The sequence below is a fragment of the Triticum aestivum genome, chromosome 7A (assembly GCF_018294505.1).
Source record: "Triticum aestivum cultivar Chinese Spring chromosome 7A, IWGSC CS RefSeq v2.1, whole genome shotgun sequence".
NCBI lineage: Eukaryota > Viridiplantae > Streptophyta > Magnoliopsida > Poales > Poaceae > Triticum > Triticum aestivum.
In genome coordinates, this window is record NC_057812.1 from 673,682,888 (window position 1) to 673,754,976 (window position 72,089).

At 45.1% G+C, this 72,089-nt stretch overlaps 3 protein-coding genes, 1 long non-coding RNA gene and 1 pseudogene across 4 annotated transcripts; 3 read left to right on the plus strand and 2 right to left on the minus strand.

The window, feature by feature from the left end:
• Nucleotides 1-13,389: 13,389 nt before the first annotated feature.
• On the minus strand, nucleotides 13,390-13,528 carry LOC123155194 (uncharacterized; annotated as a pseudogene).
• A 4,058-nt stretch (nucleotides 13,529-17,586) lies between these two features.
• On the plus strand, nucleotides 17,587-22,077 carry LOC123154560 (uncharacterized). Its single transcript, XM_044573259.1, has 5 exons — nucleotides 17,587-17,804; nucleotides 17,993-19,571; nucleotides 19,702-20,715; nucleotides 20,822-20,905; nucleotides 20,994-22,077. Exons 2-5 carry the CDS (start codon nucleotides 18,735-18,737, stop codon nucleotides 21,417-21,419), a joined length of 2,361 nt encoding a protein of 786 aa, XP_044429194.1. The 5' UTR covers nucleotides 17,587-17,804; nucleotides 17,993-18,734; the 3' UTR covers nucleotides 21,420-22,077.
• A 1,623-nt stretch (nucleotides 22,078-23,700) lies between these two features.
• LOC123154561 (uncharacterized) lies at nucleotides 23,701-27,737 on the plus strand. The gene is made up of 4 exons (XR_006476905.1): nucleotides 23,701-24,809; nucleotides 24,982-25,116; nucleotides 25,233-25,423; nucleotides 25,557-27,737. It is a non-coding gene; the product is annotated as an uncharacterized lncRNA (long non-coding RNA).
• A 17,055-nt stretch (nucleotides 27,738-44,792) lies between these two features.
• Nucleotides 44,793-46,270, plus strand: LOC123149179 (peroxidase 2). Its single transcript, XM_044568737.1, has 2 exons — nucleotides 44,793-45,107; nucleotides 45,227-46,270. The coding sequence occupies exons 1-2, from the start codon at nucleotides 44,886-44,888 to the stop codon at nucleotides 46,043-46,045; spliced, it is 1,041 nt and encodes a 346-aa protein (XP_044424672.1). The 5' UTR covers nucleotides 44,793-44,885; the 3' UTR covers nucleotides 46,046-46,270.
• A 6,868-nt stretch (nucleotides 46,271-53,138) lies between these two features.
• Nucleotides 53,139-54,274, minus strand: LOC123149178 (BTB/POZ and MATH domain-containing protein 1-like). Its single transcript, XM_044568736.1, has one exon. The coding sequence runs from the start codon at nucleotides 54,272-54,274 to the stop codon at nucleotides 53,228-53,230; it is 1,047 nt and encodes a 348-aa protein (XP_044424671.1). The 3' UTR covers nucleotides 53,139-53,227.
• Between the last annotated feature and the right edge of the window lie 17,815 nt (nucleotides 54,275-72,089).

Here is a 72,089-nt window from a genome sequence, read left to right on the forward strand (position 1 = left end):
TGCATCTACATACCCTTGTAGATCGCTAAGCGGAAGCGTTCAAGTGAACGGGGTTGATGGAGTCGTACTCGTCGTGATTCAAATCACCGATGATCAAGTGCCGAACGCACGGCACCTCCGCGTTCAACACACGTACAGCCCGGTGACGTCTCCCACGCCTTGATCCAGCAAGGAGAGAGGGAGAGGTTGAGGAATACTCCATCCAACAGCAGCACAACGGCGTGGTGGTGGTGGAGGAGCGTGGCAATCCAGCAGGGCTTCGCCAAGCACCATGGGAGAGGAGGAGTAGGGAGAGAGGTAGGGCTGTGCCAGAACTTCGTCTATAGCTCCCATGCGCCTCCCCACTATATATAGGGGTGGAGGGGCTGGTTTCTTGCCCTCCAAGTCCATTGGAGCGTTGGCCAAGGTGGGAGGAAAGAAATCTCATTATTTCCTTCCCCACCGATTGTTATCCCCCCTTTTTAGGGATCTTGATCTTATCCCTTCGGGATATGATCTTATTTCTTCTAAGGGGGGATCTTGGTGCGCCTTGACCAGGGGTGTGGGGCCTTGCCCCCACTACCCACGTCCATGTGGGTCCCCCCATGCAGGTGGGCCCCACTCCGAAACCTTCTAGAACCTTCCCGGTACAATACCGAAAAATCCCGAACATTTTCCGGTGGCCAAAATAGGACTTCCCATATATAAATCTTTACCTCCGGACCATTCCGGAACTCCTCGTGACATCCGGGATCTCATCCGGGACTCCGAACAACATTCGGTAACCACATACAAACTTCCTTTATAACCCTAGCGTCATCGAACCTTAAGTGTGTAGACCCTACGGGTTCGGGAGACATGTAGACATGACCGAGACGTTCTCCGGTCAATAACCAACAGCGGGATCTGGATACCCATGATGGCTCCCACATGTTCCACGATGATCTCATCGGATGAACCATGATGTCAAGGACTTAATCAATCCCGTATTCAATTCCCTTTGTCTATCGGTATGTTACTTGCCCGAGATTCGATCGTCGGTATCCAATACCTAGTTCAATCTCGTTACCGGCAAGTCACTTTACTCGTTCCGTAACACATAATCCCGTGATCAACTCCTTGGTCACATTACGCATATGATGATGTCCTACCGAGTGGGCCCAGAGATACCTCTCCGTTTACACGGAGTGACAAATCCCAGTCTCGATCCGCATAAAACAATAGATACTTTCGGAGATACCTGTAGTGCACCTTTATAGTCACCCAGTTACGTTGTGACGTTTGATACACCCAAAGCACTCCTACGGTATCCAGGAGTTACACGCTCTCATGGTCGAAGGAAGAGATACTTAACATTGGCAAAGCTCTAGCAAATGAACTACACGATCTTTTGTGCTAGTCTTAGGATTGAGTCTTGTCCATCACATCATTCTCCTAATTATGTGATCCCGTTATCAACGACATCCAATGTCCATAGCCAGGAAACCATGACTATCTGTTGATCACAACGAGCTAGTCAACTAGAGGCTCACTAGGGACATATTGTGGTCTATGTATTCACACGTGTATTACGATTTCCGGATAATACAGTTATAGCATGAATAAAAGACAATTATCATGAACAAGGAAATATAATAATAATACTTTTATTATTGCCTCTAGGGCATATTTCCAACAAGTTCCACGTCCCACGCACGCCTGGATTGTCGGGTGGTCGTTCCTACTTCTCCGGATTTCATGTGGATAAATGAGCATTGAAAACGGACTTAAGTGTTTCTCTATGTCTTCTGCTGACAAGGACGCAGAGAAGACATTCGACAGTTTCAATAGAATGCATATGACTTGGAGAGATAGAGTTTGAGATAGAAAGCATAGAGAGGTTGGGGTCCCATCACATTCACTTAGTTCAAAAGATTCAACACGAAGACATAGCTATAAGTGAATGTTGTAGAGGACAGAACACTAGCATATATATATATATATATATATAAATTACAACATAGTGAAGATAATCATGAAAATATGTTGAGTTCGAAGCCAAACCAAATGTGAAGACATTGCAAGGTAACGCCATGAGTGAAACACTTCAAAATAGAACGTTTGGTGGTGGCGTTACCCACCGTATAGGAAGTATTAGACCCAGACACGGCGCACAATTATCGTGGCGCTCCGAAGTCAAATTCCACATTAATGTATTCACACTTAGAATGTATGTCTTCATTGATTGAAGATATACTTCACTTCGTGTGTTGCACATCTAAGTCATCAATATGCATAAGGGTTAGGATGTGTGCCTGATCACAGGACATTTGAGGATTCCAGGATATTTAGCTCACACCGTAACTTGCAAAACCTCTTCTCATCCAAGGGCTTGGTGAAGATATCTGCCAATTGCTCTTCAGTGTTGACGTGTATGATATCAATGTCTTCCTTCACAACATGATCTCTGAGAAAGTGATGACGAATTTCAATGTGCTTTGTCTTCGAGTGCTGAACTGGGTTGTTGGCAATCTTGATAGCGCTTTCGTTGTCGCAGTAAAGTGGCACTTGCTTCAGATGAATGCCATAGTCCTTGAGTGTTTTCTTCATCCACAGAAGCTGAGCGCAACAAGATCCAGCTGCAATGTATTCAGATTCAGCAGTGGAGAGAGATACACAGTTCTGCTTCTTTGAAGACCAACATACAAGTGATCGTCCCAGAAAGTGACATGTGCCTGATGTAGACTTGCGATCAACTTTGTCACCAGCATAATCAGCATCCGAGAATCCAACCAGATCAAACTTTGAGCCCTTTGGATACCATAATCCTAGAGTTGGGGTGTGAGCCAAATATCGAAGAATTCGCTTCACAGCTAAGTGATGCGACTCCTTTGGTGCCGCTTGAAATCAATCACACATGCAAACACTAAGCATAATATCTGGCCTAGATGCACATAGATAAAGTAAAGAACCAATCATGGAGCGGTATACCTTTTGATCGAACTCTTTACCATTGTCGTCAGGACCCAGATGATGTTTGGCTGGCATTGGTGTTGTGAAGCCTTTGCAGTCTTGCATACCGAACTTCTTCAGGCAATCTTTGAGATACTTCTCTTGAGATATGAAGATGCCATTGCGTTGTTGTCGTATTTGAAGACCAAGGAAGAACTTCAGCTCCCCCATCATGGACATCTGATATTGCTCTTGCATCATATATCCAAACTCTTCACTGTACTTCTGATTGGTGCAGCCGAAGATAATGTCATCCACATATATTTGGCACACAAACAGTTCACCATCATATGTCTTCGTGAAAAGAGTGGGATCTAGGGAACCAGGTATGAAGCCTTTGCTCTTCAGGAAGTATTTGAGTGTGTCATACCAGGCCCTAGGGGCTTGTTTGAGGCCATACAGTGCCTTGTTGAGCTTGTATACCATGTCAGGATGTTTTGGATTTTCAAAGCCAGGCGGTTGTGCAACATACACTTCTTCTTCAATCTTGCCATTGAGAAAGGCACTCTTCACATCCATTTGATATAGAAGTATGTTATGATGATTTGCATAGGCCAGCAGTATGCGTATGGCTTCAAGTCTAGCCACAGGAGCAAATGTTTCATCGAAGTCAATGCCTTCCACTTGAGTATATCCTTGAGCAACGAGACGAGCTTTGTTTCTGACAACTTGACCATGCTCATCTTGCTTGTTGCGGTATATCCATTTGGTGCCTATTATATTGTGCTTCCGTGGATCAGGACGCTTAACCAGTTCCCATACATTATTCAGCTCAAACTGTTGAAGCTCTTCTTGCATAGCTTGAATCCATTCAGGTTCCATGAAGGCTTCTTCAACTTTCTTGGGTTCTGATATCGAGACGAATGCAAAGTGCCTACAGAAATTTGCTAGCTGAGTTGCCCTTGAACGAGTGAGTGGACCAGGTGCATTGATGCTATCAATTATTCTTTCAATCTGCACTTCATTGGCAACGCGAGGATGTACAGGGCGAAGACTTTGCTCTTGCTGTTCATTGTCGTTGTTGGAAGGAATGTCTTCAGGCTGAGCATTGTCTTCATGTTGATCAGGTGCTGAAATGATAAGTTCTTCTTCAGGATGAGCTTCAGAAGGTATAATTTCTCCAGTTCCCATTAGCTTGATTGATTCACTGGATGGAACTTCATCTAGCACATTTGGCAGCTGCTCTCTTTGTGAACCGTTGGTCTCATCGAACCGCACATCCACTGTTTCAACCACTTTGTAATGAAAGAGATTGAAGACTCTGTAGGAGTGCGAATCCTTTCCATATCCAAGCATAAAACCCTCATGTGCTTTTGGTGCAAATTTTGAGGTGTGATGTGGGTCCTTGATCCAGCACCTTGCGCCAAATACTCTGAAGTAACTGACATTTGGCTTTTTGCCAGTAAGGAGCTCATAAGATGTCTTGTTCAGTAGCTTGTGAAGATAAACACGATTGATTGTATGGCATGCAGTATCAATGGCTTCGGGCCAGAATTTTCTTGGGGTCTTGTATTCATCTAGCATCGTTCTGGCCATCTCAATTAGTGTTCTGTTCTTGCGTTCGACGACGCCATTCTGCTGTGGCGTGTACGGGGCTGAGAATTCATGTGTGATGCCCAAGGTATCAAGATATGTATCAAGGCCAGTGTTCTTGAATTCAGTGCCATTGTCACTTCTGATGTGCTTTATCTTGGCGCCAAAATTGTTCATAACTCGATTGGCGAAGCGTCTGAAGACATCCTGCACTTCAGTCTTGTAAAGGATTATGTGCACCCAAGTATATCTAGAATAATCATCAACAATAACGAAGCCATAGAGGCAAGCAGTAGTAGTTAGAGTTGAGTAATGAGTGGGACCGAAAAGATCCATGTGAAGCAGTTCGAAGGGTTGAGTAGTAGTCATGATTGTTTTTGAGGGATGTTTGGCCCTCGTCATCTTCCCTGCTTCACAGGCACCGCATAAGTGGTCTTTCTTGAACTTGACGCCCTCGATGCCTATGACATGCTTCTTCTTCGCAAGGGTGTGGAGGTTCCTCATGCCAGCATGTCCAAGCCTCCGATGCCAGAGCCAGCATTCTGAAGCCTTTGCTAGAAGACATACTGCAAGCTGTGGCCCTGCTGAGAAATCTACCACGTACAAATCATCTTTTCGATACCCTTCAAACACTAGAGACTTGTCAGATTCCATTAGTACAAGGCAACGATATTTTCCAAACATTACGATCATGTTCAAATCACAAAGCATTGAGACAGACATTAAGTTGAAGCCAAGGGATTCAACAAGCATGACTTTATCCATGTGTTGATCCCTTGAGATTGCAACTCTACCTAGACCCAATACCTTACTTTTACCAGTGTCAGCAAATGTGATGTGGCTCTTGTCGGATGGACGTAAGGTTGAGTCCATAAGAAGACTTCTTTTGCCAGTCATGTGATTTGTACACCCACTGTCAATAATCCATTCTGAAGACGCTGGTGTCGTACCCTACAGTGCAGTTAGGGGGATAGGCTTCACCAAGAGCATTGTGAAGCAAAAACATTTGATGAACCAGTGGGTTATGAAAGCTTAGATCCAGGTTAGGACTAATAGGGAAAGTAGCAAGCGATTTAGGTACAAAGTACATAGTAAGACCATTTGGGCATTTGATCTTGCGCCCTACAAGATGTTTAAGGTCCCCAGCAATAGCGTCAGAAGATTTTGGTTTTCTGCTGGAGACCTTTCCCTGCAAAAGAGAGTTAAGCTTCTTTAACCACCCACATCTTCAAGGGTGGCTTAGAAGCAATAAGTCTAAGTGCAGCATCTGAGAATTTTGGCTTTGAAGCCTTAGCAAACAATCTTGCAGGTGGACAATAGTACTCATAAGAATAAGCAGAATAGTTCTTGGTCTTATGAACATGGCGGTTTGATGAACCGCTCTCATATTCATATGTCTGAGTATGGTTTCCCTGCAAAATATTTGCGTTAGTGCGACTCAGGTGAGTCCTCTGTTTGTATGAAGCCTTTGGACCGTATGATGCCTTTGGTCTGAGGTTTGTCTTCTTCATGTGAGGTGTCATGAAGACATTCACAGGAAGATCTTCCAGACACGTTTTCGGAACCCAGATCTTCTTTATAGGCGGTCCATTCCTGCGGTTAGTACCAATGTACCTGGCAAACACTTCACCATTCTGATTCTTAAACAGTTTATAGTTTGCATCAAAAGATTCATCAATGATAATGGGGTTAGCACAAGTGAAGCCAGATAAATTGGATAGATCTGATGAAGGTTCCTTTGCAGCAACCCATGTGGTTTTGGGGTACTGCTCAGGTTTCCAGTAAGAGCCGTCTGCATTTATTTTCCTTACGAACCCAACACCCTCTTTCCTAGGGTTTCGGTTCAGAATCTGCTTTTTGAGGACATCACATAGTGTCTGATGCCCTTGAAGACTTTTGTACATCCCTGTTTCAAGCAATGTCTTCAACCTAGCATTCTGATCAGCAATAGCGGTGGTATCCTCAACAGAGGGGTTAGTTACCGCATCAACAGTTGAAGATATTGCAACAGCAGTAGCAGTAGAACATTCAGCAACAGAAGTAGCATTATCACGCTCAGCAACAGCAGTAACAGAAGTAGCATTATCACGCTCAATGCATTATCACGCTCAATGCATTCAGCAACAGAAGTAGCATTGTTTGGTGCGAAGTGACTCGTTTTCCGTTTGAAGATCTTCATGAATCGCTCTCAATTTCTCAAGATCTTGCTTCCTTTGAAGATAATCATAGGAAAGCTTTTCATGAGTTGTTGAGAGAGTTTCATGACGACTTTCAAGTTCCTGATACTGAACGTGAAGATTTTTTATGTCTTCAATTAAGGATTCAGATCGAGTCATTTCAGCACCTAACAGATCATCGCTTCTGTCTAACAGTTTTTGAATGTGTTCCATAGCTTTCTGTTGTTCAGTTGCAATTTTAGCAAGTGTTTTGTAGCTAGGTTTTGAACCACAATCAGAGTCATCATCACTAGATGTTTGATAGTGAGTAGTGCGCGTGTTTACCTTGGCACCGCGTGCCATGAAGCAGTAGGTAGAAGTGGAGCAGTCCTTGTCATTTGCATCGGTGTCAGTGATGAAGTCATTGTCTTCAGTGTTGAAGATGGACTTAGCAACGCATGCTGTAGCCAGACTCGCGACGCCTGAGTCGGATTCCTCTTCAGACTCCACCTTCGCCTCTTTAGAAGCAGACTCCTCCTCTGAATCCATTTCCTTGCCAACAAACGCACGTGCCTTGCCAGATGAGCTCTTCTTGTGTGATGCAGACTTTGAGGAAGACTTGGAAGAAGACTTTGGGTATTTCTTCTTCTTCTTCTTGTCGTCAGAGTCATATTCCTTGCTCTTCTTCTTCTTTTTGTTCTCATTGTCCCACTGTGGACACTCAGAGATGAAGTGGCCAAGTTTCTTGCACTTATGACATGTTTTCTTCTTGTAGTCATGAACAGGAGCTTCATCATTCCTTGAACTTGATCGGGAAGACTTTCTGAAGCCTTTTTTCTTGGTGAATTTTTGGAACTTCTTGACAAGCATAGCAAGTTCCCTTCCAATGTCTTCAGGGTCATCAGAACTACTGTCAGATTCTTCTTCAGATGAGGAGACAGCTTTTGCCTTCAAGGCACGAGTTCGCCCATAGTTTGGACCGTAGATCTCTCTTTTCTCCGAAAGCTGAACTCATGTGTGTTGAGCCTCTCAAGTATGTCAGACGGATCGAGTGTCTTGAAATCAGGACGTTCTTGAATCATCAGGGCCAGGATGTCAAACGAACTATCAAGTGATCTCAGCAGCGTCTTGACGATTTCGTGTTTGGTAATCTCAGTGGCGCCGAGGGCTTGAAGCTCACTTGTGATGTCAGTGAGTCGGTCAAATGTGTGCTGGACATTCTCATTGTCATTTCACTTGAAGCGGTTGAAGAGATTGCGAAGAACACTGATTCTTTGATCTCTCTGGGTTGAGATGCCTTCATTGACCTTGGAGAGCCAGTCCCAGACCAGCTTGGATGTCTTCAAAGCACTCACACGGCCATACTGTCCTTTTGTCATATGATCACAGATGATATTCTTGGCAGTAGAGTCCAGTTGAACGAATTTCTTGACATCAGCAGCAGTGACACCTTCTCAAGCCTTGGGAACGCCATTCTCGATGACATACCATAGGTCGACGTCAATGGCTTCAAGATGCATACGCATCTTATTCTTCCAGTAGGGATATTCAGTTCCATCAAAGACGGGGCACGCAGCGGAGACTTTAATTATCCCTGCAGTCGACATAGCTAAAACTCCAGGTGGTTAAACCGAATCACATAGAACAAGGGAGCACCTTGCTCTGATACCAATTGAAAGTGCGTTATATCGACTAGAGGGGGGGTGAATAGGCGATTTTTGTGAGAGTCTTCAAAACGTGGAAGTTATGAAGACAAACAGCAGAAATATGCCTATTGTTATGCAACGGAAGGTAGACTACACTAGGCAAGCCATGGTCAAGTATCAACAGAGTGAAAGCATAGTGACAAATGGCTACAGTGTAATAAGGATCAGGTAGGAAGATATTATGAAGCCAAACAGATCATACACTCACGTTGTGAAGACAAAAGATAGTACAGACATGTAATGACTTCACAATGAGTAATCAGTAAGTAAAAGGAAGTGAAGATGAAACCAGTGACTCGTTGAAGACAATGATGTGTTGGACCAGTTCCAGTTGCTGTGACAACTGTACGTCTGGTTGGAGCGGTTAGGTATTTAAACCTTAGGACACACAGTCCCGGACACCCAGTCCTGAACACGCAGCTCAGGACACCAAGTCCTCACCGTATTCTCCTTGAGCTAAGGTCACATAGTCCTCGCCCAATCACTCTGGTAAGTCTTCAAGGTAGACTCCCAAACCTTCACAGACTTCGTTCACTGGCAATCCACAATGTCTCTTGGATGCTCAGAACGCGACGCCTAACCGTCTGGAGGATGCACAGTCCTCAAGTGTAATAAGTCTTCAGATCACACAGACAAGAAGACTTAAGTGATGCCCAATTTTCTCTGGCTCTGGGTGGTTAGGGCTTTATCCTCGCAAGGAGTTCTCTCTCAAAGGCTTCAGGGTGGGTTGCTCTCAAACGACAAAAGCCGTATACTCAATCTGAGCAGCCAACCATTGATGGTTGTAGGGGGTGGGCTATTTATAGCCACTTGGCAACCTGACCTGATTTGTCCGAAATGACCCTGGGTCACTAAGGAACTGACACGTGTCCCAACGGTCAGATTTCAAACTCACATGGCAACTTTACTTGGGCTACAAGCAAAGCTGACTTGTCCGGCTCTGGACAAGATTTGCTCTCATTGTCTTCACTCGAAGACATAGGTTTTTGTTTTTAGGCATCACTTCAGTCATTCTAATTGGTTCTCCTGGACCCCACTTAAAAGTACGGTGGTTCCTATGACTCAACACATCAGAAAAAGAACTACGTAAGATCTAAGTCTTCGAGCTCCATAGGCTTCATATCGTGTCTTCTCTTGTCATAGACTTCAATGTGAATATCTTCATATACCACCTTTGACTTCAATGTCTTCATACATTTTTAGGGGTCATCTCTGGTAGTAAAACCGAATCAATGAGGGACTTCTACCTGTGTTATCCTGCAATTCTCACAAACACATTAGTCCCTCAACTAGGTTTGTCGTCAATACTCCAAAACCAACTAGGGGTGGCACTAGATGCACTTACACCTGTTTCTTTGCACACCAAGATATTAGGTTAGGTCCAAAGAATACTGCAAAACCACCAGTAGAGCGCCTATCATCAATATCTCCTGCCCAGTCAGAATCAGAGAATGCACTGACAAGAGTTGAAGTAGACTTAGAGAAAGTAAGACCAACATTAACAGTGTCTTTGACATATCTTACTATCCGTTTTGCAGCAGTCCAATGAACTGTAGTGGGAGCATGAAGAAACTGACAAACTTTGTTCACAACAAAAGAAATATCTGGTCTTGTAAGTGTCAAGTACTGGAGTGCACCAACTAAGCTTCTGTACTTGGTGCTATCTTCCTGATTCAGGAGTTCTCCCTCTGTAAGAGAAATCTTTTCAGAACTTGACATTGGTGTTGGTGATGACTTGCATCCCTGTAGCCCAGCTCTTCTTACAAGATCAGTAGCATATTTTTCCTGAGATAGGTGAAGTTCACTTCCTTGTTTCCTTACCTCAATACCTAGGAAAAAATGCAAGTCTCCTAGATCCTTCAGTGCAAATTCAGCACTAAGATCTTTCAACAGTCTTGTCACTGCTTCATCTGATGAGCTTGTAACAATAATATCGTCAACATAGATGAGCACAAAGATAGATGTGTTGCACTTATTGTAAATGAACAGTGACGTGTCAGACTTGGAAGGAACAAAACCAAGTGCTTGTAATTTTTTACTGAGACGGGAGTACCATGCCCTAGGAGCTTGTTTAAGGCCATACAAAGCTTTATCCAACTTGCAAACATGGAAAGGTGTGTTTTTGTTCTCAAACCCAGGAGGTTGCTTCATATACACTTCCTCTTCTAGAACACCATGAAGGAACGCGTTCTGAACATCTAGCTGTCTGAGACTCCATCCCCTGGAAACAGCAATAGACAAAACAAGACGAATGGTGGCAACTTTTACAACGGGACTAAAGGTGTCCTCATAGTCTATGCCATACCGTTGCTTAAATCCTTTGGCAACAAGTCTAGCCTTATACCAATCAATAGTTCCATCAGACTTCCTTTTTATTCTGAATACCCACTTGCAATCAATGAGATTTTTACCTTGCCGTGGAGGAACTAGGTGCCATGTCTTGTTTTTCTGGAGTGCTCTGTACTCTTCTTCCATAGCTTGCTTCCACTTTGTGTCACCTAATGCCTCATCAAGCGTTTGTGGTTCACCTGTAGAGCAGGATAAACCAAACTTAAGTACCTTTTTATAATTGACAGGTTGCAATACCCCTTTTTGTAGACGTGTGCGTGGCATGGATGGTGAAGCAGCAGCAGTTTGCTGCACAGAAGATCCGGGGTCTGCAGCAGAAAAATCCACAGCAGCATCCGCTGGTGATCCCGAGGCAGATACACTGCAGTCTGACGAGGAGGCAGGATTTTCTGCGGCTTCATCGTGTGATGACGGGGTGCCATCCGCCACAGAAGATCCGCCCGCAGTAGGAGATTCGCCCCCACTAGGAGCGTCACCGGGATCCATGCGAGATCCAGCGCCTGTCGGGTGGATTGGGTGGTCCACCGCACGGGACCCCGAGCCGGTTGGCTGACGCGGGCGCCGCGCGTAGCACGTGGGAGGATCGGGGAAGCGGCTCGTCAGCTGCCGCGTGGGGCCCGGAGATTGGCGCGGGCCATCAGTGCCCGCTGATTGGTCGGAGGCGTGGCGCGCTGCCGAGTCAGGGCGGGCGACCAGAGCGCTGTCGGGCGTGTCGTTGTCAGGCGCAGGTGTAGAGGACGTCAATCCCGAAGGAGATCGCCTACAGGACTGGTGCGGCCCGGATCCCGAGGAAGATATGTTCCCCAAGGGCCTGCACATGAAATATGGCTCGTTTGGAGTCGTTTCTTCACCGTTTTCATCACCATGACCACCATTGGCTTCATTGTTTTTTCCTGCATCATCACATAGCTTAAGCAAACTGTTATGAGGATTAGTTGGCATGTGACCATTACAGTTATCTTCGCCAGAGGCACCTACTAGATGTGATGGCAAAAGGAGAATTTCTTGGCGAAGAAGAGCACCGGCGTTTGGATGTAGATCAGCAAAGGGAAATTTTGTCTCGTCAAACACGACATCTCTAGAGATATAGACTCGTCCAGTGGAGACATCAATGCACTTAACTCCTTTATGTTGAGGGCTATATCCCAAGAAGACACATTGTTTCGAGCAAAACATAAGTTTACGATTGTTGTAGGGTCTAAGGTTTGGCCAACATTCACACCCAAAGACACGAAGTGATGTATAATCGGGTTTGATGTGAAGGAGCCTTTCTACCGGAGTTTCATGATTAATGACACGACTAGGAAGCATGTTGATGACGTGAACAGCGGCAAGAAAAGCCTCGTCCCAAAATTTGAGGGGCATGGATGCGCCGGCTAAGAGAGCTAGACCAACCTCAACAATGTGCCTATGTTTTCTTTCGACAGATCCATTCTGCTGATGAGCATGAGGACAAGAAACTTGGTGAGAGATGCCAAGAGTTTGGAAAAACGAGTTTAATTTTTCGTATTCCCCTCCCCAATCGGATTGAACGGCAATGATTTTGCTATTAAACTTTCGTTCAATGAGAGCTTGGAAGTTTTGAAACACTTGAAAAACCTCGGATCTTTTTTGAAGTAAATAGATCCAAGAATACTTGCTATAGTCATCAATGAAGCTAACATAGTAAGTATGCCTACCAACAGAACTTGGAGCAGGACCCCAAACATCAGAAAAGATAAGTTGCAATGGTTTGGTAGAAATACTCGTGGAAATTGGATAAGGTAATTGATGGCTTTTAGCCTTTTGACAAGAATCACAAATTGTTTCAACATCACGCTCTCCAACATATGGGAGCTTATTCTTCCTAAGCAATCGTTCAACTAAAGAAAAGGATGCATGCCCTAGTCTATCATGCCACCTTGTCGAGGAGATTTTGGTGACACCATAAGCTTGCTTATTTATTCTTCTAAACTCCGGAATCAATGGGTAAAGCCCGCGAACACATCTACCTCGGTAGAGCACCTTTCTCGTTGCCTGATCCTTGATCAAAAAGAAAAAGGGGTGAAACTCGAGAAAGACATGATTGTCAATGGCAATACGATGAACGGAGAGTAGATTTTTAGATGCACTAGGGACATGAAGAATTTTTCTTAGATGAATCTTTCGGTGAGGGGTTTGGAAAACTGAATGACCAACATGTTTAATCCTCATACCTGATCCACTTGCTGTATGTATCTGGTCTTGGCCGCGGTACTTCTCCCGCATAGTCACCTTTTCAAGTTCACCGGTGATGTGATTTGTAGCGCCACTATCAACATACCAGTTTGTATCAACCCCGTATGAGGCTTTTGCAGCACCATCGACCTTCTCATCTTGCGAGGATTCTCCTTCATCTTCCTCAAACCGGTACCAGCAATCCCTTGCCAAGTGACCGATCTTGCCGCAGATTTGACACTTGACAGCGTCGGGGCGGCTCCTGGAGTTGTTGTGACGACCCTTGTTGTTGGTGTAGGAGGGCCGCCCACGAGAGGCGTTGTTGTTGGAGTTGTCGCTGCCGCCGCCGCCGTTCTTTCCCTTGTTGCGCGGAGGGCCATGGTAGCCGCGTGAGCCACCATGACCACCACGAACGGCGGCGTTAGCGGAGCTCTTGAACCCGGCGTTGTTGCCAGCACCATGAAACATAACAATGCGCTGGTCGAAGTTGCTTACTTGAGCGAACAGATCATCGATCGTGACCGGTTCTTTGCGGGCGTCGAGTGCCGACACCAGCGGCTGGTACTCCATATCCAGCCCTGCCAGGATGTAGGAGATGACTTCATCGTCATCCAGTGGCTTGCCAGTGGCCGCCAGTTCGTCGGCGAGGGAGCGGATGTGGGCGTAGTAGGCGCCTACCGTTTGCGTGCCCTTCTGCGCGTTGGAGAGGGCGATCCTGATGTTGTTGATGCGAGGTCGGGACCGGGACGAGAACATGCTCGCCACAGCAGTCCAGAGCTCATGCGCCTTGCGGATCGAAGTCACCTAGATAAGAACTTCTCGAGAGAGATTGATCAACAGATGGCCAAGTACCTGCTGATCTTCCTTTACCCAGACTTGGTGTAGAGGGTTCGGGACGGCTTTCTCCTTCCATCTTTATCCTTGGTGACGAGGAACTTCTCCGGTTCCTTGATGGATCCATCGACGTAGCCAAACAGGCCAGCGCCGATGAGCTGGGGCGTGATCTGAGCACGCCAGAGGACATAGTTCGTCCTGGTGAGCTTCTCTGTTACCTGACCATGGATGGTGGATACAGGAGCGACGGCGGAAGACGACATGGTTGGAGCTAGGGTTTAATGGATGCTAGATGTTGTGGAAGAAGGAGGCTCTGGTTATCATGTAAAGATGCGATAAACGTCTTGCCTCGGTACGAGGGGACCTGGTTCGTGTTTATAGGCAGGGGCACAGATCCCTGTAGCGCATACAGGAGATAGAATACATCTTGGAAAAGAAGAAAGAGAGAGATAGAGTTAGCCACGGTTAAGCTAGTTATCTAGGCCAACAAACTACCAGAATATCTCCAAGAGATCCACCACGTTACAACGTTGCACTATATGCGCTGAACCTGAACCTTATATGTTTAACAGAACCAACATGTTTGTGCCATGTCGGCATGACATGGGATCTACACTGTCGAATTGGTGTTGACACGTTGCCACCAAGCGTCGCTAGCTTCACACGCTTCGGTGACCGCATCAACCCGCTTGCTATCGTCGACGGTGGTCGTCTGATCTTCTTTATACGGCCACTTTTCAAGACTTCGGGAGAACCAAGCTTCAAGTTGTATGCATACAACCCCCTGACCTGCGACCTAGAGGGCCTTCTTGATAGGAAAGGCTTGGTGGCCAACAATAGCATGGTCTTGAGGCATGCTGCACTATATGAGGAAAGTGTTGCCTCGCCTGGGCAGCCACACAAGGACATCATCTCCGCCATGTCATTGGTGCTACGCTTACTGCCGTTCAAAGCCCTCATTAGGCTTAGGTTGGTTTACCGGAGTTGGTGTGTGATGATCGACAACAGGGACTTCCACGGGGGTAAAAAGCACACATGTTGCTTCTATCATGATTAATTTTCTGTGGCTTCACTATTCAGAAACAAGGTATATAATCTGGTCGTTATTATAAATTTTCTGATTTGAACAGGTTTGTATTTTTTTGGTTGTAAAGGAGATAATATTACGGCTCTCAGGCAGGTACATCCAACTTGTTTAAGTGCCTGCTTGGATGGACTCCGAAGGGACTTTGGACTGGCATCCAACTAACCGTTGCTCCTGGATTCTTTCAAACAACCTTCTTTCTCGTGATCACAAGTTTGATAGTTTTTGTTGTGTGTATCTTCAGATAGCTAAAATTCTTCCTATTTAAAAAATAATCTTCCTATGCAAAAAATAATAGTTAATACTGTTACCTCCATCTAGAATTAGTTGCCTCAAATTTGTCTAGACACGGTATCTAACACTAAAATGTGTCTAGATGTTATTTTAGGTCTGAGGTAAAATTAGCCATAGAATATAAATTATCAATTTGTCTAATTCACATCTAGATGGTTTTTTAAAGATGTCACATCTAAACTCCCACAAATATATAATGCAACAACAATAAACAAAAAAAAATTAGGACAAAAAAAATAAACCACAAATAGAATGGACATCAGCTTAGATGTGACATAGTTATGTCACATCTAGATGTGTCCTAAACAGACCCATAAATTATTGGATCACAAAAATTTAAGTCCCATGTTAACTAAGCTAGAAGAATATTCTTTAAAGAGAAGCCATCATGGCTAGCTTTATTAAACTCAAATAACAGCTACATCGTTTGTAAGAAAATTAACGATAAACTCCATGGGCGGATCAAACCAAATCAAAGGCTAGTTTTGACGACCCCGGCTAGCTAGCACATCCGCTACTACATAAGATTCCCTATTACAAAACTCGACACAAGCCTTCTCGAACTCACTTAAATCTCTATGATAGTCTTCTAGAATAGGGGCTACAACCATAAAGTATCATCCCAACCGATTGACCAGCTTCAAGCCTCCATACAATGTTGCGGCCTCCGCTGAAACGACATTGGAACATGCACTAATTTTGCTCTTGCCGCTGCCAAGAATGCCCCACTATGATCCTGAATCAGCGCCGCAAGACCCTGTAAATTCAACTTCGGAAAAAGAAGCATCAACGTTTAGAATAATCTGGCCCAACATCGCCCTTCTCCACTGATTTAGGCGTAGGGGTGTTGCCGGTATCCCTGCAGCCCAGACGAAGTTCAATACCAAAGACTGAATCGCTGGCCCCGTACGTACTAGTGTTAGGACATCTTCTGCTCTGACAATGCATCGCCTCTGCCACCATAGGTACCAGCAGGTACCCGCCACAATCTCTGAAATTGGACCGGATCCATGTATGCCCCTCGGACTGCCAGGTCACATACCAAGGACTCGATGATCACGGAGCCCGATTGATCAACCTTTAGCGCCTTCTCAATTAACCTCCTCAGCCCCAGTACCTCTCAAACCGAACATGCCCTATCACATTTGAACAAAACATGTGCTATGTCCTCAACTCTAGATTTACATATCGGCCATTGGGATGTGGTACCAATATGACGATTTGCTAGGACATATAAGTAGGTAATTGCATTGTGTAAACAATGAAGTTCTCTTCGGATAAAACCTCACACTGGGTAATCTATCTTTTCCATAATGGCCGACAAGCCACAAGTGGATCCCGAAACGTCGATGTGTACACTATTTTTTAACACATCACAGACACAGAATCTCATACATACACATATACACTCATCTCTATAAATGCTCGCACGCAGCATCTTCAAAAGACTGAGCCGACATATCATCTTGAGATTGAGAAGTTGGGGACATCTCCTCGCATTGAACTCACATCGTTGGAAGGCCTGGAATAAATTCAAGAAAATGCGAGCAGCAATGTCAAGTCTGGGACTTGAACTCTGGCGAGCAGGGGATACCACTGTCTCCTAACCATCAAATGTCGATGTGTACACTAACACCTGTAAGCATGTTTAACAGATCTGTTCAGCTGTCTGGCTAGTACTTTTATCTTTAGAAAAACCAGCACTTTTATTTTAAGTTGTAACGCATGAAAAAAGAAAACTTGCTGCGAGGTACATGTGCTGTGGTTATATATTGACGTCGAGATCATATGCGTGCCTGTGTTATTTAGGTGAGAGTAGGTGAGTCGTAGTAGCATAGCATCGGCCCATTGGATCCTACACGATTCCATCGACGCTTCAGCAACAACTTCAGGTCTGCTGGAAATTAGTTAACTAGCTCCTTAAGGTTACAGAACTTTCTTTTGGATTACCAGCGTCACCTTATTTCTTTGTGGTTTGTCTTGTTTGTTTAACTAGCAAATTATACATATACTAAACCTAGCCAGGTTTAATTTACCTGGGTTTTTTGACTTTTTTCAATCAATGAAAACCGGACCAATAGGGTGAAGACATGCTAAATAGTGGGGGATTTGCAGGGGTACACCCATGGGTTCGCGTTGCTATTTCCTTGCAAATTTCATTTCCCGGTCAACCGTCCGTTTTGTCGGGGGTGGCCTCCATCTCCTCACATGCATGCAACCCGTGGTGGCTAGCTGATTTTTCTCCCTTTTATAAGAGTGAATTGCACGTACAGTCCCTGTACTCGCTGGTTTGGTCCAGAACGGTCCTGGAACTTGCGCGTTGCCTCGTTACGATCCTGCTACTTGCGAAACTGGTCCATCGACGGTCCTGCGGCAGGCCCACGTACGTACACGACTACATGTCCTGCCACATCAGCACAGGCCGACGCGGGCCGATTCAGTTTTTGCAAAGGGGGCCCTTGCTTTCAGTCGAGTCCTGCACCCGTCGAGGTAGGCAGAGGCAACAACGAGCAGCGGCGGCGGTTGATTGAGATCGGTGGCGATCGGCAACGCGATAGCGAGCATTGAGGGAGAGAGTAGAAGGCGATCGGCGATGGCTGCGAGGACATAGCCACCGTGAGTCGTCATCGGCGGCGATGGTTCCCGTCCGACGGCACGACAAGGGTCCTGTACCCAAATATGGTGAGTTCGTTTCCGGCTCATACCTCTCCTCTGGCTGTTGTTAGTAGTGAAATATTGTTTATTGATTTGGAGCCTTTCCATGATCATCAATTTAGTTCAAGTTGGTACTGATTTGGTTAGGGTTTGGATGCAGCCGTAGGGTTTTTGAACGGATAAACTGAAAAATTTGTTTTTCCTTTGTTTGACAGCACACGAAACTGATCACTTCACTGCAGAGTTCGTTCATGGTGGATTTTTCATGGGGACAGGAGGCAATAGGTCCTATGTTAATGGAAGGAAGGTTTGTTATGATTATTGCGAGGCTGACATGACATGTATGGCCATGTTTGATGAGTTAATTGAGACATTGGGTTATGAAAGGAAAGCAAGTATTAACACGTACTTGTTGCTGCCTGGTATGCAAATCAATGAAGATGGTCTTCGATTGTTATCAAAGGACAGCGACACAACCTGCATCAGGGCAATGGTTAGAGAGGGACATAGGTTTCTCATGTTTATCTTGAGCATGGGGATAACATTACCACAGAAACATGGGATATTGTTATTGCAAACCCCACCCCTCAATTGCATGATGTTATCAGGCCTACGAAGTGCAACAGAGAGCAGGAGCATGAGAGTGTTTTGGAGCAGAGCAATGTGCCATACAGTCATGTTGATGAGGGTACAAAAGAAGGGACAAGTACATGCAGAGTGAGAGGAAAAACAGAGAAAGAAGATGACGCGGGCAGTGATGATGAATCGTCTGACTTCGATTATGCTCCATCATTAGTAGATAGTGACTATGATCTAGAGGATGGTGATGAAGATTTGTTCATTCACAGGAAGCAGAATGGTGCGGAGAAGGAATGGAAAGGGAAAGGAAAAGAAGTTGTAGAAGATGACATTTCTGAAGATGATAGACTGGACCTTCCAGATTCAGATGAAGAAGACATGAAATTCAATTTCAAATACTTTACAGAGGCAGATATGAATGAGCCAAAGTTCCATTTGGGTCAAGTGTTCTCGTCTATTGATCAGTTGAGGAAAGCAATTAGAGAGTACAGCTGCAAAGAGAGGTTGAACATAACATTTCCGAAGAATGACAAAACTAGACTTGGAGCTAAATGCAATGATGGATGTCCCTGGTATTTGTATGCATCATATGACAACAGGACACAATCAATTATGATCAAGACATTCATAGATGAACACACTTGTTGCAAGAAGTGGCAAGTAAAAGCTTTTACTGCCAGATATATAGCTCATAAGTATGTGGAGAAGATCAGAGCAGATGAGAAAATGACACTAAAGGGTTTAGGGTCACTAGTGCAACAAGAATGGAACATGAAAGTCAAGAGGGGAAAACTTGGTAGACCTAGGAAAATTGCACACAACATAATATATGGAGATGAAATTGCACAATACAATAAGTTGTGGGACTATGGGCATGAGTTGAGGAGATCTAATCCAGGCAGCACTTTCTTTGTTGAGCTTGCCAATGATGGTCAATTTAGGAAATGTTACTTCTCATTTGATGCATGCAAGAGGGGTTTTTTATCATCTTGTAGGCCAGTTCTCTTTCTTGATGGAACCCATTTGAAGACCCAATTTGGAGGCATTCTCTTGACAGCTATTGGAATGGACCCCAATGATTGCATCTTTCCAATAGCTTTTGGTGTTGTCGAAGTTGAGAATACCAAAAGTTGGAGATGGTTTTTGACTGCTTTGAAAGAAGACTTAGGCATTGCGAACACCTCGCGATGGAGCATTATGTCAGACAAGCAGAAAGTAAGATCATATGTCTCATGTATTTTATTAATGCTCACATGCATTTTATTGTTCTAATCAATTCTACATGCTTACATAGTTTTATTATCATAATTAATTCGGCATGCTTACATTGCTTTATCTCAACCAGGGATTAATTAGGGCTGTTAAGGAACTATTTAGTGACTCGGAGCATAGATTTTGTGTTAGGCATTTATGGCAGAATTTCACAAAAAACTTCAAAGGTGAAATCTTGAAGAACCAACTGTGGAGATGTGCAAGAAGTACTACAAAAGGTCAATTTAGGGCCAACATGGATCAGATGCTTATTTTAAATAAAGAAGCTCATGATTGGTTGGATGAGTTAGATCCGAAAACATGGGTTAGAGCTTCTCAAAATGAATTCCCTAAGTGTGATGTGCTATTGAACAATAATTGCGAGGTGTTCAACAAGTACATCTTAGAAGCAAGAGAAATGCCCTTCCTAAGCATGGTGCAGACAATAAAGGGGCAGATAATGGCAAGAATTTATTCGAAGAAGGAAGAAGCAGGGAAGTGGCATGGCAAGATATGTCCAAAAATTAGGAAAAGACTTGAGAGGCATGTGGAAGCTGCTAACACATGCACTGCTGACCCAGCAGGACTTGGGATATTCCAAGTTAATGATAGAGGTGCTGATTTTGAAGTGGACATCAAGTCGAGGACTTGCAGCTGCAGGAGATGGGATTTGACTGGAATTCCATGTTGTCATGGAGTGGCTACTTGTAGGCATGAAAAAATACCTCCTGAAGAAATGGTGCACTCATGCTACTCCATTGAGACATATTTGAAAGCATATGAGCATATTATCATGCCATGCAGAGATGTGGCTGAGTGGCAGAGGATGTATGGCAGAGAAATACTTCCTCCACCAATTCTGAAAAAGAAGGGAAGAAGAAAGAAAAACAGGAGGCAACAACCAGAAGAGAAAGAAGGCAGGGCAGGGAGAAAAATGGGTAGAGGAGGGGCTGTTATCCATTGCAGCTATTGTGGTGCTGCAGGCCACAATATTGGAGGATGCACTGATTTCAAGCTTGGTTTGAGACCAAAGAAAAAGGGCAAGATAGTTAGAGCCGAGCCACCAGTTTCCTCTGATTCAGAAAATGAGGATCCTGTCCTAACACAGGTAATATCTCTAATAGCATGTATCATTTCCCATATATATATTTAATTAATTATGTGTGTCATTTCCCAATGTATTTAATTAATAGCAAGTGTCATTATTAATATAGGAGCAAAATATGCACACCATGGGTTTGAGTCAACCAGAACATACTCCATATGAAGCAGAGGTCATTTCTACATTGATTGTTGAGGTTTGTTTGTATGTGCTTTCTTAGTGACATTTCTGAAATATTTATCTATGCCACATGCATAACTCAAATCCAATATTTAACATTGCAGACGCAGTCACGCCAGAGACAAAATGTGCAGCCAACTGCTTTACCAGAAAATGCTTTTATTCAAGAAAATGTCCAAATGCAGCCCCCTATGCAGGAGACAACTTCCACAATCCATGGAAATGTTCATAGGAAGAGAGAGGTTTTAGCTTTGGCCAAATTGAAGGCAGCTGCTGAGAGAAGGGAGGTTGCGGATCAAGCCAAATTTAATGCAGCAATGGCAAAGCTTAGAGAAGAAGAGAACAAATTAATGATAGCAGCTCAGCGGAGAAAGAAAGAGATGGAAGAAAAGAGGCAAGGTGCTGAAGAGAGGAAAAAAGCAATACTGGAGGAGAAAAAGTTAGCAGCCGAGGCAAGAAAAAGAGCTGCTGAAGAAAAAAAAGGAAAGCTCAAGAGGACAAATTTGCACTTGCCGAGGCAAAAAGGTTAGCTATGCAAGCCAAAAAGAGAGAAGCACTAGAGGCAAAGCAAAAGAGGTCGGAAGAAAAAAAAGAATTCAAGAAGAGAAGAAGAGAGAGGCAGAGCAAGCATATGAAAGGGAGGAAATGAATTTCCTGTTCATGCAACAAGAGGAGCAAGAAAGGCAGCAGAGATGGAAAGGATATCAGCAGCAAGAGGAGAAAGCAAAGCAAAAGGCCTGTGAGGAGCAGATGCAAGCAAAAGAAAAAACATGCGAGACAGAGGTTAATAGGGTTCAAACTACTCCAGTAATGGAAGAGGAGGTTAATAGGCCTCAATCATCTACAACAAGGAAAGCCTTTGAGGAGAAAAAAAAGCTAGATGATATGGCAGCAATGAGGTTAAGAGCTGATGAGGAGAGGTATAGGGCATGGCTGCAAAAAGAGAAGGAAATGGACCAAGCAAATGGTCAACAAGGCACTTCCAACAAAAGAAGTCTTCCAAGCCAGCAAAACACTCAATTTAAGATGCCAAGAAAAGTTAGAATGTTTGATTATTTCAAGTAGTAGTCTAGTTCATGTGATGTGCCAAATTCAGTTTCTTCTGGACTATTATGTAGTTGAAACCATGTTTATTTTTCCACATGATCATCTTATGTTCATGATCATGGTGCCCAGGATGTAATGATCATCTTATTTTGGAGGATATTTGGAAAACTATGACATTTCGTTTCCTGAGATTTTCAAATTTCCTATGATATTTTCTGTCCTCAGATTTGCATATTCCCTGTGATATGTTCATACATTGCCCAGTTTTTATTAACATTGCATCTTCATATATCTAAATCATGTAGAAAATGCAGTGCAACACCAAATGGTACAGCACATAACCATATAATGCCTGCACTGTGCATATACATGTACTGTTCATGCTCATACATTGCCCAGGTTCTATGAACATTGTCCAGGCTCATGTCTAAATTATGTAAAAAATGCAGAGAATGACCATATGTAACAGCACATGACCATATAATGCTTGTACTGTTCATACATACATATATATATAATCCATGTACTTTATCCTGCACTTGACATGACCAAATGGCACATCACAGTACCAATTCCAGGAGAAAATACACAGCATACATGACCAAATGGCACCTGACCAAATGGCAAAGCTCTAATATAGCCCAGCTCACAACACAGTATATCACATTAGAATTTTTGTTCAAATTACAAAGCTCATGTAAGAACAAGCACAGATCACAACTATGAAATTACCAAAAGATTACACACACCCCAGATCATCTAACTTAACTAACAACATTTCAAACAGGATGGTAACAAACATCCCAATGCCATTACACAAGCCAAAGTACTAAACTTCAGTACTGTCCAGACTTGACACGCCTCCAACAACTCCCGCGTTCTCGTCGGTGACGCCGGAGCAGGCGGTGACCGTCCTCCTTGCCAGCATTCCAACCTTTGGCAGAGGCACCACCACCTTGAGCACCTTCCGATCGATACACGAGTCACGCAGCAATGCATTGACCTGCAATTCCCACCTGTCAGAGGGCAGCTTGATGTCAATCAGCTTGCCGTGAAGCTCCTTCAGCACGCCCATGCGAAGTCCGGCTCACACGCACCGTCAGGGAGGCCTTCATTGCGGGCGCGGCTCGGCTCCGGCCGAAGACATGGTGGCTCTCCGCGGCGCCACACCTGCTGCGGGAAACCCACCCGTGCACGCTGACGGTGGACGATGGAATCGCAGGCGCGAGCCACTGTTGGGCTAGCTTTGCCTCCGCCCGCACAGGAAGCGGCGCTCATGCGCTAGCCGGGGCGGGTGACGGCTGGGACAGCTTCGCCTCCGCCCGCATAAGAAGGAAGGGGCCGGTGCAGGCTGGGACAACACTGCCTCGGCCCGAAGGACTCCTACTCTTGCCGGGGCCGGGAACAGAGCTACCGGAGGCCGCCGCCGCCGCCGGCGGCGGCGGCGGCCGTGGTTCTAGGGTTAGCGATTTCTATCTAATTTTGGGGATCGAATTGGGGGATTTCCTCTTTTCTCGCTCGGGTTAGGAGAAACTGAATCGGCCCGCGTCGGCCTGTGCTGATGTGGCAGGACATGTAGTCGTGTACGTACGTGGGTCTGCCGCAGGACCGTCGATGGACCAGTTTCGCAAGTAGCAGGATCGTAACGAGGCAACGCGCAAGCTCCAAGACCGTTCTGGACCAAACCAGCGAGTACGTGCAATTCACTCCTTTTATAATTGTATGTTGGCTGGCTCGAGACGCCTCTTCCTCTCTCGAGAAGGCTCCAGCAGGCCGCCGCCCGCCGCTTATCCCCACCGCCTCCGCCGCACCGCCTCCACACCACCTCCCAACAGATCCCTATATAAGAAAGAGACCCAACTTCGCCTATGCATAAGGACAGGGCACGACCACAGAGGGACGGCTCCATCGATCTGCCTCCAGAGGCGTACATGGGAGGGGCTGCGTCGAGCCGCCGTGTCCATCTCGCCGCCCAGCGCCTCATCCCCTCCGGCCGCCCAGATCCCCTCGCCATCTTGCAAGTCCAGCCCAACCACGACACGGCCGATGTCAAGCGGGCCTCACCGTTATGGCCATCTTGGCGCCGCTGGGTTCTCCGCGCCGCCGATGCCTAGGCCGACCCAACGTGCGCCGCCCGCACCCCGCGTGCGACGGCCGGGGGCTCCGACGCCCACGATAGCGAGCACGCTCCAGCCTGGCTCACCATGCGCCATCTTCCCTGACGCCCTGAGGGTGGCCACCCCAGGACCTACCTGGCGGACGAGGTTGGGACGGGTCCAAGGTTCTTCGCCGAAGTCCATGGCTTCACGAGCCCAACGACCAGAAGCAGGCATCCATGGAGGGATCCTCGAAACGCCACCCGATGCTCCCTCCCTCTTCTTTCACTTCTCTAGCTAGCTGAAGGAAGGGCTCGAGCCGAGAGCGCTGCCTCCGTCGGTCTCTGGCTCCCCAGCCGGTCTCCGCTATCCGGTCCTCGCAGGCCCTCTTCCCCTCCTTCGTTCCTTAACAAAAACATTAAGTACTTCTTGCCTCTCCATTCTCTTTCCTACAATTCAATTAACTGAGTCAGAAACATATTACGGGATATTGCCGGTTGATCGATTGCTTTAATTAGTTGTTGGTTAGTAAGTCTACCGCGTGTACACGAGTACGAGCAATGGATGTTTGTGAAGGCTATGAGATACTGGAAATCAAGGAGCTAATTGTTTGGGTCACTTGACTGAATTGTAACTGCACCATTTGAGGCGATTTTGCCCTGGTTTTGCTGGGTGGTAAGGTGGTTTATGGGAGTTGCTGAGTTGGTGGAAGATTGGGGCATTTGCATATGGTTGGTACTGAGGAGGACTATGCTGCTGGAGTGGGAAGCAGGAGAGGTATGTTATCCTAAAATGTACACTCTTAACTGTTTTCCATTTGCTGCGTGTTAGCCTGAAATTGGTTATGTAGGAAAATTTTAGGTCGATTTGGTAGAGTTAATTCTTTTTATTTGGTGACTCGGTTTAACATGATGCACACCATATCGATGACAAATTTTTGTTGTTGCAGCAACCGTTGGGATCTTGGATTTTTTTTCCCCGAGCAGAATGTGGGCTTACTACCTTTATATTGAAGCTGATGTAACACGTCAGAAGTTCTCCACTCCTGCATAAATGGACTGCATCATCAACCTGCACTGTTAAGGTCATGCTTAATTGCTTATAGACGATCTAGGTTCAGATTGTGAAGTAGGAACACTCGAATTGTGAATTTACTTGAATCAATACCATGTATTCTTGACACTTTCTCTGATTCTTCAGGTGAAGTTGAAGAAAAGGAAAGAGAACACTGATTCTTCAGGAAAAACTGGATATGGAGCTGCAAGATCTAAATGAAGGACTTCGGGATGGTACTATTGTAATTGTTCATATGCGAATTTACAACTTGTCTGGCTAGACCTATGTTCTGAATAATCTTCATTCCTCCATCCATTGTAACTTCATGTTCAAAGGTAACCACAACTGACATATATGATTCTAATAGTCAAAATTGTGCTCTGTTATTCTGCTCTTTGTTCCATCTGGACATTTAATTATACCCTTTCAAATTTAAATTACTGAACGCGGAGATGAAACCATTTTCAGGTGCTTATGAGACGGAAGTTAAACGAGATGGGACAAGAAAAGAAGGCTTTTCAGGTTTTACTTGCTTAAATTTTCTGATCCATTAATTTTTAGAGAAACATAATTGCATAAATAAGCAGATTTACTTGCTATCCATTGGAATAAAAAAATTGAGCGGAGATATGATTTTACTGTTCATGTTCTTTCTTTTCTATTTGTATTGAGGTTCATGCTCACTCAAATATATCATGTTGTGGGACTGTCTGATCCATGCATACTTTTTTACTTTCAGTTTGTTTTATTGATAGGCAACGTCGTATTTTTTTTAATCAAAAATCTCTATGGGGTTGGTGAATCTGCGTTCATTGGATGATCTCTTCTTTAATATAATAAGAATGGTCCTTTCTTAGAATAGCAAGACCGAATCTGGTTAGGTCGGGTGTGAAATCACCCGACATGGAATGCACTCTATACACCAATTATCTACTTCCATTTTCATTGGCATGAAGTCTGCCATTAACATACATTTTTGTTAACATATGTTTTAGTAAACGTGGGAAGCACCACTGGGTATAGAACAATCGCACCCTTGATAATTAACTTTGTCATTTGTTTCAGACTACAGAAGTTACAAATAATGTTACCCATATGTTTTGTAATGTTCAAGTTAAGATTCTGACGGGGGATAATTACCATTCATCTTCAAATTTATATTCTGAAAAGTTCTTCAGTTCGAACACTAAGGAAGGCTATTTCAGTTTTCACAACTTCTTCCAAGTTGGACAATGAATTTCTATTTCTACTGCCAGTACTTATGTTTTCACTACACCTATATATAGGCTGCACGCAAGTCTGAATAAGAATGAACTAGATGATTAAGGCGTTTTTCTATTATATATAATCATATATTTCTAAAATAAATCCCAGTCTATATGAAATGCTAATGAGATCTTGTGCTGTAAATACATTCTAAAATCTCTTCAATCTGGGGCTTCCTTTAGAGTTTTGTTAGTACTTTCTATGGAAAAATCATTAACAATTCTATCCAGTGAAATGCTGGCCCTTTTCATTCCAACTATAGGACAACTATAAACTCAAACTATGCTGCTTAGCTGTGCTATAATATGCTAACTCTGAACAATTGATTTGCAATCAATTAGCACCAGACGCCATGTTCTTCATTTTCGTCAGCCAAAATGCAGAAGATCGAATTGCCCTTCTCGGCATCCTGTCCTGCCGCCTCTTCCACTTGAAGCTCCTCTGCAGCCATGGTGATGGTTGTGCGCCTCTGTTACTGCAAAACCGCCTACCTCGAGGTATAGAACAACAGCCACTGTTTTTTGCAAATGAAGCCACCAGGGCTTGGCAGGCCATGTCCATCGCGCCGTGTTGTCAAAGTTGCTGCTACTACCTCTGTTTACTTGGCCAAGATCGAACTACAGCCACGGCATCAGATGGTTCCACATGTGCTTTTGTTTGCCCTATAGTTAAATCAAGTGTTCTCTCTTTTGCCGGCCACTAAGAACCAGCTAGAGTGATGGCGGCCACAACGACATGGTGTTTTTCTCCATTAAAAGCAGTAAGTGTATTATGTTCTGATAGTTACCATGTATGTTATCAGGATGTAGTTAATGGCATGGTTAGCATCATGTTATTTGTATAAATTTGTATCTTGATTACATGCAGAAAAAAGATGTGTAAACCACAAATAATTTGTCACTTCTCAGATTTAACTATGCAGCTGTAATACCTTTTGATAGGCTACGAAGCTCTGCTACTCTTAAAATACTATATTCTGCAAACTTTGAGTCTTCGAGTTAAGTTCCCATGTTTCACAGATATTATGAAGGAACATGAAAATGAAGCGGTGGACTACCTTTGCAAATATAGAAAAATATCAATTGTGTTCTGCATCCATCAATATTATTTAGAGCACTCATCAGAAAGTTAGGATCTAGCAGTTCAGTAGTAGTTACGAGTTTGGGCCCCTTTGTAAGAATAGAACTTTTTGATAAATTTAGTAGTGACATGCCAGATGCCATACGGAAGGTATTCTTCAAGAATCAAGAGGATATATATGCTGAAGATCTCATATGTTAAGCGTGTTAATACATGCTTACATCTGTCAAAGTGGAAATTCAAGGAAGAGACGCAATGTATATAACCACACCGTATCGATTCTTACCGGGATCATATATAGATGTCGTCCTCCAAACTATGTGCTCCTTCTGGTTCCATGGTGATTCTTACCGGGATCTATGACGTGCGTATTGGTTGACACTTGCCTTAAAGAATAAATGCAATGTATATAACCGCACCGTATTGACCGTCGCATATTGGACGGGGAAGTGTCACAAAGAATAAACGCAACGTATATAACCACACCGTATCTACCGTCGCGGCGTGCCGCCGCGTGGGGAAAGGCTAGTTCTAAATATACTAAATCTGACCAGGTTTGATTTACCTTATTTTTTTGACTTTTTTTCTATCAGTGAAAGGCAGGCCAATCAAAGGCTGCCACGCTAATTACTGGGGGAGCTGGCCGGGTGTACTTTTGTGTGGATCTAGCGAATGTTGGATTTGCTTCAGAGTTTGGTATTGGCTGAGCCTGCACCGAAGCGGCGTGTTTCCATTGGAGTGCATGCGTGCACTGCATGGTCGGGCGTGTTTTCGTTGGATTGCATGGATGGACTGCATGTGATTTGATTACTAGTACATCCGTTTTGGATCTGCGTGCCTCTCTGTTGACTACCGATTTGTTTATTTCTCTTACTCCGTCCATCCCGTGTCGAAGCCTGCCTGGGCGCAGGATGTCGAGTGAGCTCCTCTGCATCTAGCCATGACCGGCTAGAGATCCTCGACAGCCGTGTGTGGTCTTCGCCGTTGCCGTCTTCCCCACACCCCATACATGTCCTGTACGTCTGGTCTTTGGAGCCACGTCGCGTGGGGCATCTCGGGCGTAGCTGAAGCGGGGGTACGTGCTGCCGGCGGCTGGTTCCCAATGGACAGGTTGCAAGGTTATGTCATGCTTGGTATGTACATAGGGATATTGGATGCATATGTGTGCGATCCTGACTTGTGTATGTCCCCGGGAGTGAAATTGACTAGTAGCATCTGTTTTAGTGACATGGTCTTACTTCTGTTTACTTCCCGGGAAATTTGTTCATCTTACATCTGTTTGTGCCCAATGTTATAATTCTTTTTTTTTGATAAAGGGCTTTTCATTGAATTGAACTATCGAGTTGATACAACCGCATCAAAGATAACCCGGCCTCTGCATATCTAGATGCATACAACCAAAGTACCAGATCCCAAAAAATAAAACAAAAAGACGGAACGCCAGCTGTAGCGAAAAAAGATAAAAGAGGCCTAAGGTGATGCCGGGCCTATCCGAAGGTCACACCGCCATCCATGGGGGTAGAAAATGTCCCTGACCGAGCACTCCAATCGGGTAGAAGCCATCATAAAAAAGTCTCTGTCCTCCGGCCTCTGCAGGATAGACCACATACAGAGCCATCGCGAGCATATATGAATTACCTGCATAGGAGATGAAACACTTTTATGATTAAAAACAATATTATTCCTGGTTAGCCACAACGCCCAACATAAGGCAACCGCCCCCGCAAAAATGTGCTTAGAAAATTGTTTATCTATTCCCCTCAGCCAATTCCCGAACATGTTCCGTACGCTGCGTGGAGGGTATAGATTCGAAGCAATTTGGACCATTGCCCATACCGATCTAGCGAATTTGCAATCAAAAAATAGGTATTTAATGGATTCATTATGATTGCAAAAAACACATTTTATGCTGCCTTGCCAGCTTCGTCGAGCTAAATTATCCCTAGTTAAGATAACACCTTTGTTGAGAAACCAAAAAAAAATCTTCACTCTTAGAGGAATCTTAAGCTTCCACAATTTGCTATTATCAGATGGAACCTCGTTATGAACCAGTGCATCGTACATGGATTTAACCAAAAATCTTCCGTTCAGATGCAGGTTCCATTTAAAGATGTCCGATTCAGCCGACAGTTGGACAGCTTCCAAACGAGTCAGCAGATCGTTCCATGCATTCAAACGAGGTCCAGAAATCGTTCTGCGAAAAGAAATATCCGGGTTTACTTGTCCCAATACCTGCTTAATCGTGACAAACTTATGTCTAACTATTCGATATAAGCTTGGGTATTGCACATTTAGAGGAGTAGTCCCTAGCCAGGTGTCTTCCCAGAATTGAATCTGGGAGCCATCCCTGATCGAGAAGGTGCCAAATTGGAAGAAGAATTCCTTAGCTTTCATAACCCCACTCCAAAAATGAGAGTCACCTGGTTTCCAGTAAACCTGGGAAATTGCTTTGGACCCAATGTATTTATTACGAATGATCTCCTGCCAAACACCATCCTCAGTGAGTAATCTGTATACCCATTTGCTGAGCAATGAAATGTTTTTGATCTCAAGATCCTGGATTTCGAGTCCCCCCTTGACTTTTGGGCCGACATATAATATTCCACCTAGCCAAGCGATATTTATTTTTTCATTTTCACTCTGCCAAAAAAACCTTGATCTAAAATAATCAAGGCGTTGGAGAACACCTTTTGGCAGATAAAAAAAATATAGCATATAAAGAACCATGTTGGTAAGTACCGAGTTGATAAGAACTAGTCGGCCCCCATAAGACAGGAGTTTGGCCTTCCAGCTCGCCAACCGTTTCTCCAGTCTTTCTTCAACATGTTTCCATTCAGCGATTGTCAAACGCCGATAATGAATAGGAATACCTAGATATCTAATCGGAAATTGGCCTAAATGGCATCCAAATATCTCCGCATAATCTTGTGAATTTTCCGCGGCTTCGCCAAAACAGAATAGTTCACTTTTATGAAAGTTTATCTTCAGGCCCGAGAGCTCCTCAAAAGCACATAATACCAACTTGAGGTTTCTGGCCTTTTCAAGGTCGTGATCCAAAAACAGAATTGTGTCGTCCGCGTACTGCAAAATTGAGAGGCCTCCTTCTACTAGATGAGGAATGACCCCGGTGATTTGTCCAGCTAGTTTGGCCCTCTCGATGAGAGTAACTAGCATATCAGCTACGATGTTGAAAAGGATAGGAGATGCGGGGTCGCCTTGACGAAGCCCTTCCTAGTCTGGAAATAATTGCCTACGTCATCGTTGACCTTGATAGCCACACTACCTCCAGACACAAAACTCTCAACCTATCGGCACCAAGTGTCAGAAAACCCTTTCATGCGAAGAGTTTGGAGCAAAAAAGGCCATTTCACTTTATCATAAGCTTTCTCGAAGTCAATCTTAAAGATGACACCGTTCAACTTTTTACGGTAAAGCTCATGAATTGTTTCATGGAGAACAACAACACCGTCTAAAATGTTCCGTCCTTGCATGAAAGCCGTCTGAGAAGGTTTCACTACATGGTCAGCGACCCCATTCAGACGGTTGGTCGCGACCTTGGTGAAAATCTTAAAGCTCACGTTTAATAAGCAAATCGGTCTATACTGTTGAATCCAATTGGCATCCTTTGTCTTTGGTAAAAGAATAATTTCACCAAAATTTATTCTGGAGATGTCTAGTCTATGAGCATGCAGTTCATTAAATAATTGAACTAGATCAAACTTTAACATATCCCAAAAAAATTGATAAAACTCCGCCGGTAAACCATCCGGTCCTGGAGATTTGTTATGATCCATTTGAAAAACCGCAGTCCGAATTTCCTCCTCAGTGAATGCAGAGGTTAGGAATTCATTTTCCGCAGCCGAAACTTGCTGAATGTCATGACAAAGAGACTCATCCAACTCCAGCGTAGTTTCCGAGGACGGACCAAACAAGTCATTATAGTATTTTGTAATAAAGTCCTTTAGCGGACCGTCCCCCTCAATGCGGCCCTCATCCTGATCCAGGGTGAAAATTCGTTTCTTTCTATGTCTACCATTGGCTAACATTTGGAAGTACTTCGTGTTATCATCCCCAAGTACCAACGAGTCAGTCTTGCACCGTTGGTACCATTTAATCTCCTCTTCGCGTAAGAGGCGGGCTAGCTGCTCATTGAGATGACTTTTTTGTTCAATCTCGTCCGCAGATAAAAGCCTCACCTCCGCGGTTTTATCTAAGGAGTCTATCAAGACGGATAGTCGCAGCTTCTCTTTCTTATAAATCCCGACAGTATGTTTAGCCCAGCCACGGAGGAATTGGCGCAACGCCCTAATGCGATTGTTCCAACGCTGAATCGGTGTATCGCCCCGTGTTGGGCGTAACCACACCTTTTTAACCAAATCCGGGAAGCCCTCTCTAGTGAGCCACCCCAGTTCAAATTTAAACTGATGGCGGCTCGACGTGGTAGCAGGTTGGCCAAAATCAGTGAGCAAAGGAGCATGGTCCGATAAGGCCTCAATCCTCGCCAAAGCTCTTACTGATGCTAATGGATATTTAAATTCCCAGTCTGTAGTGACTAGGACCCGATCGAGTTTTTCGGAAGTCGGGGTAGATCTATTGTTGGCCCAGGTAAATTGACGCCCCGAGAGGGAGAGTTCCCACAGATCAAGACTGTCAATGACCGCATTAAAAAGAAAGGGCCATCAAGTGTCGAACCTATCATTGTTTTTATCATGCCTATACCGCAGAATATTGAAGTCCCCCCCAAGTAACATATGGTGAGGATTTTCTCTGCAGGTGTTGACAAGTTCTTTTAGGAAAGCCGCTTTAAATTCATCTTGAGCGGCTCCATATACGGCAACCAGACTCCAAATGAAATTATCAGACTTATTTCTCAGGTGGAATTTAATATGATACTCCCCCTTTGAAGTTGACAGAAGTTCCAAGTAAGTAGAGTGTATTCCTAAAAGGATACCTCCGGACCTCCCTGAAGGCGGCAGGATATGCCATTCGTAATCTTTGCCACATGAAAAATGGTCCAAATCACGCGATGGAAAGTCTTGCTTACTGCACTCAGAGATTGCCACGAAGTCGAGGGCATGATCTCTAACGCAATCGGAAATATGTTTGTACTTAGCCAAGTCCCCAAGACCTTTGCTATTCCAAAACATTCCTTTCATGGGGAAACTTTGTTACGTTTGGATACTTTGGTCTTCTTCTTAGGGCGACCCTTTTTACTGCCAGAGTTAGACTTGTTCTTACGAACCGATGCAACGAGCTCATAAAGCATCGTATCACGCATGGTGTCTTCAAAGTCTACCTCTATAGAATCATTAACCAGATGAGAGAGGAGTCTGCCTCCAGGGTTGGCATCGGACTCCTCATCCTCCTCATCTCAAACTAATGGGTCCGCCGTGAGAAGCGTTTTAGGAGCAACCGTAAACCGGTCGACCTCCATTTGCTTAAGAGCTTTAACTGAGAAATCAACTACAACATCATTTTTACCCAAAGATATACCAAGACTAGCAATATTTGAAGACATTTTGGCTTTATCAAAAGATAGAAATGATTTGCATGAAGACGTACCATCAAAGTCGAGATTCCGCGATGCCGTTCTACGCATGGCCCTCTCCATGGAATCCTCATCGGTGGCAGGGGCCCCATCAGCCCCCGCGACGTGGCGGCCGCTACGTCTAGGCGTTGAAGACAGCTCCGAAGCAGCCCGCATCCCAGAGGACCGGAAGGGAGGAGTAGACGGCTCCGGCAACACAGCAGTAATCGAAGAACAGAGCCGATCGCCCTCCAAAACAGGGGCAGCAAGAGCAGCCTCCTCGTCCCCCGGTGGCGACGCTTGAGACAGCGCCGGCCCCGGCGATGCAGAGGGAGACCATGAAGGCTGCAGCTCGTTCTCCAGGGCAGCGATCGGAGGAGCAGCCTGCTCAACCTGCGACGGCGGTACTGAAGACATCGCCCGAAGCGTCGCCAACGCCGACTCATGATCTGCACGCACCGCCGGAGAAAAGATGACACCCCGACGACCTGAAGAGTGGGAATTCTGTTTTAATCATACAAATTAAATGGACATTGCAGTAAGATCGGCTTCTTAAATTATTCAGGAGCTGGGTCAATGCAATCTTTTTCTATAGAATTTTCCATGATACCATCCATTTGGTATATTCAGGAGCTGGGGTAATGTAATCTTTTTCAATACTACATTTAGTTTGTGCGTCGGTAAAGGTATGTTAAGTAATTGTATTTGGTTTGCCTTTGATAACCGGTGACATGGTATCATTGTAGTGACATACTAATTTTGATTCATTAATAATTGTATTTGCTTTGCCTTTCTCTTCCTAAAATTGTTTTCAGCTTTTGATGCATGTGTTCTCATGGCACAAATTGGATATCATTGTATCGTTGTCTTTCTTAATTGATCTGTTTTTGTTCAAGCTACCCAATTTATTTAGCCATAATTATGGCCCGATTTTCTGCTACGAGTTGCTTTTTGGCGAGTTCAGATTTGAAGGGTGTGCATTTTGTACAGAAAATTATGTGCTTAACTGGTTCTTAACCCAAGCAGTAACTTTATTTATTGGAGAGTTTTAAATATGTCTTCCTTTTGGACAGATTAAATGAATGGCAACCTGCTCTATTTATCTCTCTTTTTTTTGCTTTATTTTTGGACTTCATTTATGTGTGCACCATATGATGGAAATCATGGGGATCCTCCTTATTTAATAATCATACTATGTTTCAACAAATTAAGGCAAGCTTTAGCCCTACTGTACTATGAGTCCAACAATAATTTGGGTTCAACCAGTAAGAGATTGTACTTTCCGCTCTGGTGTGTGTGTGTATTGTGTTTCCAATCTCAATTCAGTTTCTGGTGTGCACTGGGGAACCGGCGGAACGAGGTTAGTTAGGCAAGATCCCGATGGGAGGAAGAGGAATCTCCGCTGCTTCCCGGGGTCGCCGTCGTGGTCGTCCCGCCGTGCTCCATAGTCTGGAGTATGCCATCGTCACGGACTTAACGACCATCGCCCGGGCGATTCTTTGCTGTACGCGGCGTGGTCGGTCGCCACCACACTCAACTTCGTGGAGTGACGTCCGGTGTCCACTATCGGGCTCTGCACAGGCGACCTGGGCATGCTGGCGCGCACACTTCTCGCCGACTAATGGGTGATTCTACCTAGACGCATTGGAGGCGAGGGTGCTCAGCGGCTTCGTGTTGCGCGCGTCGCTAGACGCGACCGTCGATTAGGGATCGGTGGCGGGTGCACGAGATGGACGGCCTGCTCGGGTTTGGCTACTCGGTGGAGAATGACAATCATGCATGGATGCGCCTGACCATCACGTCGCAAGGGCTGCCCAACGACAATGTCGTCACGGTATCCAGAGCCTGTACGAGAGCAACTCAAACTTTAAGGTTGTCACGCCGCCAGCGACGAGCTGTAGGGAAATCCACAGCGGGTTTGCGGGCGCGCTTCACGCGGTGGAGCGGCTTGGCTGGCATAGCACACACAAGCGTTTGTGTGGGTAGTTGCTCATCGAGGGACAACCTTTTTTGACAATTTTGTGAGCATTTAAACACTCATCATTGGGTGTGGAAGATGGGGTATATTATATGTACTACGTGATTTTTACATGTATAGAGCAAATCATACACGAATAGATACTGGAGGCTTTTCAAAGAAAATATGATACACTTAGCAAAAGTAAAATGATACCCTGATTTATTCCTTCTAGATTTCCTGGGCGATCTGTTCCTTCCTCGACGATTTTCTTATCTACTCCCAGTCATCGGGTGGATGCGCAGAGAGAGGGAGAGTTCCCATGTATGCGAGCTTTTTTGGTGGGTAGAGAATTCAGGCTATAAACAGGTAGATCCAATCGGCTGCATGCAAACTACCTCGATCTATGTATCCGATCCATGCAAAACCAGGATGGTAAATCAGTCCTAAATTAACTTTACAGGTCAATTCTTTCCTCCGTATATCTTTTCTTTTGTCAAGCCTTTCCTTGGGTCCTTCTACATGCGTAGCCTAAAAAAATGAGGAAGTACTCTACAAGTTTTTTGTGTGTGTGAATAAGAGGAAGTACAAGCTAACAAGAAAAATAATTTACTACATGGCATATGTGATAAGCTATAAAAAGCATAAAAATAATTTTGTCCTGGAGGTCGTTCGGTTGGGAGTATTTAGGATCACTAATTAACCGCTTTACATGAGAAATGTTGGGAAGTTGACACAAATCTAGGGAATAAATTGGAAGCATGGACTGGCTTAACTGAATATGGAAATCGTACCTCTTCACCGTCCTCAATCTGTAGAAATTGTAAAATTACCACATACATGGATTTTACAAGAAATATGCAATGCTTTCAATTTTAAAAAATATGCAACGCCTTTGATTTAGAAGTACATCAGTTGGATCATCATTTTTATTTGAACTTACTTGGGTCAACATGGATGTACTAATCCCATCTAACAATATCTGAGGCATTATACTACTCCATATACTCACGACACCCATACCCAATGATCCGATAGTACCATGCACCAGGCTTAAACCACCTCAGGATCACCTTCAAGAATTGTATTTTTCTAAATGTACCATCTACTGCCTTAACTTTACAACAAAATAATGGACTAAATTCATACTTTTTGTAAACCTAGATATATGACTGTTAATTAGCTAAAACATAAACTATAAAACATCCATACACATCAATAAACATATCATTCACACATTTACACTATTATATAACCAGATGATCCTTAAGACTATATTTATTTATACACAAACAAACACAACCCGATGACAAAGTTAAGATATCATTTCAAATTAGTTCCAATCAGCTTTTGCGATAGCATGTCTACATGTCTTTCTGTCATTCCATTTCGTAGTTCAACTCTATATGGTATATTTTGCATCAAGGAAAAGCATTATTCTCCCAATTTACACCCTTCATTTCAAATTAGCCACCTTCCCTGGTGAACATATGATTCTCTCCACAACTTCCTTTGTGTATTCACGTCAAATATAACACATTGGTCCGATCAATATCTTCTATCAAATCTTATCATTCGATATGAGTACCTTCACACTACAAATGTACTTTCATAATACAAATGTAACAACTCATATATATTTCCCCTCACCAAGACGTCTACTTTCAAAAGCGTGTTCTCTTTCACCAATAGTGTTAGGAATATCCACAAAGAGACCTCTTCGTTCAACATACCCCATATCTGCGATCCTCAAGACATAATAATCAGCACAACTATTAAGACAAGGGAAAACTAGTATTTTCCATTACATGAGCAAAAAATAGCACTTACACACGCAACGTATCGATGGGGTGCGGCGTGCCGCCGCACGAGCTAAGCTAGTTTCTCTATGCGTTGCAACAGGGATATACTTCGGTTCAGAGCAAACAAAATGTATTTAAATCAAGATGGTTTAATTTGCCCTCGTGGTATTTCTCCAGAGAACATTCCCCATGAAGAATTGCATCTAACGACAATGATACACCGCACATGATCCGCTAACATTCGGTTCATGTCCGTGTATGGCATGGATCATGGTGCGCCCATTCAACAACAACAATATGATGATGGACAATGTCTAGAAGGTCGGTGAAATCTAATGAGTGGTTGTATGCGAGTATTTGAAAAAACTCCCACAGGGTATAATGTAGGCTTATCGTGGTTGGTGTAGATTGAACAATGAAATTGGACCTCCACAATGCATGATTTGAGCTCTTCTTCGTCTGAAAAAGAGCTAATCTTGGTGGTGCGATGGTACGCTTAGAAGAGCTTTGCATGCATCAGGGATAAAGATGAAAATAGAGTGGAAACTTTCCACTTTTCTGGCAGAAAAATGGAAACGGAGAGGGAAATGAAAATTTACAAATCAAAAATGGAAATGAAATTTTCTGTGGGGAAACGGAAATGGAAACAGAATGATGTTTTCCGATGGAACAAGCGCGAAAAAGGAATATTCCATTTCCATTAGTACAGAACTTTTCGTTTTGAATTGGAGCACATGACTATTTTGTAGCCCAACAAACACACAATTAGGCCCAATATACATTGAGCAGAATCGCCTAGATGACCCAACTTCTATAGTACGGTAGTACCACTACTACTACTACATAGAGCATCGGAGTACATGAGTAGAATCCCTAATCCCTAATCGAGCACACCGCCATCGGTGACATATCCTATTATATAGCCATGATATATCATTATATTTCATAATCTTCTTATAATCAAACAACTTTGTTGATTTCCTTGTTTTTCTGTGTATGGTTCAAGGGGCTTTCAGTTTCAGTGAACACTCCGCTTCCGTCTCTTGAGTCCGTGCCGTAGTCACTCCATTTTCGTTTCTGGTAGTATTTGTTTCCCTTCTGTATTCGTTTTCGCTTCCACGCAAAAATATGAAAACAAATATGGCAACATTCAGTTTCTTCCGTTTTCATCCCTAATCAGGGATGATGATGATGTCCAATGATGCATCAAGAGGATAGCTTTGTAATGTTCCACTATGTGCATCAGCCAGTGGAACATACCTTCGTGCTACCTGTGTCTCTCCCTGTGTGTGCGTGGTAGATCAATACATCATGGTGACGCAAGGAGAAGAAGCAAACACCCTGGATAAGTTGTGTCATGTCACTACTCGAAGCTCAACTAGAATAACTTTTCCCACAGAAAAGCTAGTGATCAGATGTATTAGTAAAACATCAGACACGTCTAGGGAGCGTCTGGCTGCTCCCTAGCGCTCCAGATCGGCCGGCCAAAAATAGAAATATCGTATCACGAATCCATAAAAAGGAAATAATTTGCCCCCCCCCCCCCTAATCCATAAGAAAACTCCAATCCATATGAGGAAAAGGACATCGATAACGTCAAACTTTCAGGATTTGACCATGGCAAATCAAACGCTTTCGATGGCAATATTAGTGACGCGAGGATAACAATTTTAGTTGCAAGCTTTCAGCTCCGTACTCAGTGTATTTTTTTGTCAGAAAATTGTCTTGCGTGTCAACTAAACTTGTCATCCTTGCGTCACTAAAATTGTCATCTAAACGTTCGATTTGCCATGGTCAAATCCCAAATGTTTAGTATTATCATTTCCGTAGGAAAAAGTATCAAGTATACAAAAAAGAAAAAGAACAATTGCAAAAATGTCCAGTCGTGCACAGGTGTGAACACATTTAATTCAAGTTTCAAATTTTTTAAAACTATAAATTTTAAACCGCATGCCGGAATTAAGATCCGTTGTCATCGTTGGAACCCTCGCAACGTGCTCTTTGAAATGAGATCCAACATGGGTATGTTTCAATTTATTTTGGCAATTTAGTCTCCGTTTGATGCAACTGGCTATTATTCAATGTGGAACTACCTAACAGTTGATGTGTAACTTTCGCCCTACACATGGATGTGCCGATTTCACTGATGACACTTCGCCCCAAACTACCCACTGCCAAGTGAGATGTGCCACTTCATTTGCTGCCCCGGCCAACTACCTAGTAGTTGATGTGTAACTTTTCTCATGTATGTGCAAGTGCATTTTTCACTTTTGCTGCCTCGCCAACTGCCTACAAGTGAATATGCAACTTTAGATATTGCCCCGACCAACTGCCTAACAGTCAATGTGCAACTTTTCTCCATTCCTTGTGGAGGAGTAGTTTTCAATGCTAGCACCATGTCCCACCCACCCCAGCTAGTGAGTTGTGCAACTTTAGGGTCCCACCTATCAGCAACTTCTCTCTATGCTCAAGGTCTCATGGATGTGCAGTTTTTTCATCATTGAACAAATATCTGCTAGTGTGATGTGCAACTTCATCAGTTGCCCTGGCCAACTGCCTAACAGACTATGTGCAATTTCATCCGTTGCACCCATCAATTGAAGCTACATATCCACAAGTAGAAACGGAAAAGAGTTGCACATCGACTACTAGGGAGTTAGCTGAAACAACAGACTAAGTTGCACATACAACTGGCATGGTACGTGGGGCATGGTGTGCCAGTAGCGAAAGACTATATCATCAACATGTAGGGAGGGGGAGGGTTGCACATCGACTACTAGGTAGTTGGCCATGGTATACTAAACTAGTTGCACATCACAAAAAGTTGGTGCTATAGCTGCTAGGTTATAATCTCGCAAGAAGTTGGAGCATGCAGCTCCAAAATCGGTTTCGAAAAAATTACACCATTGCGGTACTAAAGTTGCAAAATACGTGATCAACAAAATTCCAAGAAAAACATATAACACCATATAGAGTACTATAGAGTTGTACTCACCAAAGTCAGCATACAAAAAATCATCGAGACATACCCATGCGGGATCTAGTTTCAAATATCTTCTTGCGAGCATTACAATGCTGAAAAACGAATCTGAATTCTGACCCTCAATTTGAAAGATATGGCTTTTGAAAATAACTGAAAACCCTAAATAAATGGACACTAATACAAGGAATCTCTTACTCACGTGAACATTCTATAGTTTGTGCATTGTCACAAGTAAAAACAAAACAAGGAATACAGGACTGCATGCATGCATGTATGAGAGCCGGCTGATACGCACTTTTTAGAATTAGGGAAATACAGTCGTGCTAGCGTCGATAAGTTGGTTTTTCGGTCTTGTCACTATCTTTTAACCAATACGTCCAGGGGCGGAGCTAGACTAATTCAAGGGTATGCAATAATTTTTGCAAAAGGAAATCAGTATATATGCCCATATATACATGTATATGCGTGATAGCAATCTTTTCACGTGTAGAACTCAGGAAAAACGAAATGCATGGCCATCCCGTGACCTCGCGCTTCATTCCATACCCCCCTGGGTTTAAATATTTGCTTGGGATGCTACCGTATCAATAGACCTTAATATCTGGAACATGCCTTTTATACTACCAGCCCTGCCTCCTTCCCTCCTAGGCTGCTGAGCACACGACACGGACCAGTGACAGGGGACAGACGGGAGACGACGCAGTAAACCCCGCCATACCCAGGGGCCGGTGCAACAGTGCACTACGCGATTGCGGCACGGGCGTTCTCTATTCGTGCTCACCTTATCCTCGGCAAGCATGGCGCACACAGGACACACTCCACAGCAATGACGCAATAACATAATTCTATGAGCTTTTCAACCTTCAATATGTCTCGGTTTCTGATTTTCGAGAGCATAGGATGATCTTTACTGTGTTGATTGATTTTTTTTCAGAACATTTTTTTTGGTTAATTCATTCTAACCTGTTGCAATTAACCAAATTTAAGCACTAACTTGCCATAGTTTACTTAAGACTTGAGAGAAGATCTAAATTGACTTGGCAGCAGGCATTGCAATTTTCTCCTTATTTTCAAAATGTCACAAACCTATTATTGGAGATTGTTGCGAGAAAGACAAATCGTAGTTTCATCATGGTCATCGTCAACTTTCATGTCTTATACTATTATTATATGATAGAAAAGAAATTATAGCTTCGCATACCCATGTAAAAAATCCTGACTCCACCACTGAATACGTCTCAGATCGCTAGCTTCTAGTAGGCTACCGGCGATTTGTTTTCTTTCTTTTGGTTTATGCGTTTTTCACTCTTATATTCTATATATAAGTTTTTAGTGAAAGACAAAGTTTGACAAAAAAACATTATTCAAAAAACAAGTTCAGGAAATTAAATAGATGTTTTCAAATTCAAAAAAATGTCAAAAAATACGGAAATGTTTTAATATGCGGTGAAGAATTTTTTAATATGTGATGATTATTTTCTGAATACAAACTATTTTTTAATTTACTTTGAACATTTTATAATATAAAGTTATTTTTTATATACGAATAAATTGTACACATGGAACATTTTCTTAATACAAATTGGACATTTTTTATAGAAGCTTAATCCTTTTTAGTATACAATGAATTTTTTAATATATGGTAAACATTTTATAATATACACTAAACTATTTTAAAACACATACTGAACAACTGATCGTGTATTAAAAAAATGTTCGCAGATTAGAATATAATATATATATGACTAAAATTTGGTCACGCATTCAAAAAATGTTCAGAATTTTAAAAGGACACCCAGGAATTGAAAATTGGTCATAAATTTGAAAAACGTTCAGATGTTTTTTTAAAGTAAAATAAAAAAGAAAAGGAAAAAAGAACGAAAAACGAACATAAAAACAAAATAAAAAACCAAAATACAAATAGATAAAATAGATAAAAAGAAGAGAGAAAAAAACGTTTGCAACCATCCCAAAATGGCCAGAGAGGTTCCTAAAACAGAGTCCCAAAACCCCACAATGCTCTTCCTCACGGCCTCCATGTGCGGTCGCCGGTGCTGCAGCCGCCAATGCTCCTCATGTGTGGATGTGGTAGGCTCCCATGGCTCTTCTTCCCACAGCCGAAGCGGGCCGTCGGTGCTCCTCCACGCGCCATGGTGTGCACCTCCTCCTCAAGAAGCCAGCATGAGCTGACGACAACACAGAGAGAAGATGAGGGGAAGGGGGAGGGGGAGATTGTGCGGGGCTGTGACGACGATGTCACGGGCGGGAGATGAGGTCGACCGTGTTGGCGGCGGTACAACAACAACAACAACCACCCCCCCCCCCCCCCTCTCTAAGTCTGAGAATGACGAGCATTGTTGTGCGTGGCTGTAGAGAGGAACGGGATAAGGTTGTGCTCGCGCCCATGTTGTTCATGCTGAGAAAACTTGGAACGAGCGAATGAAACAGATGACATGGCAGGACCTGTTCACCAAGATTCGTATAAGCTATCGAATGGTAAATGGAGAGTTCGCTCGGATGCATAAAAAAAGTGACGCCAGATTTGGTTTTTTATAGACCGTGATTTTGAATACTTTGATGTGTTTGGAGCAAATAAAAACTGAAGTTTTTATAAACTGTAGTATTTCTGGAACTGTAAAACTGTGACATTTTTGTTGTATTTGGAAAAGTGGTCCTGACCTCTTTTTAAAATAAAACAAGAGAAAACTTCGGAGAGAGAGAGAGAGAGAGAGAGAGAGAGAGAGAGAGAGAGTTGTTCAAGGAGTGTGGATTTTTGGAGGCCGAGCTCCAGTGAGCTCGGTATTTTGAAAAAAAATCAAAAAGTGTATTTAAAAGTTCCAAAAAAATCTGAAAAAAATATCACGAAAACTTATATCTATTCCGCAAGGACGTGTTAAATTTCATCGAAAAATGTTGTGATTTGTAGGCTGTACAAAAATAACAAATTTCTGGCCCAATAACAAAAATAAAAGGCCCATTAAAAAATGTGTATTTGTCTTTTTCCTGTAGGCCACATGTAAACGTATAATACTGTGAAATTTTGCATATACATAGTATACATGTGCATGTGTGTTCAAAAAATAAATTTGAAAATTTTCATGCTCCAGAAAAATAAAAAATAAAAACAAGCTCATTGGAGCTCGGCCTCCGATGGCATTTTCCGTTTGTTCAAGTCGCTACCTAAGTCGAGATAAGAATAGCTGTGATCGCTGCCTTTGATTTTTGATTATATAAAAAAGTATGGTAAACGAGTTGTAATATATATCCTGATTATTAGGCGTTTCGGTAGATTAGATTGTGTTTCATCGGTCCCTCGGGTCCATCTTCCGGCGACCTGCGACTCCTCCATCGTCTCTCTGCAGCCATACCAAAGGTATAGAGCACATTCATATGTAGTATGCTAAGTCGATGTTTACGTGGCTTGTAGCTTAATCTTTATTACATAAATAAGACACATATTTACCATGAAGAAGGAGAGATATGTTGTGTGCAAGTGGTTGGGAGGCGTGCTCTGGTTTTTTTCTTGTTCTGAAAAACCAAGCTGTCCACGGTGTATGGTTTGCACGATGAGCTGGATAGCATCTGAGTATAATAGTTGTTTAAATAGGCTTAACCTTCCAAAAGAACTATAGTATTCGGAAGAAACCTTCGTGATGTTTCGGTCCACTTAAAACCTGCCATGTCATTACCGTTTACAAGTCTCGATCCAGAATTCACAGGATCAGTACGACAGTTGTGGCTTCAACAGTTCAACTACTTGTGCTTCATCACGTCAACGGAAAAACTACGTGCCATGCGCTGTAACATCATCCTGTTAAGAGTTTCCTCGTTTCTCAAGAATTTCACATGGAACCGAGAAAAAAAAATCTGAAGTGAGCGCGTGGATAGGGGGAGCTGGAATAACAGCGAGTGGCTACCACACTCCTCATGATATATGTAGGGTTGTGTAGGAAGAAAGAAGGTTGACGTACGTGCTGGCATGTGCGCTTACGGGAACAGCTTGCGAATAATACATGGAAGTTGGGCAAGTTGCGTGTTCCTTGCACAAGCCAGTTCTCTTCAACTCGAATACATTTCTCGTCTTGTAGCTGGAACTGAAATAAAGTAGGGCAACAAGGCTCTGGTTTCGTCTCTTCGGTGGAAGACTTGTAGGGTGGCGGGCATGTGGTAGGTGCGCACGATCGGCACATATATCCGGCGCATGTGGCAGCTTGTTTATTCCCTCGTTTCGCGTGCCATGTCATATGCACGACGAGGTTAGTTGAACGGTGTAAAACAAGTGGTTTACGTTGCGTGAGCGGCGAGAACGCATGGCACAGTGCGGGGATTGTTGATGAGAAGACGGAGGTTGCCGCGTGTGCATGTGTGTTCTTTGTTAAGACTTAAGAGGATAAACGGGATTCTCGCGAGTCAAAGTACCAACATGGGGATCGGTTGGGTAGGAATGGGACGACGGCCTAGCCGACACTCTCCGTGATTACCTTTTCGACCCCTTTGTTCTTTACGCATGCATGATCGCGACGTCGCAACACTCGCTTGATAGCTTCCGTTCTGGTTCGTAGTAGTAGCCTTGTCTTGTTCATTGGCTGATGATCGATGAAATGTACCGTTTAGATCAATCAATAATATCCGAGGGGTTGGTGTATATTCCTATATATCATTTCCACGTGCATACACAAGAGAAAGTTCGAACCAGGTCATTGGTGTTTGGATGGTTGCAGGCATTATCGATAATTGGATCCATCATCGATGTGTAGTGGTCAAGTGGTGTTCTTTGGGTGTGCGTAGTGTACTCCTATGTATATATTGCGTCTTCGTGTAGCCAGATCAGCAATACCCCGTGCAGATAGCATTATTTATATATACCCACAGCATCGCATTTTCAAAGTCGCTGGCAGTACATGGTTTACCAAAATGAAATAACAATCGTTGGTACATTCCTGCTGGGCTCTCATTATCGGTGGCTCGGTGCTGTACTCAATCATGCATATGAACGGTTCCTTCGAATAAAAATAGCTAGGTGCAGAAAACCACGCATCAACCGTTAAAAAACTAGCCGAACCCGCCGTTATATACCCCCGTCGAACCTTGAGCACAGCACCACATCATCTCACCAAGCAGCAGCTAGCTAAGCTAAGCCAAGCCTAGCCAAAGCTTCTCTAGCTTCGATAGTCCAGGAAACATGAGGCTCGCAGTGGTTCTCCTGTGTGCCCTGGTGGCCGTCCAGGTCGCGCTCCTCGCTGCATCGTCGGCGGAGGCCGGCGAGCTGGTGGTCGGGTACTACGACAAGAAGTGCCGGGGCGTGGAGAACGTCGTCCAGTGGCACGTCAGGAGGGCGCTCAAGACCAACCGCCGCGCCGGCGCCGCCCTCGTCCGCCTCCTCTTCCACGACTGCTTCGTCAGGGTACGTACATTTCGTGCACCGTGCAGTAGTTTCACTTTCACCTGGGTTTGCATTATCTGGTCTACGTTTCTGTCTAGCCAGCACAGAGTAACATAACGATGACATGCACATGCATGCAGGGTTGCGATGCCTCTGTCCTGCTTGACGCGTCCCCGGAGAACCCTCACCCGGAGAAGGAGGCGCCGGTGAACATCGGGCTGGCGGCCTTCGACCTCCTGGAGGAGATCAAGGCGGCCGTCGAGGACAGGTGCCCCGGCGTGGTGTCCTGCTCCGACATCCTCATCTACGCGGCCCGCGACGCGGCCCACGCCCTCAGCAACGGCAACATCCACTTCGACGTCCCTGCCGGGCGCCTCGACGGGCACGTCTCCTCGGCCGCCGAGGCCCAGGCGGAGCTCCCGGACTCCACCTTCACCGTGCAGCAGCTGATCGACAACTTCGCCCGCAAGGACTTCGACGTGGAGGAGCTGGTCATCCTGTCCGGCGCGCACTCCATCGGCGTCGGCCACTGCTCCTCCTTCACCGGCCGCCTCACCGCGCCGCCGGAGCAGATCAACCCGGCCTACCGCAACCTGCTCAACCACAAGTGCCACCAGGGCGCCAACCCCGCCGTCGTCAACAATGTCCGCGATGAGGACTACGAGACGGTGTCCAAGTTCATGCCCGGGTTCACCAGCCGGGTGCGCAAGATCAGCGACTTCCTCGACAACACCTTCTACCACAACAACCTCGCCAGGATCGTCAGCTTCAACTCCGACTGGCAGCTCATGACCCACACCGAGGCCAGGGGCCACGTCCACGAGTACGCCGACAACGCCACGCTCTGGGACGGGGACTTCGCCGACTCCCTGCTCAAGCTCAGCAAGCTCTCCATGCCGGCAGGCAGCAAGGGCGGCATCAGGAAGAAGTGCAGCATCGCCACCCACCCTCTCTACTAAATCATACTACGTACGTACGTAGTACGTCGGTACATGCATATGCATGCATCAAGGTCATCCAAAGAAGAAGAGAACCTTTGCCCCTGGCGGTGTGCAGATTTCTTCCATAATCATGTGGTTTTTCTCGTTCAAATCCATTCTTTTGATTCCCATTGGTTGTGTGTTTTAGTTATGGCTACATATATGTATCACGGTAATTAATAAAGTTACGGTCTTTCAAATGTATTACAAATGATCAGAAACATCATTATCGTGAGTCGTGAGTCGTGACACTACAAGCATAAAGCATCAAAGCCACATGAGAGAGCATGCACCTACCTGACAAACCTTACCAACCACATGATCCGTGCTAATCTGATACTCCCATCAATTTATTTTTGGACTGTGATATATATCGAGCGTTACGTATCATTGTGAAAAGTGAAAAGTGAAATGCAGGTTCCTAATTGTGAAATAGTAACAACAGAAAGTGAAATTCTAATATATCATCGTGAAACTGATTATTTCAAAATGTGAAATATACGCTTGAATTTAAACGTTGTTGAAAAATATCCAAGATTGATATAATTTTAGAGATTTTGGTTCACCCACCCTCTCTACTAAATAAGTCACACGTACATCGGTGCATGCATATGCATGCATGAGGTCATCCAACGAAGAACCACTGCATGTTGTTGTGTGTGGATTTCAATAATCTTGTGGTTTTTCTGGTTCAGTCCGTTATTTTCATTCTCATTTGTTGCTTATTTATGGCTACATGTATGTATCACGGCAATAAATTTATGGTCTTGGCAAAAGACAATGTATTACAAATGACGTTTCAAAAAATGTGGTACAAATGATTATAGATATGAACGTGGTGAGTCGTGATGCTACAAGCATAAAGGGTAGACCGTGAACTGAAAGCTCACATGAGAGAGCATGCAGCTACCAGAGAAATCCTACCAACCAGATCATGGCCGGCTCCTTTCGCTTAATCAAAGCTGATACTCCCATCAACTTGTTTTTTGGGGGGGCGACTACAGTAAAGTAACTAATTCTTAGTCACAAAAATACCCGAAAAAACATGTGAAAAAACATTACAAACAGTACAAAGGAAAAAACCAGACCAGTTAAAATGAGCTACGGTATTGGGCATGGACGGAGGTGAGATTTCCTTATGAATCAGTACATGCGACATATAGCGCTAGCGAGCAAAGTACGGGATTTCCTTAAGAATTAGTATGGGCGACATATAGCGCTGGTGAGCAAAGTACGATGGCTGCACGAACCAGCGATAAAACCATGGGCCGGCAACCCACGTGGAAAAAGTGGCCATATGCCAATGTGCCAAGAGCATATCTGCCTTCGCTGAGCACTGTAGATGCCGGTGCTCGGCATGGAACATTTTTCTGAAAATGCGTGGAGAAACCGATCTCGTTGCTCCACATGCCAATGTGGTTCAGTATGTGCAAAGGAGTAAACAACAGGGGTGACGAGCGGATTATAGCAATTAACAGATGCTTATTGCATAGTCTTTTGGTTCTCAAAACATAATCTGTAGAGGGAAATTGAAAGTGTTGCTTTGCCAAATTTGAATTCTCAAATTTACTCCTTTTCGCCTTACTCATGACTTGGTATCGGAGAATTTGAGGTTCGGCGTTACATACCCAGATGAAGGCAGTACATTGACTGATTTTGAACAATCGAGCCATATTACAGAAGTCATTTTTAATTGGGACTTAACAAAACGCATAGGCATGCATACATTTGTCTCTGTCCAGTCTGATTCTTCGGAGGCCATCCCTTCATTATCTTCTAGTGGCCTATCAGGTTCGGCTTATGGTCATCTTATCGCTGAGATTAGAGGTTTAGTGACTATTTGGGAGTTTATTCCACTTAAGATTAAGAAAGAACATAACAGAGTAGCAGATCAATTGGAAAACTATAGCCACACGGAGAGCACTACGGCAGTATGGTGTGGTTCAACCATATCCCAACTTGTATTGAGGATTTTTTTTTTGAAACGGAGGCAAAAGATTTGCCTCATCAATTAATTAAGCAGAAGAGAATTGTCCAGTTAATTAACGGAAAACCAGGCGAAAACTGATACAGACCAACTACAGGTGGACTACTCACAGAGTGACCACCATACCCAACACCTAACGTCCACCAACCCGCACACTGTTACAACATGAAGACACCCCAACGAGAGTAACTCTGCCGAAAACCACGGGCACCACCAAATTCACGAAGACAAGCCAGACCATAAGGACAACCCAAGAGACTGGTAATCATCCATCAAGCAGCTGCGGAAGCCTTTCTTGTGGCGTCACTCTTCTTTCCTTTGCTCCTGAGAGCCTCCTCCACAATCGCCTTGCCAGATCCAGGGCTCACCCTCTCCAAACGTTTGAGCAAGCTGTGAAGCTCTATTTCAAAGAGAATCTCATTGAACTTGTCACGCATGTGTTGCCGGCGGGGCTTGCTGAACTGCTTGTGCCAAGCCTGGGGGTGGCTCTCCCGGAGCCGTTGTTCTGTGCTCGCCAGCCTACGCTGTTGATGTGTGCTCCGGTTCTCCCTCCTTCCCCTGCTTCCACACCACCCAGGAAGCCGACAACCTGCCGAAAAACTCTCGCTGGCGTGAAGATCTCCAAGGTGGGTGGCCTCTCCCTGCAGAGGATCAGGCGCCCTGTTGTCCTCGCAGCAACGACGTCGGCGGCACAGGCGGCTGAGCAGTTTATTGGCCGCAACCTGGGCATCATCAAGAACGGGCAGGACGTCACCACTGCCACCCTGGATGCCTTCGCTGTAAAGTTCAAAGAGCAGGTTCCTCCTGATGTAATTGTGGCCATGAGAGAGTTCTTTGAGCTAGACAATGGGGCTGTTACAGCAGTGGAAGATGCTCTGATCGAGCATGATGGAGCAGGGGTCCTCGACACTGTGGGAGCAGATGTTGCCGCGGGCTCGCTGGATGTGAACGCCTGAGGTTTAGATCTTGTAGTAGCTGCTGCTGGGTGAGTTGTTCCTCATGTTAGTGCAACATCTGTTGTTTTGCAAGGGTCTATTCCAGTTCAAGGGCAATAGCTCTGTTTGTGGAAGAACTACAACTCTGTACGTGGTTTGTACCAGTTCAAGGGCAATAGCTCATGTTAGTGCAACTATGTACGTGGTTTCGTCCATTTGGCCTTGTGCTAGTCCATGCTTCCATCTTGTTCATGCATGTGTGCGCCCCCATCATGGGCTTCATCCAAACCTCAGGGCCACCTTACTTTCCAATGACAGTACAACCGATTAACACAATTAGCTGGAATGTGCGGGGGCTTAATTGCCCAGACCGAAGAGCTACTGTTAAAGCAACGCTTGCCGACTCCTCCTGCCAGCTTGTCTGTCTTCAGGAGACTAAGTTGAGTGTTGTCGACAAATTCATCATTGCGTCACTTGGGGGAAACAGATTGGGTGGCTTTGCCCAGCGTCCGGTGAACAGAACTAGGGGCGGTATCCTATTGCTATGGGATGAGAATCTACTTGATGCTTCCGACTTTGTCACCTCTGCAGACTGTATTTCTGCCACGTTCTGTATACGTGCTTCTGGCTCCTGCTTCAAGCTCACTTCGGTCTATGGCCACACTGATTCCTCGTGCAAAGATGCTTTTTTTGCGGAGTTGCTCAACCACAAACCACCTATGGATGTGGCTTGGTTGGTTGCCGGGGACTTTAACCAAATTTACCGAGCCAGGGATAAGAACAAGAGGAACGTCAACACGAGCAGAATTAACCGCTTCCGGTCGATGCTTCATTCCTGTGAACTCAAGGAAATCCACCTCCAGAACAGACGCTTCACTTGGAGCAACGAACGCGCCAATCCCACATTGTGCAAGCTTGATTCCTTCTTCTGCAATGCCGGATGGGACACCACTCACAACAATCACTTGTTACATGCCCTCTCGTCTTCCCTCTCTGACCATTGCCCTCTGTTGCTCGCCGATGACAAGGGCCCTAGGCGCCCGCGTACATTCAGATTTGAGAATTTCTGGGTATCTTTGCCCGGATTTCACGAGGTCGTTCTTGATGCTTGGGCGGAGAGGGTGAGTCATTCTGAACCGTACCAGGTCCTCCACCATAAGCTCAAAAAAACGGCGCTCCGCCTTGCTCAGTGGAGCAAGCGTATCTTCTCCAAGGCCAAGGTGCAGCTCCATGCAGCCAACATCATCATCCTCCGCCTGGACATTGCGCAAGAGGAGCGACTGCTATCCCCGGAGGAGCTTGACCTACGCTCTAGGCTTAAGAGGCGCATGATCAGTCTTGCGGTTCTAGAGAGGGCAAGAAAGAGCCAATGCGCTAGGATTGCGAACCTGAAGGATGGGGATGCTAACACAAAATTTTTCCACCGCCACATCAACGCTAGGACAAGGAAAAATCACATCCATAGGATAAAAAACGCACAAGGCTGGGTCACCGACCATAAGCAAAAAGAGGACATCATCCATAACCACTTTGACGAGGTCATGGGCAGAGCAAGCACGAGCTGCATTGACCTTAATTGGGATGAGCTTAATATCCAGTCGCATGACTTGGATGATCTCGGTGATCCCATCACTGAGGATGAGGTTTTGGCGGCCATAAAAGCAATGCCGGGGGACAAGGCTCCCGGGCCGGATGGCTTCACGGGCATCTTCTTCAAACATTGTTGGGAAATTATTAAGCATGATCTCATGCGGGTCATCCAGAGCTTTGACTCGCTCCACACATCCCACTTGCAATGGCTCAACTCGGCCAATGTGGTGCTTTTGCCCAAGAAGGAGGGGCGGAGGGAGTCTCTGACTATAGGCCTATTAGTCTTGTCCATGCCATGGCCAAGATTATCGCCAAGATTCTTTCCCTGCGGCTTGCCCCTCACATGGACGTTCTCGTCTCCAATGCCCAAAGTGCTTTCATAAAGAAGAGGAGTATCCATGACAACTTCATGTATGTGCGCAATTTTGCGAGACGGTTGCACAAGCGCAAGACTTCAGCCCTCCTCTTCAATCTTGACATTAGAAAAGCTTTCGACTCGGTCAAATGGGAATACATCCTCGACTTATTACAACGCAAGGGGTTCCCTTGCAAATTCCGTAATTGGATCGCCACTCTACTCTCATCTTCCTCTTCGCGCGTTCTCCTCAATGGGCTTCCGGGCCCCCCGATCAAGCACGGCCGCGGATTTCGTCAAGGGGACCCAATTTCACCTCTACTGTTCGTCCTTGCAATTGACCCCCTTCAACATATCCTCGACATCGCAACTCACAAGGGCATCGTCCATAGGATCCGCAGCCGCGGCATCATGATGAGAACCTCCCTCTATGCGGACGACGCGGCCATCTTCATGGCCCCAATCAAGCAGGACATTGATAACCTCTCAGTCATCCTAAGGGGTTTCGGCGAGGTGACGGGACTCTGCACCAACTTCCACAAGAGCTCGGTTGTGCCCATTCGATGCAGCCACCTTCCTCTGGAGCATATTCTGAGTAGCATACCGGCGACCCGCGCCGCTTTCCCAATCAAATATTTGGGCCTCCCGCTCTCAGTACGACAACTTCGGAAGGTCGACTTCCAGTATCTTGAAGACAAGGCGGCCGGAAAATTAGTAACTTGGGAGGGACAAAGCATCACAACTATTGGGCGCACTACCCTTGTCAGATCGGTCATCACCTCTCAAGCGGTCTTCTCCATCACATCTCTCATCGTGCCACAGGGCACACTTCATAATGTCAACAAGATTGAGAGGGCCTTCCTCTGGTCAGGGTCGGACAAGACGACCGGCGCAAAATGTAAGGTCAATTGGGACATGGTCTGCAGGCCTACGATCTATGGAGGCCTGGGCATCCTCAACACCGACAAGTTTGCTCGGGCCTTGCGACTAAGGTGGCCATGGTACGAATGGAAGGAGCCTACCAAGCTTTGGGTTGGCTTGGGCAACCCGTGCACCGACGAAGATATGGATTTCTTCTATGCCTCCACCACAATCATCGTTGGCAATGGTGCAAAAACACCGTTCTGGGACTCCCGAGGTTGCTTGGCCGCAAGCCCAAGGATATTGCCCCTCTTATTTTTCAAGCCTCAAAAAGGAAGAGATCGACGCTTCGCCAGGCCCTGCGAGGGAACGCTTGGATGACCCACATCAAGCATGCCACTATTGTCTCCGCCGCACACATCCAGGAACTTTTCTCGCTTTGGGCACTTGTGCATGACTTCCATCTTGACGATCACGTTGAGGACGACATTGTTTGGAAACATGCTGATGATGGGCAGTACTCGGCGTCCACAGCTTATAAGGTGCAATTCCTTGGCCTGACGCACTCGCCCATTCACCACATGGTTTGGAGAGCTTGGGCCCCCCCTAAGGTTAAATTCTTCGCCTGGTTGACCTTGCAAGACCGGAACTGGACCGCCGACCGGTTGGTGCGGCGTGGTTGGGATAACTGTGGGCTTTGCCCTCTTTGCAAACGTGAGCAAGAATCGGGCATCCACCTCTTCGTCAAGTGCCGCTTCTCCATTAGGCTCTGGCGATCGGTCATTGACAAGTTTGGTCTTGTGCACATGGACACCTCCAATTGGCACCTTGAGGATTCCCTCATACAATGATGGGATAAAAGGACCGACATGCGAAACCCCAATAGACGAGCGATGGCCTCCCTCACCATGCTCGTCTCTTGGACTATTTGGAACGAGAGAAACCCGAGGGTGTTTCGTAACAAGAGCGCGCCGCCGCCTATCCTGCTCCAAAATATCGTGCTTGAGGCAAAATTATGGGTTACGGCAGGTGCTAAGAAACTAGGGTGTTTTGTTGTACGAGAGTAATTGCCATGCCGTGTTGCAAGGGCGCTTGTAAAAACTCTAAACTCTATTCTCCTATTATTTAATGGATGAGGCAAATCTTTTGCCTCCGTTTCGGAAAAAAATAATGAAACATATAAGGGCACGGCGATGAAAACAAACCCAAAAAGGAATGATTTGCCACATCCAGAACCATTTGGCACGAAACTAGATCCATCAAATTCAAGGAGAATATGGAGGCGCACACTAGTTACTCGGGCTTACAAGATGATTGATGTAGCATAAATGCCATCATTATATTAGGCCAAAGACAGGCTTAACTAAGTTCTGCTAGATCATGCATCGAAGGTGAAAGCACCAACAACTTGGACTTTAGCGACTAGCAACGCTTCAGTTCCTTCTCCCACGCGTAGACAGGACAATGCTAGTGAGCGCAGAAGGGCAGCTTGCCTCCAGATGCTTAGACCCCTCCGTCGCCACCACGGCGTCAAGGATCGCAGGAGTACTGATGATAAACTCGACACACTTCTCCTTGAGGTGCGGGCAATTGTGCTGCTCTGCCAAAGCCAAAGTAGTCGCCGCCGTGTCGACAGTGATGCCACCGATGAGCTTGCCCTCGCACATAATTTTGAGCCTGTCAATCCCGTACCTGTCAGCCGCCGCAAGCAGATGCTGAGCCATCGTCGCCACGGCCTCCAGCTCCCGGTCAAGTTCAGGAACATTTTTTTTTTTTTGCGAAGGAAGTTCAGGAACATTGTCGGTGTAGATAAACTCCAGCAGCGCCCCGAACACGGTTGCCTCCATGTCCTTGATCTCCACGCGCCGGGAGCTCTTCTCCTTCATGTCCCCGAAGAACTCGGCCATGAAGACCGGGGATCTCGCGGCCAGCACGAGCTTGTGCGCGGCGAAGGCCTTGCCGGAGACGAGGAACGTGACGTCTGCTCCCGTCCCGTTCCGCAGGAGCTCCCGGAAGTGCTGGTGCATGTTGGATGCCGGCGCAGGCACCGTCGTTGTCGTATAAGCGAGCTCCTTCAGAATCGTGACGGTGCACTGGACGGTCAAGTAGTCTCCTTGGCGTGAAGTCTGGTCCACAAGCGAGACTCGAAGCGAACAGTCCTTGGGATGCTTGAACACATGCCACACGGTCTTTTCTTCGTTGCCATTGTGCGGCTGCGGCAGCCTCGGGTGTACCAGGAGACAGCCAAAGCTCGCCCTCACGTTGCAGGTGCTTGCAGTTTTGGTGAGGAACACGAGCTCGACCGGTGCCATCGCTGTCCCAGGGTACCACCGGATTTCGACGTCGTGGCCGTCGACGTTCCAGCTGGTTCTGAGGAACTCACCTTCGCGCATGGTCTTGTACGCCAGGCGGAAACTGTCGACCTTGAGCAGCTTCACGGCACGCACGGCGCCGGTGAGGACCGTGCAGGTGGTCGCCATGGGAAACGTGGATCTTGAACAGCCGCGTGGACAGAGCCGGTGTGCAGCGTCACTACTAGAAAACCCTACTAATGGCGCATCTAATATGGTCATTAATGGCGCATCAGTGGTGCGCCATTACTAGCACGCCATTAGTAATTTTTACTAATGGCGCACCACTGGTGCGCCATTAGTATCTGGTATACTAATGGCGCGGTGCTCCACTGGTATTCCCTCTAGGTGCGCCACTAATAACCTTATAGATGCGCCACTAGTAATAAAGGAAGGTGCGCCACTAATAAGGACTTAAATGCGCCACTAGTAATGTATTTGGAAAACAAAAAAAAAAATCCAATTTTACAGAAAACAACCTATAAGGAAAATAATTTAAAAACAAAAAATGAAATAGAATCATATTTTTTATTATAGTAAGAATATTACAATGTCTTTACAAGTATCCAATAAAAGAAAAATTGCAAGGAAATAAAAGAAAATCCTAAAACTAATCTTCTAGTAATCTTTTCTTCTTTTTCTTCACTTTATCCCTGCAAAATGTAACAAAATAAACAGAAATACAAACAAACTATTTATAACATGTCAATATTGTCATTTTTTATAACATGTCAATACTGTCTTTTCCAGAATTACATGGTGTGAATATTGTATGAGTAAGATTATAATGGAAATGAATTGCAGAGGACATCTGAGGTTCAACACTAATCATCGACAACAAAATCGTGCAAGAAATGATTGATCAGTAAATGGACAACCTTCTTAGAGATTGTCATGCGATGTCCAATGAATCAACAGGAAATAAGTAACATGCCTTCCAAGACATAATTCACTATTACACATAAATGTATATCCCAAACTGAAGAACGTGCTAATATGTAATCATCATTTAGAGATACCAAACTGGAAGACCATTCATTTGGTCGCAAAATGACCTACTTAACTAGTCCTTGACCATCCATCATGCGCAAGAGCAAAGATAAAGATGGGCCTTGCAGCAGCGCCCAGCCCTTGGAACAGTCCATTGCATTATGTGGAACATGCTCAGATTAAGCACTATATCATCACAACTTAACAAAAGTAAATCTGAGACACATCAAAACTAAAGATTCATCCTACTTGAGGATCGTCACTAATCATGGACACCAAAATCTTCCATTTGCAAGACATGCTTCATGAGTAAATGCATAACCTTTTGGCATATAAAGCTTACACATTTTTCTGCATCCAGTAGCAATTAGGTAACGAAAACAGTGAGCGGCTTAGATGGGGTACAAATTGAAATAACACTGTCCAGCAGTAAAAGAACCATAGCTAGTAAGTGACCAACACTGTCCACACACGCATCATACTAGACCAAGACCTCATCAGGCCAGACAGAGGCAGTGTAGCGCACTAGGCTAGAGCTTAGAGCTATGCATGTACATTGATTGTTATAGCAGTGCAGCGACAACTACTTGTTTAGATGCATATAAATCATCTCCTTGCTTGAAGTAGAAAGAAAGCAGAGTAAAGGGCCCTGAAGATGTTGACTACTCACTTAATTAGAAGGTAGTGAGAGAATCCCTTGCCCAGTTGGGACGAGTTTCAGACCGGCGGTGGAACTTGTTCTTGCCTGTTGAGGATCCTCAATAGACAAGAGAATGAAGGCATCATCAGCTGACACACAAAAAAGGGCTCTCTGAAAACTAAAACGACCATGGGGGTGCTGCTGCTTACCCGAGCTAGGAGCCGTCTTGTAGGAGGGGAGTTTGCCCTCGTACACGGCATGGTCGTTGGCCCAGCTCGGCTGCACCACACCGGAGCAAGCGACCAAGGCACTGGTCATGCGTCGAGTTGCGTTGACAACGGAAGAAAGTCCGCTCTTACACACAAGTAAAGACTGAATGTTCAGTGAACATGTACGTACATTATAATGGCAGTCCATACAGAATAAAAATGACGCCACTTGTGGCATCAGATAAATTGAACCAAGCGGGCCAATGGATCAATTTGACGGACAAATTAACCCAAAAGGATGGCATGTACGACATCCATCCATCCATCCATCCAACCAGCAAGCATCAATTAAAGTGCTCATTCATTCATTCATTTATTCATTCAGGAGACATGATGAGATGGATATAGTGAGCAATCTAACCTAACAATCCGTCCATAAACAGCAGGCAATGGAATTAATTAAGCCCGAATCTGGGCATGGAGATGCAAAAGCACAAGAGAGGAGGAAGAGACCGAGAGGTGCATTCAGATTGAAACTGAACTGAACTGCACAATGTCAATCAACACCACCAGAAAGAAGAATTGCAATCAATCAAATTGGCAAGCTAGATAAGATGTGCTCACCATGTCCACCTGCAGTAGGCAGAGGAGGAGGGAGCAGCCATGCATTGTGCACCTGCAGCAGCAGCAGCAGCAGCTCGTCCGGAGCAGCCTGCCCTGCACATAAAACGAACCAATGAGGGGACGGGAGGGGAGATGAAGAAGATGGCCTGCAGCCACACGCACCATGGTCGGGGTCGGAGATCCGTCACCGGAGATGGCCTGCAGCCGTCGTCTGTCGCCCGGAGGTTGAGGCGTCGTACCTCCATGGCTAGGCTAGGCTAGGGTTTCTGGCATCTCCGTCCTGGCTTCTGTCGGCCCTGGATGGATGGTCGCGGCTCAGGTCGACGACGGGACGATGCGCCGTGGATCTGGATCTGGGCGCTCCTCACCTCCCTGGAAGCTCGCCGGAGAAGGCCTTCCCTTCCCTCCCCTCCTCTCCTCTACTGGGAGAGAAGAGGAGAGAAGAGAAGAGAAGGTGAGGTGCGGCGGCGCTGCAGGGAGAGGAGGCCGCCATGACCGGGCTCCTCCTGCTGCCATGGTCGCCATGGCATCGGGCTAGGGTCTCGGCCCGACCAGGCAGACAGAGGAGAGGATAGGGAGGTCGCCGGCGCGGCGTGGATGGGGAGAGGAGGCCGCCGGAGAGGTGATGCGGAAGAGGAGATCGGCGGCGGCGTTGGGTCAGAGCCGGAGGAGAGGCGGGTGGCTGTGTCAGGAGGAAGGGGAGGGGAGAGAACGTGACTAGAGGGAGGGGATAAGGGGTGATAGCAATGGCGCACCGATAGGGGGTGCGCCATATGTATAGATAGCAATGGCGCATCTCTTACTGGTGCGCCATTACTAGTTAAAACTAGTAATGGCGCACTTTCCCCCTGGTGCGCCATTGGTAAGTCTGGGGAGGGGTGTGGGGCCAGGACAAAACTACTAATGGCACACCACACACTAAGTGCGCCATTAGTAATATGGCCACTAATGGCGCACCCATATCTGGTGCGCCATTGCTATATAGCAGTGGCGCACCACATGTCTGGTGCGCCATTAGTGTCCATATCATCTATAGCCCTTTTTCTAGTAGTGCGTGCTGGCTGGAGAGGAGCGATGGACTGGAGCACTGCGAAATCTATAGCGAGCCGCAGGGGCGGAGTCAGGATTTAGGCATAGGAGGGGCGAGACAACAATGAAGGCGAAAAATATTTTGTCTCACAAACTACATAAGAGTTTTAATCCCGATATTACTTGCTGTCGGTGCAGGTCTAGCTATAGCTTATAGTATTGAACAACTCCACGTGCACGCCATGTAGATGAAGTTGGTAATCATATTATTCTGAAATACAGCATAAAGTACGTTGGTACGGAACATTATCATCATATGTATGTTTACAAACATGACCGATCATTGTCTAACTAAATAGCAGGATTTAGCTTGCGTTCATATAGTTTTGCATGGAAAATCAATCGACAACGAACATACTTAAGCATCTAGAACCAATATGCGTTGTATTTGAAAAAAAAGTGACCAAGTTGCAAGAATGCATACCTAGCTAGAGTATGGAATTAAGGCCTAGCTCGTCCCATCTGCTCGTCATAACGGATGATCGTTGTTTCCGTAGACCACAGGCATGTGGTAACCATCGATGGTCAACGTTGCTCGACGAAGCATGGAAGGATTCGCGCTTCCGAAAGATAGTGTGCGCCTATTCCCTAGCATGGCGATGATGGCCGACGTCAACGCTTGATTAAGCCCTAGCCTGTCGTGGGCGGCGGCGGCGGCGACAAGAGATCAGTTGGAGCGTGGTTAGGTCAAACGACACAGAATGGAAACGAACGGCTGTACGTGTAGATGCCTGTATTACATATGGTCTTCGATCGATCGCGTGAATCACGTGATTGGATTGATGCGTCTAATTCACTCACGGGAATCATTTGTTTTGGGCTTGGGCCAGCCAACAATGTTGGGACGCACAGAGAAAAGGCCTATACTTTGCTAATGGATGAGGTACTAAGTAACAATTACACAGAAGATTAGTATTAGCCCCCGCTAAAAATCCATGGGGGTGGCCGATCCATAGGGGGGGTCTGGCCCCCGCTCGCCCCCCTACTGGCTCCGCCCCTGGCGAGGCGGCGACTCCTCGATCAGGCACCGCTTCCAAGGATGCGATGCGTCGCTTTGACAATGATCTTGGTGCGCCTCGCCTGGCCTCGGTGACGTTTCAATCGCGTGCGCTGCGGCACAAGTAGCGAAGGGGAAGAGAAAAGCATATCTACCATGCATGGGATATCCCGTGCATGTGCTGGCCGTTTATTTTGTTGGAGATTCATTTTCATGCATGCATACTTTATTATTATTGCTCAATCCATCTGCCGTATTCCATCAATGTGGTCATACTAATCAGTCACTCACAATAAAGAAAAGTCGTTGATGGTTGCATAATATTTCATAATCTTTTTTGGGGTTAATAGTTTCATAATGTTTATCATGTTTGAAGACTTAAATTTCAAATCTTGTCAAAATATATTCAAGAATGTTTTTGTTTCAAAGGCCACGTCACCAGAAACATTATTGAACTTTTCCCATGGAATTAGCAAATTTTGATGAAACAAGTTTGAAGCCCAGCGATTTAGTTGTTAAAAAAATTTATTTCAAAAAACATATCAATATTAGTCTTGTTTTAAAGATCTTGCCCAAAAAAACACATTTGTGTAAACAGAAAGTAAAACAAATTTTTATTTCAAAATGTACTAGACATCTATTTGTTTGAATGAAACTTAATGACTAGAGAATAACACATGTCAATGGGCCCACAAAAAAAATAAAAAAAATGTGCATGCATGCATGCATGCACTGAAGGTCCCGTGCATGGTAGAAATTCCACTCTCCGAAGGGGAAGCGCTGAGAGTTATCTCTGCTGAAGTAATGACAGCGAGCGTGCTCTCGACCGTTCACTCGTCCGTCAAGTTTTGATGGAACGGCTGCTGAGAACTGTCGTATGCAAAATCGTACAAATTCATCGTGCGTGTAGCAGTTCTCTTCCTCGATTCATCTGTGGAAAGTGGAATAGTGTGGAGTACACTAGCCGTGGACTAAGTATACAGTATTGCCTATGTTTTTCTAGAATAGAAGTTACTTTATTCAGATAAAATGACGCAATAACAGTTTTCCATAATGTAGTACAACCGCTCAGTCCAACAAGCAGCCGTCCACGAGAACCGTCCGCGCCGCAAAGAATTTTGCTGCAGGATGAAGCCACCGTCACCGCCACAAGGACTCCAGCGAGGAATCCTTGTGATGGTCTGTCTTATTAAGGATGATAGACTACTCATATAAAAAGGAATTACTTCTTTTCCGAAAGTTTATTCGGACAAAACTCCAAAGTTAAGCGTGCTCAGTTTGGAGTAGTGTCAGAATGGGTGACCGATCGGGAAATTGCTCCCGGATGCGTACGAGTGAGGACAAAAGTGCACAGAAAAGACTAGTATTGATCTATGGGGCCAGTCTAGATCCCGCCAGAAGTAACGACCACCGGCGGGTGTGTCCGGGGCGTTACAAGTTGGTATCAGAGCCGACCTCGCGGTTACACGGATGTTTGCGGACAGGTGCGCGGTCATGTTATTTATGAAGTTTGTGCCCCGTCGTGGCACCCGGCATGGCACATATACCGGACTGGATGCACAGATGATAAAAGTGCGCAGAAAAGACTAGTATTGATCTATGGGGCCAGTCTAGATCCCGCCAGGAGTAACGACCACCGGCGGGTGTGCCCGAGGCGTTACAAGTTGGTACCAGAGCCGACCCTCGCGGTTACACGGATGTTTGCGGACAGGCGCACGGTCATGTTGTTCATAACGTTTCTGACCCGTCGTGGCACCCGGCATGGCACACCGGACTGGATGCATAGACGTATGTGCCAAGAGGGAACGTTCCTGTGGCCCTACAAGGACGTCGGTTCCTCTGAGTGGGGGTGTATGTGATGGCCTGGCTTATTAGGGATGATAGACTACGCATATCAATAAGAAATTCCTTCTTTTCCGGGAGCCCATTCGGACAGAACTCCAAAGTTAAGCGTGCTCAGAGCATCTCCAACAGCCGCGCCAAAAGACGCGCGCGCGGTAATTGGCTTTATAGCATGCGCAGAACGTTTACGCGCGCTCCAGCGGTGGCGCGAAACTAGCGCGCGCGGGAAACGATTGCGGGCGCGCGGGAAAAGGCGGCCGCTCGCGCGCTACATTTGGCGCGCCGCGTTCGGCGCGCCTATAAATTGCAGCGCCTCCGCCGCTCTCTCCACCGCCCTTTACCGCTCTCTCCGTCTCTCCATCGCCCCCTGCCGCGCTCTGCCGCCGACACGCCACCACCGCGCCACGATGCCGCCTCGGCGCCGGGGAGGTATGGGCTACCGCGGCGTCCGCGTGTGTCCGTCTGGCACCTACTCCGCCGAGATTCGGTCGGGCGGCGGCATGCGGCTCCGTCTCGGAACTTTCGACACCGCCCAGGAGGGCGCCCGCGCGTACGAAGCTGCGGCGTGGCGCCTCCTGCGATCCCGTCAGGACATGAACTTCGCCGATGCGGCGACGCGGGAGCGCACACAGGAGTTGGCGCCTTTCCGGCGACTTCTCACTGACGAGGATCATCGCAAGCATCGGAGGCGGGAGCATCGTCTCAGGCTACCCGAGATGGATGAGCAAGCCATGGCGCTGTGGAGTCATCGCTTCCCGGAAGACACCAACGAGGAACAGTTCTTCGCCCAGAGGAGGGAGAGGAGGGCGAAGAGGATAGAGGAGCGAGCTGACTATCGCGAGGACAAGCGAATGCGGAAGGCGGTCGCTAAATACAACCAAGCGCTAGGAGATGCGTCCCCCTGGAACTCCGACGACGAGCAGTTCCTTGACGCCTACGCTCCGACGTCGGAGGAGGACATCACGGAGACAAAGTCCGAGTCGGACGAGTAGTAGTAGGAGAACTATCTATGAAACCAAATATGTAGTAGGAGAACTATCTAAGAAACCAAATATGTAGTAGAAAAAACTGAAATATAGCGCGCCTGCTGGAGCGGCGTGGGCGCGCTTTAATTTGCGGCGGCCGCTGGAGCCAGCGCACCGCTGTGCGCAAAAGCTGGCTAACCCAGCGCTGTATCACGACTTTTAGCGCGCGCGCGTTGCGCGGCTGTTGGAGATACTCTCAGCTTGGAGTAGTGTCAGGATGGGTGACCGACCGGAAAGTTGCTCCCGGGTGCACATGAATGAGGACAAAAGTGCGCAGAAAAGACTAATATTAATTTATTAGGCCAGTCTAGATCCCACCAAGAATAACAACCACCGGCCGGTGTGTCTGGGCGTTACAATCCTCCATGAGGTTTTCAAAGTTCGAACCAAAGTACTACTCATGTAGTACTAGAATTCGCTACCCCACTAATCATCTGGACCGGCCTTTTGTTGTGTAATACAGATGTACGATTAAAATGCACAAAACCCATCACGATTGCGTCACAATTAGCAAAAAACACTACTTTACAAAACGCTGCATTTTGCACCGCACCAAAAATCTAATATTGGCAAAAAAACACTAACCTTTTTAGCATGTTTTGATGTGGCCAATCATCCACGTGGCGAGAGGGGAGATGGCGCACGTGTAAGGGCCGTCGACGGCCGGTCAGACCGCGCCGGTCGGAACGTTCCGGTAAAGAGAAACAGTCCAACTCTCCCTCACTCCTCTCTCGCGCTCCTTCTCCTCTCTCCAACTTTGTGCTGCTGCCGACGACGCCACTCACCTTCGTCGTCGGGCCGCAATGCGTTCCCAGAAAGATGGAGAGGAGAGCAGTGATGACGACATGGTGCAATTCGACTCTGATGTAAGCATCTAATGTACTCTGTCTGGTAGGCTAGGGTTAGGTTGTTGGTAGGATTTGGGGATTTTCTATTCGTGGTGATTTGGACCTGAACCAGTACATTTGGCCACTCCCAATTCCTTTTGAACTCAATGTAGCCCCTTATAACCATAGGTGACTCGGACTTTAAAGATGATGTGGAAACAGAGGACGACCATGTTCTTTGCTACCACCGAAAAATTGCCAAGAAATTATTAGCATTTTAAGGTAGCCTAACTGGAAGGAGGTTTATATATGTGGTAAAGAATTAAGCAGCAATCCATGCCCTGCTCTTTTCCTCTGTGTTAATCTTTGTTATGTTAATAGTTTTCATAATTTGTGTACTTTTGGAAATACTATTTAGTTGAGTAAGTACTAATTGTGTGCATTCAGAACAAGATTCAGTCGGCGAATGCAAGCCAAGTGTTTCTACATTTTTTTACTGCATTATTTGGCCAAATGTGTGCAGTTGATCTGAATTTAGTTATCTCTATGATGAACATTAACTCCATTGTTAGTGATATGAGCAGTGTTAATTGTGAATCATATAACATGTAGGCTAGTGTTAATATGATTTTTTCCCAAATGGCAAGTGATTGTAATTCTTTGCCAAATACCAAATTCGAAATGCCAATTGTCTTAGTATTTTGGCCAAATGTATTAATGCAGTTAGCAGTTATCTCTATTGTACCATTCTTTGGTAATGTAAATGATTTGAGTTGTGGTACCATTAATTGTTAGTAAATGTGAATTATATGGTAGCCAGGCAAGTCTCAATTTGAAATTTTGGCCGGTTGACAAATGCTAATTGTCTTATTTATTTTGGCAAATGTCTTAATTCTGTTAACAGAGGTAGTGTGAATGATTTGAGTAAATGTCTTAATTCATTTATATTTTAGTTGCTTATGGTTCAGTGTTAATGCCTTTTCAATTGTTTAGTATTGCAGCTAGGTAAGTGTGGCTATATTCAATGGGTTGATATAGAATCTCCTGAAGCTATGAAAAAAGCTCTTCAGAAGCTTTGGAGAACATATGAAGAATGTTGTCTTGCTAGAACCCAGGAAGGGCCTGATCATGCAAAGGTAGTGCTCAAGCTTCAAGACAAGGTTAACACATTGCACCTTCTGTACACCACCCTTGTTGCTGATGTGAACAAGATGAACAAGTGCAAAGGACATATCAAGAAATTCACAAGAGAATAATGTCCGAGGACACTGAAGCCTTGGAGAAGCAACTGGACAAGAAGCAATATGTCATAAGTGATCTAAAGGCCATTCATAAAGTGCAAGGAGAATTGACCGGAAATATGAGAAATGAGCAACATTAGCTGAAGCGGGATAGGAGATGGAATCAAGAAGGAGATGCATCTGCTCAAGACTGAACTCCAAAACCAGGAGAAGGATAAAAAATAGCTAACCAATGACAAGATTGAGGTGATTAAAGAGAGGGATAAGATAAAAAGGAGAAGAAGCAGCTAGAGATAGCCATTTCTGAGCTGCTTAAAGTTAGGGAAATTTACAAGGGCAAGCTGAAGAAGATCAAGGGGATTTGTGATGAGGAAGATGTCATTTAGCTGAGTGGCTGAGAGTTAGTCTACATTAGTGATGTTGTATGCCCTATGCTACCTGCCTATATTTGTTCTGTTGTATGCACTATGATAACTACCTATATTTCTGCTGTTGTGTGAACTATGCTACTCTATTTGTGCTATGGTATGAACTATATATGTAGTTTAGTGTGTGAGAATGTTTTTTTAGAAAAGGATGATGACCCTCGGCCTCTGCATCTGGGCGATGCATACGACCACTTTATTAATTATTCTCACAAGACCTTACAAAGTGATACAGCAGTAAGACTAAAGCCACCGTCTAAGCAACAGACTGTCGCTACACCTATCCAGCTGATGAAGGGGCGCAGATAGCCTCGGCCTAATACCAAACAGACATTGCAGCCAAGCCTAACATCTAAGACCTGAGACTCCAACCTAGCCACTTGCCGGGTTTGGGGCACACACTGGTCCGGCGTGCTCTCAGAGGCCGCCGCCGCCAACTGCCACTGCTCCATCTTCAGAACTATAGTGATGCATGAACCTTGCTCGGTCTAGCTATCGTCGTCGCCACCACGACGCCCAACGGCACCTCCTCCCTGCGCGCACATAGCTGAGCACGTCGGGTCGCCACTGATACACCTCAGCACCATGCTGCCAAGTACCACCAGCCGACACAGCCTAAAGTCCTTGGAAGATCTGTCGTGCGTAGCACCTGCCGACCAGGCATGACAAGGCGTAGCACCTGTCGGTCAGGCATGACTTGACATCTCCACTGAAGCTCCATGCAAGACGAAGCCGCTCCACCTCGTGCCTCTGACTTCCAGCGCTGCTCCACAAACGATGCTCCCAAGAGAGAAATGACACCGCAGTGCCGCCATCGTCCGAACTGGAAAACCAGATCATAGGGTTTCCCCTGGAGCAGCACGAGTGGGTCGACAGTAGTTACAAAACGATGCCTTCATCAAGGTAACGGCGCAGAACGCCGCCATCGTCCGCCATTGGCTCGGTTTCACCGGCAACTATGTCTCCCCAACTCGTAGCCGGGACTAGATTACAGATCATGAGATCCGATCATCCAGTCTCAGGTCGACCACCTCCGACGTAGGAGATGACCACCACCGCCATAATCCTCGTGATGCGATGCAGACCCGGAGTGCTTCAGCGAGCCGTCGTCGAATCCGATGAGATGCAGCAGTTTGAAGACGTACCGGCAGCCCGGGACGCGCCCCGGCCGCCGCTGCCGCCATCTCGTACTACTCCCACCGGCTGCAGCCAAACCCCCCGTCGCGCCCCGGCCGCCGCTGCCCGCCATCCTCGTCGGGAGGGAGATCTGAATCAGGCCGCCGCCGCCTCAGATCTCAGGACGCCAGTGGAGGTCCGCCGCCGCCGCGCCACGGGGCCTTCGCCCAGCGACGTTGCCGGCGGCGGCGGAGGGAGGGGGGTGCACGGGGAGTCGAGGGGAGATCGGGATGTGGCCGCCCGGTGCGGCCCGGCGGCGGCCGCACGGGTCGGGAGGAAACTTCGCCATGGAATCACATGAACTATATATGTAATTTAGTGTGTGAGAATGTTAGTTTCCAGTTTACAGTTTGTGCCATGTTTTTGGCAAGCTAGTTCCTAGTTTCCAGTATTTGTCATGTTGTTGGTAAGCTAGTTCCAATAAAATAGGAACTTCACGAGCTAGTTCCCAATAAAATAGGAACTTCGCAAGTTGTTACCAATAAAACACATTGGACTAGTACTAGAACTGGGATAGATAAATTCAAACAAATTTTACAACAAGGATCATAACAGGGATAACTGAATTCAGAGACCACAACAAGGATCAAAACATGGATCATAACTGAATTGAGAGATGACAACAAGTTTGTGATGATCTTACAAGTTTGGTTCGAGCGAAGAAGGGGAAAAGGAAAGTTCATTGGAAGTCTTTGGCCAAACTGCAGCAGCCAACAAATAAAGGTGGTACCAGATTCTATGACTTTCGCTTGTTCAACCAAGCTTTATTAGTGAAGCAAGAGTGGAGAATTTTGGTTAAGCCGGATAGTTTGTGTGCTCATATTTTGAAATCTCATTATTACCCACACGGGAAACTTGAGGACACAATTTTTTGGTAATCCATCTTCCTCTTGGCAAGCTATTAGTTACAGACTAGAACTGTTGAAGGAGGGGTTGATGTGGAGATTTGGCAATGGCCGGAACATTCGAATTTGGGTTGAGGTGGATGTGCTCTCTTATTGGCACACAAACCGCACTCTTATAAACCTATCTCTCCGCAACGCAGCTGCAAGTTCTGTTCTGTGTCGGATTTGTTAAATATTAGTAGTTCTTCGAAGGCATATTTGGTTGAGACCTACTTTTCCCCTTGTGACGCTGATGAGATCATAAAAGTTCGGGCCTCTCCAAGGCAGATGGACGACACTATTGCTTGGAGTCTGGAGCGTCTAGGATCTTTCTCGGCATGATCGACCTACAAGTTTTCTTTTGATGAGTCCTCAAGGGCATCCGAATCAGCCGCAAGTTCTTCCCCTGATGGTGCTATGTGGTGTTGGGATTTCATGGAAGAAAATGTTCCACCTACAGTCAAGGTTGTCAGAATCACAATTCTGTTGTATGATTCTATGTCTTTACGATCCAAACTAACCCCTGTTCTATGATTTTAGTTCATAGAATCCATGTTTCTATGATCCTCATAGTTAAGATTCTACAATTTGAGATCCTAGCATGGGAGCTCCTATCCGATTCAAAATTGTGATTCTGACAACCTTGCATACAGTAAAAATAATTGAATGGCGTATGGCCACCAACTCACTCTCAACATGGCCTAATAAGAAGAAGAGATGTTTGGACGAATCAGACCTGTGTCCGATTTGCAAAAGAGAACCTGAGCACATTTTCCATACGCTGTGTAGATGCCAAAATTCAGTTAATTTGTGGACTTGGATGAACACTATTTGGCCTTCGACAAACCTAAAAGACGTACAACATAACGGTCCAAAAAGGTTCATGGATGCTTTGCAACCGTTGAATGAAACTGAACGATGTATGCTATTGTTTACGCTATGGCAATGTTGGCATGTAAGAAATGAAGTGGTTCATTTCAATCCAGTCCCGCCTTTGGAAGTTTCCAAACGTTTTCTGTCAAGCACATACAATCTATATATGATGAGTATTAAACAAGCTTCTATCTGCGATCCAATCAAAGGGAAACGGCCTGCTGTGTTGGATTATGAAACTCCAAAAATTGCTCTGAAGAAATGATGGGAACACATGTAAGTGGACCGCTATGCTTGAGAATTGGGTCAGTCTGAATACTGATGGCTCCTAGGCGGCTGACGGAAGTGCGGGAGCAGGGATGGTACTTCTAGATGCCACAAGAAACATAATCTACTCTTCCTGCAGAACTCTTTTCTCTTGTAGGGATGCTACGGAAGGTGAATTTTGTGCCTGTATGGAAGAACATTCTCTTCTATTCAACGTTCAGATTTACCAATTTTCTTGGAGATGATGACCCTGATAAATCGGTGTTTGCTTCATTAGTGGCGGAGATTAAATATGGCGTTCTCTTCATAAAACTTGTTACTTGTATTAAGCGTATCCAAAATTCTGTAGCAGACTATTTGGCTTGACTTTGCTAGAATTGAAAGGAGAACTGTAGCATGGTTGGGCTCTAGTCCACCGGGAGCGCTTGAGCTTAGCAACGTTCATTTTAATCAGGATATTGTTTGAATAATACAAGTTTTTACTCACAAAAAAATATATCAGCTGCGGTAGTGCTAATAAGCCCAATTCACAACATAGTTTAAATTAACTGCATTCATGGCACGATTTTTTTTTGTTTCTTGAGGTCTAAGTTACATTTTTAGCTAACTTTTACGACTTGACAGATATATATTGTGTACATCTACTCAGTTATTTTCAAATTTTTTGGAAAGTCTTTGCATGTGTTTTGGACGGGCGAGACTTGGGTGAGATCTCACCTAGATCTATGAGATTTTCTTTTGAAAAACAAAAATTACATGTTCAAACGTTCGCAAATTTTTTGTAGACACACATAAATGTTTGATGCACAAGTGCAAAAAGTTTCAGCTCCTAATTCAACTTACATTAATAGAAAAGAAAATCATATGGGAATAGTGTCAAAGTACTATTCACCCAAAGCTGCTACTATTCACATTCAAATTTGTCTTTTTTGAATGTTTAAATGTATAGCGAGTTTTGAGCTAATTTTTTTCCTAAGCTGTAGACATACCCCACATGAATGTTAGACAAATAATTTCAGGTTTTTTCAAAATGTCTAAATTTTCTTTTGGGGTTGATCTCAAGATCTCAACTAAACGTGCGATCTCACGCGAGTCTCCCCCAGTTTTGGACTTGGGTTGCACCAAATACGTCCTCCATGCATTGGGGCATGGAGCGATTGGGGCTTTATCACGTGTCATGCACGTGGCCAAGAGGCCCACCTGTGGATGACCGAAGGGCTAATTAATACACTCTTTCTTCCTTAATGGAAGACATTTTTTAGCTTAAATTAAATTACAAAAACGTGTTAATGTAATACCTTGCTGCGAGAAAGAACTCCATCTCGCCTTCAGCGTTCACACGAACATGCCGACGCAGCAAGCAGTTTTTCTGCGCGCGAAGGTAGCGCCCTTTTTTTGTGTGCGCTGGTTTCTTTCGGTTCGGTGTGCTTTGCTTCGGTTTTTCTTTTTTTGTTTGCCTTTCCATGTTTGGTTTTTCTTATTTTGGGCTGTTTCTGTTTCTTCCGTTTTTAATTTTTCTTGTCTGGGTTCTTTACCGGGTCTTGTTTTTCCCTTTCTATGCATATTTTTTACTTTCAATTCTTTCTTGTTTTCAAATATTTGTCGACTTTTTTCACTACATGTTGTACATTATTTTTGTACATGAGTAACATATTTGCCACATGTTGAACATTTTATGAATACATGATTAACAAATTTTGAAAATACATGTTTGGGACAATTTTTTGAATATCTGTAAAAGATTTGTTTCAAAAACACTTGAACATTTTTTTCAAATAATGCAAAACATTTTCTTTAACCTACGAGAACATTTTTTATATTACATAAACATATAAAATATCATGAACCTACTTTTTAAACACGTGAACATTTTTAAAATGTCACCATTTTTTGTTTGCATGGTAAGAAAGATGTTTTTGAATTACGCGAACATATTTTTACATTAGATAAACATTTCTTTCTAAATTGTGTTGAATTTTTTTAAATACGTGAACACTTTTTTGATTGGTACAAAAGAATTTGTTTTTGTGAATTACGTGAACATTTTTAATTCTTACTGTTTGGCCTTGAAACATTTGTTCAGTGTTGCCAAATCAAACATCTTTTTACCCAAATATTGTTGTGAATATGAGAACTCAGATGTGAACCTTATGACGAAAGCTCTATAAACCACAAATGTGTGGGGCTCTTGACTATGTTAGGTTTCGGGAAAAGTGATTGCTTTTCATATGAGTAATTGGATATTTCAGAAGTTGCTTGTTGGAAAGAGTTTAGGTGTAGTGGAAAGAGGATTTTTTTAAATGATGGATTGTGATTTCGTATATGTAAATTCTAAATTTTAGAACTAAAACTAACATTTTTAATATTTCTATAACTAAAACTAACATTTCTAATATTTCTATAACTAAAAAACATTTCTATATAACTTACATTTCTAATATAACTAACATTTCTATATAACTAACATTTCTATATAACTAACATTTCTAATATTTCTATAACTAAAAAACATTTCTATATAACTAACATTTCTAATATTTCTATAACACTGTGTGAGTGTGTGTGTGTGTGTGTGTGTGTGTGTGTGTGTGAGGCCGGGGCAGGAGCTCACCGGCGAGGTGCGACGACGGGGGGTGGTGATGGGGACGGAGACGGACGGTGACGACGGGGATGGGGACGGGCCGGGCGGGGACAACGGGAGGACGGGGCCGGGCACGGCGACGGGGCGCGACGCGGCGACGGGGACGGGGACGGGGACGGTGATGGACGACGACGGGGACGGCGACGGACGGCGACGGGGGCGACGACGAGGGGCGGCGACGAGGGGGCATAGGAGAAAGAAGCAGAGGGAGAGATGAGAAACTGACAAATTTTTTGAAGTGTTTTCTTATACAGAACAACCTTTAGTACCGGTTGAAGCCATCAACCGGTATTAAAGGTCTGTTTTGGCCAGGCCAAGCGGCGGGAACGGCACCCCTTTAGTACCGGGTGGTGGCTCCAACCGGTACTAAAGACCCTCCCCTTTAGTACCGGTTTGAGCCATCACCCGGTACTAAAGGGGGTGCGCTGGCGCAGGTGCAGTGCGAAATGTTTAGTCCCACCTCGCTAGCCGAGGGGCGTCCGCACTGGTTTATAAGCCCCAGTGCGGTAGTTCTCTCGAGCTCCTCTCCAAAGCAGGCCTACTAGGCCTAAATGTTCTGTGCTGCCCTATGGGCCTACTGGGCCTTTGCGGGCCTGCATCGTGCCCCAACAACAGGTTGGGTTTCTAGTCGTATGCAGGCCGTTGTGGCGTAGTAGGCGGGCTTTTTTTTGCTTTATGTTTTTGCTTTATTTATTTTTGTTTTTTTATTTTTAAGTTGTTTTTTGCTGTATTTAGAGTTTCTTTGTGAATATGTTTGCTTTAGGTACAAAAAATGCTTAGGTTATTTAAAAAATGAAATGTCTTTGTAACGGATGAGTTTTCGTCCGAAACCTTGATGCTTCGAAAGAGATTGTCCATTTTGTACACAAAGTGCATCCAGTTTTTGCGGTAACACTCTCTACTTTTTTGCACATGCTATGTGGGTGAAATTATGATACCATGCCAACTTTCAACCTTTTCTAAGTTCATTTGAAATGCTTTTCAATTTCAGGGTCATTTAGCTGAAAAAAATCAGTAAATGCATGAAAGAATTTGTTTGCACATAAAATTTCTTCGCGTTTCAAATGCCAAAACACATAACTACCCTAACTATTACAAAGATTTCCTCCTGGGTGTGAAACACAGAAGAAAGTGATGATAGTGAAGCCGATCACATCCCAGATCTTTGGGTGTGAAATTTTTTCTTCGCGTGTGTCCCTTTGCGCCGTAGGCATGGAAAATATTCATCATTTAACTGGATGCTCGGGTCAATATTCACTGTGAATGGAGTAATTTCATCAAACTTTTCATAATCTTCTGACATGTCTGTCTTGTCATCCACTCCCACGATGTTTCTCTTTCCAGAAAGAACTATGTGTGCTTTGGCTCATCGTATGATGCATTCGCTTCCTTATCTTTTCTTTTTCTCGGCTTGATAGACATATCCTTCACATAGAAAACCTGTGCCACATCATTAGTTAGGACGAATGGTTCGTCTGCATACGCAAGATTGTTGAGATCCACTATTGTCATTCCATACTGCCGGTCTTCCGTTACCCCGCCTCGTATCATATTGACCCATTTGTACCGAAACAAAGGGACCTTCAAACCACGTCCATAGTCAAGTTCCCATATCTCCTCTATGTAACAATAATATATTTCCTTTCCCGTCTTGGTTGTTGCATCAAAGCGGACACCACTGTTTTGGTTGGTGCTCTTCTTATCTTGGGCGATCGTGTAAAATGTATTACCATTTATCTCGTACCCTTTGAAAGTCATTATATTCGAAGATGGTAACTAGAACAGCGAGTACATGTCATCTTCAATAGAGGCGTCATGCATGGTACGTGTCTGCAACCAGCCGGCGAAACTCCTGGTTTGTTCACATGTAATCCAGTCATCAGACCACTCCGGTTGTTTGGAGCGTAGAAAATTCTTGTGTTCGTCCATATACGGAGCCACCAAGGCGGAATTCTGTAGAACTGCGTAGTGTGCTTCAGTTAGAGAATGTCCGTTCATACATATTATTTGATCCCCTCCTAGCGTGCCTTTTCCATCCAGTCTACCCTTATGCCGCGATTCAGGAACACCAATCGGCTTAAGGTCAGGAATAAAGTCAATACAAAACTCAATGACCTCCTCATTTTCATAGCCCTTGGAGATGCTTCCTTCTGGCCTAGCACAGTTATGAACATATTTCTTTAAGACTCTCATG

What these genes read in the sequence shown, in the direction of transcription:
- LOC123154560 (XM_044573259.1), top strand. Translation starts at nt 18,735, where the DNA reads ATGAAATTCAATTTCAAATACTTTACAGAGGCAGATATGAATGAGCCA. An exon ending in AGGATCCTGTCCTAACACAG is followed by an intron (nt 20,716 to 20,821) that starts GTAATATCTCTA and finishes TTATTAATATAG; the next exon opens with GAGCAAAATATGCACACCAT. An exon ending in TTTCTACATTGATTGTTGAG is followed by an intron (nt 20,906 to 20,993) that starts GTTTGTTTGTAT and finishes TTAACATTGCAG; the next exon opens with ACGCAGTCACGCCAGAGACA.
- LOC123149179 (XM_044568737.1), top strand. Translation starts at nt 44,886, where the DNA reads ATGAGGCTCGCAGTGGTTCTCCTGTGTGCCCTGGTGGCCGTCCAGGTC. An exon ending in TCCACGACTGCTTCGTCAGG is followed by an intron (nt 45,108 to 45,226) that starts GTACGTACATTT and finishes ACATGCATGCAG; the next exon opens with GGTTGCGATGCCTCTGTCCT.
- LOC123149178 (XM_044568736.1), bottom strand. Translation starts at nt 54,274, where the DNA reads ATGGCGACCACCTGCACGGTCCTCACCGGCGCCGTGCGTGCCGTGAAG.